Here is a 72089-nt window from a genome sequence, read left to right on the forward strand (position 1 = left end):
ACTTGATGTCACAATGAATCATTTGATTCTTGGCCTCCTTGGTGGCGAAATTGTAACAGGTTTTAATTGGGCCCCATGCTTTCACAATACATCCCTGCCCCTTTTAGGCCCATTGGTGTCACAAGGGATCATTAGATTGTTAGCCTCCATTGGGTCACAATGGATCCTTGCTTCTCTTAACCCCTGTGCTGTCACAATGCATCCCATGCCCTTTTAGGCCACTTGATGTCACAATGAATTATTGGATTCTTGGCCTCCATGGTGGCATAATAGATGCTTGATTCTATTGGTCCCCGTGCTGTAACAATTCATCCCTGGCCCTTTTAGGCCTATTGGTGTCACAAGGGATCATTAGATTGTTAGCCTCCATTGGGTCACAATGGATCCTTGCTTCTCTTAACCCCTGTGGTGTCACAATGCATCCCATGCCCTTTTAGGCCACTTGATGTCGCAATGAATCATTTGATTCTTGGCCTCCATGGTGGCATAATAGATCCTTGATTCTATTGGTCCCCGTGCTGTAACAATTCATCCCTGGCCCTTTTAGGCCCATTGGTGTAAACAAGGGATCATTAGATTGTTAGCCTGCATTGGGTCACAATGGTTCCTTGCTTCTTTAACCTCTGTGCTGTCACAATGCATCCCATGCCCTTTTAGGCCACTTGGTCTTACAATGAACCATTTGATTCTTGGCCTTCATGGTGTCATAATGGTTCCTTGCTTCTATAGGTCCCAATGCTGTCAGGGTTCATCCCTGGCCCTTTTACGCCCCCTGGTGTCAAATGGGACCCTGGGATTATTAGCCTCCATTGGGTCACAGTGGATCCTTGCTTCTCTTAAACACTGTGGTGTCACAATGCATCCCATGCCCTTTTAGGCCACTTGATGTCACAATGAATCATTTGATTCTTGGCCTCCATGGTGGCGAAATTGTAACAGGTTTTAATTGGGCCCCATGCTTTCACAATACATCCCTGCCCCTTTTAGGCCCATTGGTGTCACAAGGGATCATTAGATTGTTAGCCTCCATTGGGTCACAATGGATCCTTGCTTCTCTTAACCCCTGTGCTGTCACAATGCATCCCATGCCCTTTTAGGCCACTTGATGTCACAATGAATCATTTGATTCTTGGCCTCCATGGTGTCATAATGGTTCCTTGTTTCTATTGGGCCCCATGATGTCACAATTCATCCCTGGCCCTTTTACGCCCCCTGGTGTCAAATGGGATCCTGGGATTTTTAGCCTCCATTGGGTCACAGTGGATCCTTGCTTCTCTTAACCCCTGTGGTGTCACAATGCATCCCATGCCCTTTTAGGCCACTTGATGTCACAATGAATCATTTGATTCTTGGCCTCCACGGTGGCATAAGAGATCCTTGCTTCTATTGGTCCCCGTGCTGTAACAATCCATCCCTGGCCCTTTTTATAACCCCTGGTGCCACAAGGGATCATTAGATTGTTAGCCTGCATTGGGTCACAATGGTTCCTTGCTTCTCTTAACCTCTGTGCTGTCACAATGCATTCCAAGCCCTTTTAGGCCACTTGGTCTTACAATGAACCATTTGATTCTTGGCCTTCATGGTGTCATAATGGTTCCTTGCTTCCATAGGTCCCAATGCTGTCACAATTCATGCGTGGTCCTTTTGCGCCCCCTGGTGTCAAAAGGGATTCTTAGATTGTTAGCCTGCATTGGGTCACAATGGTTCCTTGCTTCTCTTAACCCCTGTGGTGTCACAATGCATCCCATGCCCTTTTAGGCCACTTGATGTCACAATGAATCATTTGATTCTTGGCCTCCATGGTGGCGAAATTGTAACAGGTTTTAATTGGGCCCCATGCTTTCACAATACATCCCTGCCCCTTTTAGGCTCATTGGTGTCAAAAGGTATCATTAGATTGTTAGCCTCCATTGGGTCACAATGGATCCTTGCTTCTCTTAACCCCTGTGCTGTCACAATGCATTCCATGCCCTTTTAGGCCACTTGATGTCACAATGAATTATTTGATTCTTGGCCTCCATGGTGGCATAATAGATCCTTGCTTCTATTGGTCCCCGTTCTGTAACAATTCATACCTGGCCCTTTTAGGCCCATTGGTGTCACAGGGGATCATTAGATTGTTAGCCTGCATTGGGTCACAATGGTTCCTTGCTTCACTTAACCTCTGTGGTGTCACAATGCATCCCATGCCCTTTTAGGCCACTTGATGTCACAATGAATCATTTGATTCTTGGCCTCCATGGTGTCATAATGGTTCCTTGTTTCTATTGGGCCCCATGCTGTCACAATTCATCCCTGGCCCTTTTACGCCCCCTGGTGTCAAATGGGATCCTTGGATTATTAACCTCCATTGGGTCACAATGGTTCCTTGCTTCTCTTAACCCCTGTGGTGTCACAATGCATCCCATGCCCTTTTAGGCCACTTGATGTCACAATGAATCATTTGATTCTTGGCCTCCATGGTGTCATAATGGTTCCTTGTTTCTATTGGGCCCCATGCTTTCACAATTCATCCCCGGCCCTTTTACGCCCCCTGGTGTCAAATGGGATCCCGGGATTATTAGCCTGCATTGGGTCACAATGGATCCTTGCTTCTCTTAACCCCTGTGCTGTCACAATGCATCCCATGCCCTTTTAGGCCACTTGATGTCACAATGAATCATTTGATTCTTGGTCTCCACGGTGGCATAATAGATCCTTGCTTCTATTGGTCCCCGTGCTGTAACAATCCATCCCTGGCCCTTTTTATACACCCTGGTGCCACAAGGGATCATTAGATTGTTAGCCTGCATTGGGTCACAATGTTTCCTTGCTTCTCTTAACCTCTGTGCTGTCACAATGCATTCCAAGCCCTTTTAGGCCACTTGATGTCACAATGAACCATTTGATTCTTGGCCTTCATGGTGTTATAATGGTTCCTTGCTTCTATAGGTCCCCATGCTGTCAGAGTTCATCCGTGTTCCTTTTGCGCCCCCTGGTGTCAAAAGGGATTCTTAGATTGTTAGCCTGCATTGGGTCACAATGGATCCTTGCTTCTCTTAAGCCCTGTGCTGTCACAATGCATCCCATGCCCTTTTAGGCCACTTGATGTCACAATGAATCATTTGATTCTTGGCCTCCATGGTGGCAGAATTGTACCAGGTTTTACTTGGGCCCCATGCTTTCACAATTCATCCCTGCCACTTTTAGGCCCATTGGTGTCACAAGGGATCATTACATTGTTAGCCTGCATTGGGTCACAATGGTTCCTTGCTTCTCTTAACCCCTGTGCTGTCACAATGCATCCCATGCCCTTTTAGGCCACATGATGTCACAATGAATCATTTCATTCTTGGCCTCCACGGTGGCATAATAGATCCTTGCTTCTATTGGTCCCCGTGCTTTCACAATTCATCCCTGCCACTTTTAGGCCCATTGGTGTCACAAGGGATCATTAGATTGTTAGCCTGCATTGGGTCACAATGGATCCTTGCTTCTCTTAACCCCTGTGCTGTCACAATGCATCCCATGACCTTTTAGGCCACTTGATGTCACAATGAATCATTTGATTCTTGGCCTCCATGGTGGCATAATAGATCCTTGATTCTATTGGTCCCCGTGCTGTAACAATTCATCCCTGGCCCTTTTAGGCCCATTGGTGTAAACAAGGGATCATTAGATTGTTAGCCTGCATTGGGTCACAATGGTTCCTTGCTTCTTTAACCTCTGTGGTGTCACAATGCATCCCATGCCCTTTTAGGCCACTTGATGTCACAATGAATCATTTGATTCTTGGCCTCCATGGTGTCATAATGGTTCCTTGTTTCTATTGGGCCCCATGCTGTCACAATTCATCCCTGGCCCTTTTACGCCCCCTGGTGTCAAATGGGGTCCTGGGATTTTCAGCCTCCATTGGGTCACAGTGGATCCTTGCTTCTCTTAACCCCTGTGGTGTCACAATGCATCCCATGCCCTTTTAGGCCACTTGATGTCACAATGAATCATTTGATTCTTGGCCTCCACGGTGGCATAATAGATCCTTGCTTCTATTGGTCCCCGTGCTGTAACAATCCATCCCTGGCCCTTTTTATAACCCCTGGTGCCACAAGGGATCATTAGATTGTTAGCCTGCATTGGGTCACAATGGTTCCTTGCTTCTCTTAACCTCTGTGCTGTCACAATGCATTCCAAGCCCTTTTAGGCCACTTGGTCTTATAATGAACCATTTGATTCTTGGCCTTCATGGTGTCATAATGGTTCCTTGCTTCCATAGGTCCCAATGCTGTCACAATTCATGCGTGGTCCTTTTGCGCCCCCTGGTGTCAAAAGGGATACTTAGATTGTTAGCCTGCATTGGGTCACAATGGTTCCTTGCTTCTCTTAACCCCTGTGCTGTCACAATGCATTCCATGCCCTTTTAGGCCACTTGATGTCACAATGAATTATTTGATTCTTGGCCTCCATGGTGTCATAATAGATCCTTGCTTCTATTGGTCCCCGTTCTGTAACAATTCATCCCTGGCCCTTTTAGGCCCATTGGTGTCACAAGGGATCATTAGATTGTTAGCCTGCATTGGGTCACAATGGATCCTTGCTTCTCTTAACCCCTGTGGTGTCACAATGCATACCATGACCTTTTAGGCCACTTGATGTCACAATGAATCATTTGATTCTTGGCCTCGATGGGGTCATAATGGTTCCTTGTGTCTATTGGGCCCCATGCTGTCACAATTCATCCCTGGCCCTTTTACGCCCCCTGGTGTCAAATGGGATCCTGGGATTATTAACCTCCATTGGGTCACAATGGTTCCTTGCTTCTCTTAACCTCTGTGCTGTCACAATGCACTCCAAGCCCTTTTAGACCACTTGGTCTTACAATGAACCATTTGATTCTTGGCCTTCATGGTGTCATAATGGTTCCTTGCTTCTATAGGTCCCAATGCTGTCAGAGTTCATCTGTGGTCCTTTTGCGCCCCCTGGTGTCAAAAGGGATTCTTAGATTGTTAGCCTGCATTGGGTCACAATGGTTCCTTGCTTCTCTTAACCCCTGTGGTGTCATAATGCATCCCATGCCCTTTTAGGCCACTTGATGTCACAATGAATCATTTGATTCTTGGCCTCCATGGTGGCGAAATTGTAACAGGTTTTAATTGGGCCCCATGCTTTCACAATACATCCCTGCCCCTTTTAGGCCCATTGGTGTCACAAGGGATCATTAGATTGTTTGCCTCCATTGGGTCACAATGGATCCTTGCTTCTCTTAACCCCTGTGCTGTCACAATGCATCCCATGCCCTTTTAGGCCACTTGATGTCACAATGAATTATTTGATTCTTGGCCTCCATGGTGGCATAATAGATCCTTGATTCTATTGGTCCCCGTGCTGTAACAATTCATCCCTGGCCCTTTTAGGCCTATTGGTGTCACAAGGGATCATTAGATTGTTAGCCTCCATTGGGTCACAATGGATCCTTGCTTCTCTTAACCCCTGTGGTGTCACAATGCATCCCATGCCCTTTTAGGCCACTTGATGTCGCAATGAATCATTTGATTCTTGGCCTCCATGGTGGCATAATAGATCCTTGATTCTATTGGTCCCCGTGCTGTAACAATTCATCCCTGGCCCTTTTAGGCCCATTGGTGTAAACAAGGGATCATTAGATTGTTAGCCTGCATTGGGTCACAATGGTTCCTTGCTTCTTTAACCTCTGTGGTGTCACAATGCATCCCATGCCCTTTTAGGCCACTTGATGTCACAATGAATCATTTGATTCTTGGCCTCCATGGTCTCATAATGGTTCCTTGCTTCTATAGGTCCCAATGCTGTCAGGGTTCATCCCTGGCCCTTTTACGCCCCCTGGTGTCAAATGGGACCCTGGGATTATTAGCCTCCATTGGGTCACAGTGGATCCTTGCTTCTCTTAAACACTGTGGTGTCACAATGCATCCCATGCCCTTTTAGGCCACTTGATGTCACAATGAATCATTTGATTCTTGGCCTCCATGGTGGCGAAATTGTAAGAGGTTTTAATTGGGCCCCATGCTTTCACAATACATCCCTGCCCCTTTTAGGCCCATTGGTGTCAAAAGGTATCATTAGATTGTTAGCCTCCATTGGGTCACAATGGATCCTTGCTTCTCTTAACCCCTGTGCTGTCACAATGCATTCCATGCCCTTTTAGGCCACTTGATGTCACAATGAATTATTTGATTCTTGGCCTTCATGGTGGCATAATAGATCCTTGCTTCTATTGGTCCCCGTTCTGTAACAATTCATACCTGGCCCTTTTAGGCCCATTGGTGTCACAGGGGATCATTAGATTGTTAGCCTGCATTGGGTCACAATGGTTCCTTGCTTCTCTTAACCTCTGTGGTGTCACAATGCATCCCATGCCCTTTTAGGCCACTTGATGTCACAATGAATCATTTGATTCTTGGCCTCCATGGTGTCATAATGGTTCCTTGTTTCTATTGGGCCCCATGATGTCACAATTCATCCCTGGCCCTTTTACGCCCCCTGGTGTCAAATGGGATCCTGGGATTTTTAGCCTCCATTGGGTCACAGTGGATCCTTGCTTCTCTTAACCCCTGTGGTGTCACAATGCATCCCATGCCCTTTTAGGCCACTTGATGTCACAATGAATCATTTGATTCTTGGCCTCCACGGTGGCATAATAAATCCTTGCTTCTATTGGTCCCCGTGCTGTAACAATCCATCCCTGGCCCTTTTTATAACCCCTGGTGCCACAAGGGATCATTAGATTGTTAGCCTGCATTGGGTCACAATGGTTCCTTGTTCTCTTAACCTCTGTGCTGTCACAATGCATTCCAAGCCCTTTTAGGCCACTTGGTCTTACAATAAACCATTTGATTCTTGGCCTTCATGGTGTCATAATGGTTCCTTGCTTCCATAGGTCCCAATGCTGTCACAATTCATGCGTGGTCCTTTTGCGCCCCCTGGTGTCAAAAGGGATTCTTAGATTGTTAGCCTCCGTTGGGTCACAATGGATCCCTGCTTCTCTTAACCCCTGTGCTGTCACAATGCATTCCATGCCCTTTTAGGCCACTTGATGTCACAAGGAATTATTTGATTCTTGGCCTCCATGGTGGCATAAGAGATCCTTGCTTCTATTGGTCCCCGTTCTGTAACAATTCATCCCTGGCCCTTTTAGGCCCATTGGTGTCACAAGGGATCATTAGATTGTTAGCCTGCATTGGGTCACAATGGTTCCTTGCTTCTCTTAACCCCTGTGGTGTCACAATGCATCCCATGCCCTTTTAGGCCACTTGATGTCACAATGAATCATTTGATTCTTGGCCTCCATGGTGTCATAATGGTTCCTTGTGTCTATTGGGCCCCATGCTGTCACAATTCATCCCTGGCCCTTTTACGCCCCCTGGTGTCAAATGGGATCCTGGGATTATTAACCTCCATTGGGTCACAATGGTTCCTTGCTTCTCTTAACCTCTGTGCTGTCGCAATGCATTCCAAGCCCTTTTAGACCACTTGGTCTTACAATGAACCATTTGATTCTTGGCCTTCATGGTGTCATAATGGTTCCTTGCTTCTATAGGTCCCAATGCTGTCAGAGTTCATCTGTGGTCCTTTTGCGCCCCCTGGTGTCAAAAGGGATTCTTAGATTGTTAGCCTGCATTGGGTCACAATGGTTCCTTGCTTCTCTTAACCCCTGTGGTGTCATAATGCATCACATGCCCTTTTAGGCCACTTGATGTCACAATGAATCATTTGATTCTTGGCCTCCATGGTGGCGAAATTGTAACAGGTTTTAATTGGGCCCCATGATTTCACAATACATCCCTGCCCCTTTTAGGCCCATTGGTGTCACAAGGGATCATTAGATTGTTAGCCTGCATTGGGTCACAATGGATCCTTGCTTCTCTTAACCCCTGTGCTGTCACAATGCATCCCATGCCCTTTTAGGCCACTTGATGTCACAATGAATTATTTGATTCTTGGCCTCCATGGTGGCATAATAGATCCTTGATTCTATTGGTCCCCGTGCTGTAACAATTCATCCCTGCCACTTTTAGGCCCATTGGTGTCACAAGGGATCATTAGATTGTTAGCCTCCATTGGGTCACAATGGATCCTTGCTTCTCTTAACCCCTGTGCTGTCACAATGCATCTCATGCCCTTTTAGGCCACTTGATGTCGCAATGAATCATTTGATTCTTGGCCTCCATGGTGGCATAATAGATCCTTGATTCTATTGGTCCCCGTGCTGTAACGATTCATCCCTGGCCCTTTTAGGCCCATTGGTGTAAACAAGGGATCATTAGATTGTTAGCCTGCATTGGGTCACAATGGTTCCTTGCTTCTTTAACCTCTGTGGTGTCACAATGCATCCCATGCCCTTTTAGGCCACTTGATGTCACAATGAATCATTTGATTCTTGGCCTCCATGGTGTCATAATGGTTCCTTGCTTCTATAGGTCCCAATGCTGTCAGGGTTCATCCCTGGCCCTTTTACGCGCCCTGGTGTCAAATGGGACCCTGGGATAATTAGCCTCCATTGGGTCACAGTGGATCCTTGCTTCTCTTAAACACTGTGGTGTCACAATGCATCCCATGCCCTTTTAGGCCACTTGATGTCACAATGAATTATTTGATTCTTGGCCTCCATGGTGGCATAACAGATCCTTGCTTCTATTGGTCCCCGTGCTGTAACAATCCATCCCTGGCCCTTTTTATATCCCCTGGTGCCACAAGGGATCATTAGATTGTTAGCCTGCATTGGGTCACAATGGTTCCTTGCTTCTCTTAACCTCTGTGCTGTCACAATGCATCCCATGACCTTTTAGGCCACTTGGTCTTACAATGAACCATTTGATTCTTGGCCTCCATGGTGTCATAATGGTTCCTTGCTTCTATAGGTCCCAATGCTGTCAGAGTTCAGCCGTGTTCCTTTTGCGACCCCTGGTGTCAAAAGGGATTCTTAGATTGTTAGCCTGCATTGGGTCACAATGGTTCCTTGCTTCTCTTAACCCCTGTGGTGTCACAATGCATCCCATGCCCTTTTAGGCCACTTGATGTCACAATGAATCATTTGATTCTTGGCCTCCATGGTGGCAGAATTGTACCAGGTTTTACTTGGGCCCCATGCTTTCACAATTCATCCCTGCCCCTTTTAGGCCCATTGGTGTCCCAAGGGATCATTAGATTGTTAGCCTGCATTGGGTCATAATGGTTCCTTGCTTCTCTTAACCCCTGTGCTGTCACAATGCATCCCATGCCCTTTTAGGCCACATGATGTCACAATGAAACATTTGATTCTTGGCCTCCACAGTGGCATAATAGATCCTTGCTTCTATTGGTCCCCGTGCTGTTACAATCCATCCCTGGCCCTTTTTATACCCCCTGGTGCCACAAGGGATCATTAGATTGTTAGCCTGCATTGGGTCACAATGGTTCCTTGCTTCTCTTAACCCCTGTGCTGTCACAATGCATCCCATGCCCTTTTAGGCCACTTCATGTCACAATGAATCCTTTGATTCTTCGCCTCCATGGTGGTGTAATTGTACCAGGTTTTAATTGGGCCCCATGCTGTCACTATTCATCCCTGCCACTTTTAGGCCCATTGGTGCCACAAGGGATCATTAGATTGTTAGCCTGCATTGGGTCACAATGGATCCTTGCTTCTCTTAACCCCTGTGCTGTCACAATGCATCCCATGCCCTTTTAGGCCACTTGATGTCACAATGAATTATTTGATTCTTGGCCTCCATGGTGGCATAATAAATCCTTCCTTCTATTGGTCCCCGTGCTGTAACAATTCATCTCTGGCCCTTTTAGGCCCATTGGTGTCACAACGGATCCTGGGATTATTAACCTCCATTGGGTCACAATGGTTCCTTGATTCTCTTAACCTCTGTGGTGCCACAATGCATCCCATGCCCTTTTAGGCCACTTGATGTCACAATGAATCATTTGATTCTTGGCCTCCATGGTGTCATAATGGTTCTTTGTTTCTATTGGGCCCCATGCTGTCACAATTCATCCCTGGCCCTTTTACGCCCCCTGGTGTCAAATGGGACCCTGGGATTATTAACCTCCATTGGGTCACAATGGATCCTTGCTTCTCTTAACCCCTGTGGTGTCACAATGCATCCCATGCCCTTTTAGGCCACTTGATGTCACAATGAATCATTTGATTCTTGGCCTCCACGGTGGCATAACAGATCCTTGCTTCTATTGGTCCCCGTGCTGTAACAATCCATCCCTGGCCCTTTTTATACCCCCTGGTGCCATAAGGGTTCATTAGATTGTTAACCTCCATTGGGTCACAATGGTTCCTTGCTTCTCTTGACCTCTGTGGTGTCACAATGCATTCCAAGCCCTTTTAGGCCACTTGATGTCACAATGAACCATTTGATTCTTGGCCTTCATGGTGTCATAATGGTTCCTTGCTTCTATAGGTCCCCATGCTGTCAGAGTTCATCCGTGGACCTTTTGCGCCCCCTGGTGTCAAAAGGGATTCTTAGATTGTTAGCCTGCATTGGGTCACAATGGTTCCTTGCTTCTCTTAACCCCTGTGGTGTCACAATGCATCCCATGCCCTTTTAGGCCACTTGATGTCACAATGAATCATTTGATTCTTGGCCTCCATGGTGGCATAATTGTACCAGGTTTTAATTGGGCCCCATGCTTTCACAATACATCCCTGCCCCTTTTAGGCCCATTCGTGCCAAAAGGGATTCTTACCTTGTTAGCCTGCATTGGGTCACAATGGATCCTTGCTTCTCTTAACCCCTGTGGTGTCACAATGCATCCCATGCCCTTTTAGGCCACTTGATGTCACAATGAATTATTTGATTCTTGGCCTCCATGGTGGCATAATAGATCCTTGATTCTATTGGTCCCCGTGCTGTAACAATTCATCCCTGGCCATTTCAGGCCCATTGGTGTCACAAGGGATCATTAGATTGTTAGCCTGCATTGGGTCACAATGGTTCCTTGCTTCTCTTAACCTCTGTGCTGTCACAATGCATTCCAAGCCCTTTTAGGCCACTTGATGTCACAATGAATCATTTGATTCTTGGCCTCCATGGTGTCATAATGGTTTCTAGTTTCTATTGGTCCCCGTGCTGAAACAATCCATCCCTGGCCCTTTTTATAGCCCCTGGTGCCACAAGGGATCATTAGATTGTTAGCCTGCATTGGGTCACAATGGTTCCTTGCTTCTCTTAACCTCTGTGCTGTCACAATGCATTCCAAGCCCTTTTAGGCCACTTGGTCTTACAATGAACCATTTGATTCTTGGCCTTCATGGTGGCATAATAGATCCTTGCTTCTATTGGTCCCCGTTCTGTAACAATTCGTCCCTGGCCATTTTCGGCCCTTTGGTGTCACAAGGGATCATTAGATTGTTAGCCTGCATTGGGTCACAATGGTTCCTTGCTTCTCTTAACCCCTGTGGTGTCACAATGCATCCCATGCCCTTTTAGGCCACTTGATGTCACAATGAATCATTTGATTCTTGGCCTCCATGGTGTCATAAGGGTTCCTTGTTTCTATTGGGCCCCATGCTGTCACAATTCATCCCTGGCCCTTTTTACGCCCCCTGGTGTCAAATGGGATCCTGGGATTATTAACCTCCATTGGGTCACAATGGTTCCTTGCTTCTCTTAACCCCTGTGGTGTCACAATGCATCCCATGCCCTTTTAGGCCACTTGATGTCACAATGAATCATTTGATTCTTGGCCTCCACGGTGGCATAATAGATCCTTGCTCCTATTGGTCCCCGTGCTGTAACAATCCATCCCTGGCCCTTTTTATAACCCCTGGTGCCACAAGGGATCATTAGATTGTTAGCCTGCATTGGGTCACAATGGTTCCTTGCTTCTCTTAACCTCTGTGGTGTCACAATGCATTCCAAGCCCTTTTAGGCCACTTGGTCTTACAATGAACCATTTGATTCTTGGCCTTCATGGTGTCATAATGGTTCCTTGCTTCTATAGGTCCCCATGCTGTCAGAGTTCAGCCGTGTTCCTTTTGCGCCCCCTGGTGTCAAAAGGGATTCTTAGATTGTTAGCCTGCATTGGGTCACAATGGTTCCTTGCTTCTCTTAACCCCTGTGCTGTCACAATGCATCACATGCCCTTTTAGGCCACATGATGTCACAATGAATCATTTCATTCTTGGCCTCCACGGTGGCATAATAAATCCTTGCTTCTATTGGTCCCCGTGCTGTAACAATCCATCCCTGGCCCTTTTTATACACCCTGGTGCCATAAGAGTTCATTAGATTGTTAGCCTCCATTGGGTCACAATGGATCCTTGCTTCTTTTAACCCCTGTGGTGTCACAATGCATCCCATGTCCTTTTAGGCCACTTGATGTCACAATGAATCATTTGATTCTTGGCCTCCATGGTGACATAATAGATCCTTGATTCTATTGGTCCCCGTGCTGTAACAATTCATCCCTGGCCCTTTTAGGCCCATTGGTGTAAACAAGGGATCATTAGATTGTTAGCCTGCATTGGGTCACAATGGTTCCTTGCTTCTTTAACCTCTGTGGTGTCACAATGCATCCCATGCCCTTTTAGGCCACTTGATGTCACAATGAATCATTTGATTCTTGGCCTCCATGGTGTCATAATGGTTCCTTGCTTCTATAGGTCCCAATGCTGTCAGGGTTCATCCCTGGCCCTTTTACGCCCCCTGGTGTCAAATGGGACCCTGGGATTATTAGCCTCCATTGGGTCACAGTGGATCCTTGCTTCTCTTAAACACTGTGGTGTCACAATGCATCCCATGCCCTTTTAGGCCACTTGATGTCACAATGAATCATTTGATTCTTGGCCTCCACGGTGGCATAATAGATCCTTGCTTCTATTGGTCCCCGTGCTGTAACAATCCATCCCTGGCCCTTTTTATAACCCCTGGTTCCACAAGGGATCATTAGATTGTTAGCCTGCATTGGGGAACAATGGTTCCTTGCTTCTCTTAACCTCTGTGCTGTCACAATGCATTCCAAGCCCTTTTAGACCACTTGGTCTTACAATGAACCATTTGATTCTTGGCCTTCATGGTGTCATAATGGTTCCTTGCTTCTATAGGTCCCAATGCTGTCAGAGTTCATCCGTGGTCCTTTTGCGCCCCATGGTGTCAAAAGGGATTCTTAGATTGTTAGCCTGCATTGGGTCACAATGGTTCCTTGCTTCTCTTAACCCCTGTGGTGTCATAATGCATCCCATGCCCTTTTAGGCCACTTGATGTCACAATGAATCATTTGATTCTTGGCCTCCATGGTGGCGAAATTGTAACAGGTTTTAATTGGGCCCCATGCTTTCACAATACATCCCTGCCCCTTTTAGGCCCATTGGTGTCAAAAGGTATCATTAGATTGTTAGCCTCCATTGGGTCACAATGGATCCTTGCTTCTCTTAACCCCTGTGCTGTCACAATGCATTCCATGCCCTTTTAGGCCACTTGATGTCACAATGAATTATTGGATTCTTGGCCTCCATGGTGGCATAATAGATCCTTGTTTCTATTGGTCCCCGTGCTGTAACAATTCATCCCTGCCCCTTTTAGGCCCATTGGTGTCACAGGGGATCATTAGATTGTTAGCCTGCATTGGGTCACAATGGTTCCTTGCTTCTCTTAACCTCTGTGGTGTCACAATGCATCCCATGCCCTTTTAGGCCACTTGATGTCACAATGAATCATTTGATTCTTGGCCTCCATGGTGTCATAATGGTTCCTTGTTTCTATTGGGCCCCATGCTGTCACAATTCATCCCTGGCCCTTTTACGCCCCCTGGTGTCAAATGGGATCCTGGGATTATTAACCTCCATTGGGTCACAATGGTTCCTTGCTTCTCTTAACCCCTGTGGTGTCACAATGCATCCCATGCCCTTTTAGGCCACTTGATGTCACAATGAATCATTTGATTCTTGGCCTCCACGGTGGCATAATAGATCCTTGCTCCTATTGGTCCCCGTGCTGTAACAATCCATCCCTGGCCCTTTTTATACCCCCTGGTGCCACAAGGGATCATTAGATTGTTAGCCTGCATTGGGTCACAATGGTTCCTTGCTTCTCTTAACCTCTGTGGTGTCACAATGCATTCCAAGCCCTTTTAGGCCACTTGGTCTTACAATGAACCATTTGATTCTTGGCCTTCATGGTGTCATAATGGTTCCTTGCTTCTATAGGTCCCAATGCTGTCAGAGTTCAGCCGTGTTCCTTTTGCGCCCCCTGGTGTCAAAAGGGATTCTTAGATTGTTAGCCTGCATTGGGTCACAATGGTTCCTTGCTTCTCTTAACCCCTGTGCTGTCACAATGCATCACATGCCCTTTTAGGCCACATGATGTCACAATGAATCATTTCATTCTTGGCCTCCACGGTGGCATAATGTATCCTTGCTTCTATTGGTCCCCGTGCTGTAACAATCCATCCCTGGCCCTTTTTATACCCCCTGGTGCCATAAGGGTTCATTAGATTGTTAGCCTGCATTGGGTCACAATGGTTCCTTGCTTCTCTTAACCTCTGTGGTGTCACAATGCATCCCATGTCCTTTTAGGCCACTTGATGTCACAATGAATCATTTGATTCTTGGCCTCCATGGTGGCATAATAGATCCTTGCTTCTATTGGTCCCCGTTCTGTAACAATTCATCCCTGGCCCTTTTAGGCCCATTGGTGTAAACAAGGGATCATTAGATTGTTAGCCTGCATTGGGTCACAACGGTTCCTTGCTTCTTTAACCTCTGTGGTGTCACAATGCATCCCATGCCCTTTTAGGCCACTTGATGTCACAATGAATCATTTGATTCTTGGCCTTCATGGTGTCATAATGGTTCCTTGCTTCTATAGGTCCCAATGCTGTCAGGGTTCATCCCTGGCCCTTTTACGCCCCCTGGTGTCAAATGGGACCCTGGGATTATTAGCCTCCATTGGGTCACAGTGGATCCTTGCTTCTCTTAAACACTGTGGTGTCACAATGCATCCCATGCCCTTTTAGGCCACTTGATGTCACAATGAATCATTTGATTCTTGGCCTCCACGGTGGCATAATAGATCCTTGCTTCTATTGGTCCCCGTGCTGTAACAATCCATCCCTGGCCCTTTTTATACCCCCTGGTGCCATAATGGTTCATTAGATTGTTAGCCTGCATTGGGTCACAATGGTTCCTAGCTTCTCTTAACCTCTGTGGTGTCACAATGCATCCCATGTCCTTTTAGGCCACTTGATGTCACAATGAATCATTTGATTCTTGGCCTCCATGGTGGCATAATAGATCCTTGCTTCTATTGGTCCCCGTTCTGTAACAATTCATCCCTGGCCCTTTTAGGCCCATTGGTGTAAACAAGGGATCATTAGATTGTTAGCCTGCATTGGGTCACAATGGTTCCTTGCTTCTTTAACCTCTGTGGTGTCACAATGCATCCCATGCCCTTTTAGGCCACTTGATGTCACAATGAATCATTTGATTCTTGGCCTCCATGGTGTCATAATGGTTCCTTGCTTCTATAGGTCCCAATGCTGTCAGGGTTCATCCCTGGCCCTTTTACGCCCCCTGGTGTCAAATGGGACCCTGGGATTATTAGCCTCCATTGGGTCACAGTGGATCCTTGCTTCTCTTAAACACTGTGGTGTCACAATGCATCCCATGCCCTTTTAGGCCACTTGATGTCACAATGAATCATTTGAATCTTGGCCTCCACGGTGGCATAATAGATCCTTGCTTCTATTGGTCCCCGTGCTGTAACAATCCATCCCTGGCCCTTTTTATAACCCCTGGTTCCACAAGGGATCATTAGATTGTTAGCCTGCATTGGGGAACAATGGTTCTTTGCTTCTCTTAACCCCTGTGGTGTCATAATGCATCCCATGCCCTTTTAGGCCACTTGATGTCACAATGAATTATTTGATTCTTGGCCTCCATGGTGGCATAATAGATCCTTGATTCTATCGGTCCCCGTGCTGTAACAATTCATCCCTGGCCCTTTTAGGACTATTGGTGTCACAAGGGATCATTAGATTGTTAGCCTCCATTGGGTCACAATGGATCCTTGCTTCTCTTAACCCCTGTGCTGTCACAATGCATCCCATGCCCTTTTAGGCCACTTGATGTCACAATGAATCATTTGATTCTTGGCCTCCATGGTTGCGAAATTGTAACAGGTTTTAATTGGGCCCCATGCTTTCACAATACATCCCTGCTCCTTTTAGGCCCATTGGTGTCAAAAGTTATCATTAGATTGTTAGCCTCCATTGGGTCACAATGGATCCTTGCTTCTCTTAACCCCTGGGCTGTCACAATGCATTCCATGCCCTTTTAGGCCACTTGATGTCACAATGAAACATTTGATTCTTGGCCTTGATTGTGTCATAATGGTTCCTTGTGTCTATTGGTCCCCGTGCGGTAACAATTCATCCCTGGCCCTTTTACGCCCCCTGGTGTCAAATGGGATCCTGGGATTATTAACCTCCATTGGGTCACAATGGTTCCTTGCTTCTCTTAACCCCTGTGCTGTCACAATGCATCCCATGCCCTTTTAGGCCACTTGATGTCACAATGAATCATTTGATTCTTGGCCTCCACGGTGGCATAATAGATCCTTGCTTCTATTGGTCCCCGTGCTGTAACAATCCATCCCTGGCCCTTTTTATAACCCCTGGTGCCACAAGGGTTCATTAGATTGTTAGCCTCCATTGGGTCACAATGGTTCCTTGCTTCTGTTGACCTCTGTGGTGTCACAATGCATTCCAAGCCCTTTTAGGCCACTTGATGTCACAATGAACCATTTGATTCTTGGCCTTCATGGTGTCATAATGGTTCCTTGCTTCTATAGGTCCCAATGGTGTCAGAGTTCATCCGTGGTCCTTTTGCGCCCCCTGGTGTCAAAAGGGATCATTAGATTGTTAGCCTGCATTGGGTCACAATGGTTCCTTGCTTCTCTTAACCCCTGTGGTGTCATAATGCATCCCATGCCCTTTTAGGCCACTTGATGTCACAATGAATCATTTGATTCTTGGCCTCCATGGTGGCGAAATTGTAACAGGTTTTAATTGTGCCCCATGCTTTCACAATACATCCCTGACCCTTTTAGGCCCATTGGTGTCACAAGGGATCATTGGATTGTTAGCCTGCATTGGGTCACAATGGATCCTTGCTTCTCTTAACCCCTGTGGTGTCACAATGCATCCCATTCCCTTTTAGGCCTCTTGATGTCACAATGAATCATTTGATTCTTGGCCTCCATGGTTTCATAATGGTTCCTTGTTTCTATTGGGCCCCATGCTGTCACAATTCATCCCTGGCCCTTTTACGCCCCCTGGTGTCAAATGGGATCCTGGGATTATTAGCCTCCATTGGGTCACAGGGGATCCTTGCTTCTCTTAACCCCTGTGGTGTCACAATGCATCCCATGCCCTTTTAGGCCACTTGATGTCACAATGAATCATTTGATTCTTGGCCTCCACGGTGGCATAATAGATCCTTGCTTCTATTGGTCCCCGTGATGTAACAATCCATCCCTGGCCCTTTTTATAACCCCTGGTGCCACAAGGGATCATTAGATTGTTAGCCTGCATTGGGTCACAATGGTTCCTTGCTTCTCTTAACCTCTGTGCTGTCACAATGCATTCCAAGCCCTTTTAGGCCACTTGGTCTTACAATGAACCATTTGATTCTTGGCCTTCATGGTGTCATAATGGTTCCTTGCTTCAATAGGTCCCCATGCTGTCAGAGTTCAGCCATGGAACTTTTTCGCCCCCTGGTGTCAAAAGGGATTCTTAGATTATTAGCCTGCATTGGGTCACAATGGTTCCTTGCTTCTCTTAACCCCTGTGGTGTCACAATGCATCCCATGCCCTTTTAGGCCACTTGATGTCACAATGAACCATTTGATTCTTGGCCTCCATGGTGGCATAATTGTACCAGGTTTTAATTGGGCCCCATGCTTTCACAATACATCCCTGCCCCTTTTAGGCCCATTCGTGCCAAAAGGGATTCTTACCTTGTTAGCCTGCATTGGGTCACAATGGTTCCTTGCTTCTCTTAACCCCTGTGCTGTCACAATGCATCCCATGCCCTTTTAGGCCACTTGATGTCACAATGAATTATTTGATTCTTGGCCTCCATGGTGGCATAATAGATCCTTGATTCTATTGGTCCCCGTGCTGTAACAATTCATCCCTGGCCCTTTTAGGCCCATTGGTGTCACAAGGGATCATTAGATTGTTAGCCTGCATTGGGTCACAATGCTTCCTTGCTTCTCTTAACCTCTGTGGTGTCACAATGCATCCCATGCCCTTTTAGGCCACTTGATGTCACAATGAATCATTTGATTCTTGGCCTCCATGGTGTCATAATAGATCCTTGCTTCTATTGGTCCCCGTGCTGTAACAATCCATCCCTGGCCCTTTTTATAACCCCTGGTGCCACAAGGGATCATTAGATTGTTAGCCTGCATTGGGTCACAATGGTTCCTTGCTTCTCTTAACCTCTGTGGTGTCACAATGCATTCCAAGCCCTTTTAGGCCACTTGGTCTTACAATGAACCATTTGATTCTTGGCCTTCATGGTGTCATAATGGTTTCTTGCTTCTATTGGTCCCCGTGCTGTAACAATCCATCCCTGGCCCTTTTTATAACCCCTGGTGCCACAAGGGATCATTAGATTGTTAGCCTGCATTGGGTCACAATGGTTCCTTGCTTCTCTTAAGCCCTGTGGTGTCATAATGCATCCCATGCCCTTTTAGGCCACTTGATGTCACAATGAATCATTTGATTCTTGGCCTCCATGGTGGCTAAATTGTACCAGGTTTTAATTGGGCCCCATGCTTTCACAATACATCCCTGCCCCTTTTAGGCCCATTGGTGTCAAAAGGGATTCTTAGATTGTTAGCCTGCATTGGGTCACAATGGATCCTTGCTTCTCTTAACTCCTGTGCTGTCACAATGCATCCCATGCCCTTTTAGGCCACTTGATGTCACAATGAATTATTTGATTCTTGGCTTCCATGGTGGCATAATAGATCCTTGTTTCTATTGGTCCCCGTTCTGTAACAATTCATCCCTGGCCCTTTTAGGCCCATTGGTGTCACAAGGGATCATTAGATTGTTAGCCTGCATTGGGTCACAATGGTTCCTTGCTTCTCTTAACCTCTGTGGTGTCACAATGCATCCCATGCCCTTTTAGGCCACTTGGTCTTACAATGAACCATTTGATTCTTGGCCTTCATGGTGTCATAATGATTCCTTGCCTCTATAGGTCCCAATGCTCTCAGAGTTCATCCGTGGTCCTTTTGCGCCCCCTGGTGTCAAAAGGGATTCTTAGATTGTTAGCCTGCATTGGGTCACAATGGTTCCTTGCTTCTCTTAACCTCTGTGGTGTCACAATGCATCCCATGCCCTTTTAGGCCACTTGATGTCACAATGAATCATTTGATTCTTGGCCTCCATGGTGGCGAAATTGTAACAGGTTTTAATTGGGCCCCATGCTTTCACAATACATCCCTGCCCCTTTTAGGCCCATTGGTGTCACAAGGGATCATTAGATTGTTAGCCTGCATTGGGTCACAATGGATCCTTGCTTCTCTTAACCCCTGTGCTGTCACAATGCATCCCATGCCCTTTTAGGCCACTTGATGTCACAATGAATTATTTGATTCTTGGCCTCCATGGTGGCATAATAGATCCTTGATTCTATCGGTCCCCGTGCTGTAACAATTCATCCCTGGCCCTTTTAGGACTATTGGTGTCACAAGGGATCATTAGATTGTTAGCCTCCATTGGGTCACAATGGATCCTTGCTTCTCTTAACCCCTGTGCTGTCACAATGCATCCCATGCCCTTTTAGGCCACTTGATGTCACAATGAATCATTTGATTCTTGGCCTCCATGGTTGCGAAATTGTAACAGGTTTTAATTGGGCCCCATGCTTTCACAATACATCCCTGCTCCTTTTAGGCCCATTGGTGTCAAAAGGTATCATTAGATTGTTAGCCTCCATTGGGTCACAATGGATCCTTGCTTCTCTTAACCCCTGTGCTGTCACAATGCATTCCATGCCCTTTTAGGCCACTTGATGTCACAATGAATTATTTGATTCTTGGCCTCCATGGTGGCATAATAGATCCTTGTTTCTATTGGTCCCCGTGCTGTAACAATTCATCCCTGCCCCTTTTAGGCCCATTGGTGTCACAGGGGATCATTAGATTGTTAGCCTGCATTGGGTCACAATGGTTCCTTGCTTCTCTTAACCTCTGTGGTGTCACAATGCATCCCATGTCCTTTTAGGCCACTTGATGTCACAATGAAACATTTGATTCTTGGCCTCGATTGTGTCATAATGGTTCCTTGTGTCTATTGGGCCCCATGCTGTCACAATTCATCCCTGGCCCTTTTACGCCCCCTGGTGTCAAATGGGATCCTGGGATTATTAACCTCCATTGGGTCACAATGGTTCCTTGCTTCTCTTAACCCCTGTGCTGTCACAATGCATCCCATGCCCTTTTAGGCCACTTGATGTCACAATGAATCATTTGATTCTTGGCCTCCACGGTGGCATAATAGATCCTTGCTTCTATTGGTCCCCGTGCTGTAACAATCCATCCCTGGCCCTTTTTATAACCCCTGGGGCCACAAGGGATCATTAGATTGTTAGCCTGCATTGGGTCACAATGGTTCCTTGCTTCTCTTAACCCCTGTGGTGTCACAATGCATCCCATGCCCTTTTAGGCCACTTGATGTCACAATGAATTATTTGATTCTTGGCCTCCATGGTGGCGAAATTGTAACAGGTTTTAATTGGGCCCCATGCTTTCACAATACATCCCTGCCCCTTTTAGGCCCATTGGTGTCACAAGGGATCATTAGATTTTTAGCCTGCATTGGGTCACAATGGATCCTTGCTTCTCTTAACCCCTGTGCTGTCACAATGCATCCCATGCCCTTTTAGGCCACTTGATGTCACAATGAATTATTTGATTCTTGGCCTCCATGGTGGCATAATAGATCCTTGATTCTATTGGTCCCCGTGCTGTAACAATTCATCCCTGGCCCTTTTACGCCCCCTGGTGTCAAATGGGATCCTGGGATTATTAACCTCCATTGGGTCACAATCGTTCCTTGCTTCTCTTAACCCCTGTGCTGTCACAATGCATCCCATGCCCTTTTAGGCCACTTGATGTCACAATGAATCATTTGATTCTTGGCCTCCACGGTGGCATAATAGATCCTTGCTTCTATTGGTCCCCGTGCTGTAACAATCCATCCCTGGCCCTTTTTATAACCCCTGTTGCCACAAGGGATCATTAGATTGTTAGCCTGCATTGGGGCACAATGGTTCCTTGCTTCTCTTAACCTCTGTGCTGTCACAATGCATTCCAAGCCCTTTTAGACCACTTGGTCTTACAATGAACCATTTGATTCTTGGCCTTCATGGTGTCATAATGGTTCCTTGCTTCTATAGTTCCCAATGCTGTCAGAGTTCAGCCGTGGTCCTTTTGCGCCCCCTGGTGTCAAAAGGGATTCTTAGATTGTTAGCCTGCATTGGGTCACAATGGTTCCTTGCTTCTCTTAACCCCTGTGGTGTCATAATGCATCCCATGCCCTTTTAGGCCACTTGACGTCACAATGAATCATTTGATTCTTGGCCTCCATGGTGGCGAAATTGTAACAGGTTTTAATTGGGCCCCATGATTTCACAATACATCCCTGCCCCTTTTAGGCCCATTGGTGTCACAAGGGATCATTAGATTGTTAGCCTCCATTGGGTCACAATGGATCCTTGCTTCTCTTAACCCCTGTGCTCTCACAATGCATCCCATGCCCTTTTAGGCCACTTGATGTCACAATGAATTATTGGATTCTTGGCCTCCATGGTGGCATAATAGATCCTTGATTCTATTGGTCCCCGTGCTGTAACAATTCATCCCTGGCCCTTTTAGGACTATTGGTGTCAAAAGGGATCATTAGATTGTTAGCCTCCATTGGGTCACAATGGATCCTTGCTTCTCTTAACCCCTGTGCTGTCACAATGCATCCCATGTCCTTTTAGGCCACTTGATGTCACAATGAATCATTTGATTCTTGGCCTCCATGGTGGCATAATAAATCCTTCCTTCTATTGGTCCCCGTGCTGTAACAATCCATCCCTGGCCCTTTTTATACCCCCTGGTGCCATAAGGGTTCATTAGATTGTTAACCTCCATTGGGTCACAATGTTTCCTTGCTTCTCTTGACCTCTGTGGTGTCACAATGCATTCCAAGCCCTTTTAGGCCACTTGATGTCACAATGAACCATTTGATTCTTGGCCTTCATGGTGTCATAATGGTTCCTTGCTTCTATAGGTCCCCATGCTGTCAGAGTTCATCCGTGGTCCTTTTGCGCCCCCTGGTGTCAAAAGGGATTCTTAGATTGTTAGCCTGCATTGGGTCACAATGGTTCCTTGCTTCTCTTAACCCCTGTGGTGTCACAATGCATCCCATGCCCTTTTAGGCCACTTGATGTCACAATGAATCATTTGATTCTTGGCCTCCATGGTGGCATAATTGTACCAGGTTTTAATTGGGCCCCATGCTTTCACAATACATCCCTGCCCCTTTTAGGCCCATTCGTGCCAAAAGGGATTCTTACCTTGTTAGCCTGCATTGGGTCACAATGGATCCTTGCTTCTCTTAACCCCTGTGCTGTCACAATGCATCCCATGCCCTTTTAGGCCACTTGATGTCACAATGAATTATTTGATTCTTGGCCTCCATGGTGGCATAATAGATCCTTGATTCTATTGGTCCCCGTGCTGTAACAATTCATCCCTGGCCATTTTAGGCCCATTGGTGTCACAACGGATCATTAGATTGTTAGCCTGCATTGGGTCACAATGGTTCCTTGCTTCTCTTAACCTCTGTGGTGTCACAATGCATCCCATGCCCTTTTAGGCCACTTGATGTCACAATGAATCATTTGATTCTTGGCCTCCATGGTGTCATAAGGGTTCCTTGTTTCTATTGGGCCCCATGCTGTCACAATTCATCCCTGGCCCTTTTTACGCCCCCTGGTGTCAAATGGGATCCTGGGATTATTAACCTCCATTGGGTCACAATGGTTCCCTGCTTCTCTTAACCCCTGTGGTGTCACAATGCATCCCATGCCGTTTTAGGCCACTTGATGTCACAATGAATCATTTGATTCTTGGCCTCCACGGTGGCATAATAGATCCTTGCTCCTATTGGTCCCCGTGCTGTAACAATCCATCCCTGGCCCTTTTTATACCCCCTGGTGCCACAAGGGATCATTAGATTGTTAGCCTGCATTGGGTCACAAGGTTTCCTTGCTTCTCTTAACCTCTGTGGTGTCACAATGCATTCCAAGCCCTTTTAGGCCACTTGATGTCACAATGAACCATTTGATTCTTGGCCTTCATGGTGTCATAATGGTTCCTTGCCTCTATAGGTCCCAATGCTCTCAGAGTTCAACCGTGGTCCTTTTGCGCCCCCTGGTGTCAAAAGGGATTCTTAGATTGTTAGCCTGCATTGGGTCACAATGGTTCCTTGCTTCTCTTAACCCCTGTGGTGTCACAATGCATCCCATGCCCTTTTAGGCCACTTGATGTCACAATGAATCATTTGATTCTTGGCCTCCATGGTGGTGTAATTGTACCAGGTTTTAATTGGGCCCCATGCTGTCACAATACATCCCTGCCACTTTTAGGCCCATTGGTGTCAAAAGGGATCATTAGATTGTTAGCCTCCATTGGGTCACAATGGATCCCTGATCTCTTAACCCCTGTGCTGTCACAATGCATCCCATGCCCTTTTAGGCCACTTGATGTCACAATGAATCATTTGATTCTTGGCCTCCGTGGTGGCATAATAAATCCTTGCTTCTATTGGTCCCCGTGCTGTAACAATCCATCCCTGGCCCTTTTTATACCCCCTGGTGCCATAAGGGTTCATTAGATTGTTAGCCTCCATTGGGTCACAATGGTTCCTTGCGTCTCTTAACCCCTGTGCTGTCACAATGCATCCCATGCCCTTTTAGGCCACTTGATGTCACAATGAATTATTTGATTCTTGGCCTCCACGGTGGCATAATAGATCCTTGCTTCTATTGGTCCCCGTGCTGTAACAATCCATCCCTGGCCCTTTTTATAACCCCTGGTGCCACAAGGGTTCATTAGATTGTTAGCCTCCATTGGGTCACAATGGTTCCTTGCTTCTCTTGACCTCTGTGGTGTCACAATGCATTCCAAGCCCTTTTAGGCCACTTGGTCTTACAATGAACCATTTGATTCTTGGCCTTCATGGTGTCATAATGGTTCCTTGCTTCTATAGGTCCCAATGGTGTCAGAGTTCATCCGTGGTCCTTTTGCGCCCCCTGGTGTCAAAAGGGATCATTAGATTGTTAGCCTGCATTGGGTCACAATGGTTCCTTGCTTCTCTTAACCCCTGTGGTGTCATAATGCATCCCATGCCCTTTTAGGCCACTTGATGTCACAATGAATCATTTGATTCTTGGCCTCCATGGTGGCGAAATTGTAACAGGTTTTAATTGGGCCCCATGATTTCACAATACATCCCTGCCCCTTTTAGGCCCATTGGTGTCACAAGGGATCATTAGATTGTTAGCCTCCATTGGGTCACAATGGATCCTTGCTTCTCTTAACCCCTGTGCTCTCACAATGCATCCCATGCCCTTTTAGGCCACTTGATGTCACAATGAATTATTGGATTCTTGGCCTCCATGGTGGCATAATAGATCCTTGATTCTATTGGTCCCCGTGCTGTAACAATTCATCCCTGGCCCTTTTAGGCCTATTGGTGTCAAAAGGGATCATTAGATTGTTAGCCTCCATTGGGTCACAATGGATCCTTGCTTCTCTTAACCCCTGTGCTGTCACAATGCATCCCATGTCCTTTTAGGCCACTTGATGTCACAATGAATCATTTGATTCTTGGCCTCCATGGTGGCATAATAAATCCTTCCTTCTATTGGTCCCCGTGCTGTAACAATCCATCCCTGGCCCTTTTTATACCCCCTGGTGCCATAAGGGTTCATTAGATTGTTAACCTCCATTGGGTCACAATGTTTCCTTGCTTCTCTTGACCTCTGTGGTGTCACAATGCATTCCAAGCCCTTTTAGGCCACTTGATGTCACAATGAACCATTTGATTCTTGGCCTTCATGGTGTCATAATGGTTCCTTGCTTCTATAGGTCCCCATGCTGTCAGAGTTCATCCGTGGTCCTTTTCCGCCCCCTGGTGTCAAAAGGGATTCTTAGATTGTTAGCCTGCATTGGGTCACAATGGTTCCTTGCTTCTCTTAACCCCTGTGGTGTCACAATGCATCCCATGCCCTTTTAGGCCACTTGATGTCACAATGAATCATTTGATTCTTGGCCTCCATGGTGGCATAATTGTACCAGGTTTTAATTGGGCCCCATGCTTTCACAATACATCCCTGCCCCTTTTAGGCCCATTCGTGCCAAAAGGGATTCTTACCTTGTTAGCCTGCATTGGGTCACAATGGATCCTTGCTTCTCTTAACCCCTGTGCTGTCACAATGCATCCCATGCCCTTTTAGGCCACTTGATGTCACAATGAATTATTTGATTCTTGGCCTCCATGGTGGCATAATAGATCCTTGATTCTATTGGTCCCCGTGCTGTAACAATTCATCCCTGGCCATTTTAGGCCCATTGGTGTCACAACGGATCATTAGATTGTTAGCCTGCATTGGGTCACAATGGTTCCTTGCTTCTCTTAACCTCTGTGGTGTCACAATGCATCCCATGCCCTTTTAGGCCACTTGATGTCACAATGAATCATTTGATTCTAGGCCTCCATGGTGTCATAAGGGTTCCTTGTTTCTATTGGGCCCCATGCTGTCACAATTCATCCCTGGCCCTTTTTACGCCCCCTGGTGTCCAATGGGATCCTGGGATTATTAACCTCCATTGGGTCACAATGGTTCCCTGCTTCTCTTAACCCCTGTGGTGTCACAATGCATCCCATGCCGTTTTAGGCCACTTGATGTCACAATGAATCATTTGATTCTTGGCCTCCACGGTGGCATAATAGATCCTTGCTCCTATTGGTCCCCGTGCTGTAACAATCCATCCCTGGCCCTTTTTATACCCCCTGGTGCCACAAGGGATCATTAGATTGTTAGCCTGCATTGGGTCACAAGGTTTCCTTGCTTCTCTTAACCTCTGTGGTGTCACAATGCATTCCAAGCCCTTTTAGGCCACTTGATGTCACAATGAACCATTTGATTCTTGGCCTTCATGGTGTCATAATGGTTCCTTGCCTCTATAGGTCCCAATGCTCTCAGAGTTCAACCGTGGTCCTTTTGCGCCCCCTGGTGTCAAAAGGGATTCTTAGATTGTTAGCCTGCATTGGGTCACAATGGTTCCTTGCTTCTCTTAACCCCTGTGGTGTCACAATGCATCCCATGCCCTTTTAGGCCACTTGATGTCACAATGAATCATTTGATTCTTGGCCTCCATGGTGGTGTAATTGTACCAGGTTTTAATTGGGCCCCATGCTGTCACAATACATCCCTGCCACTTTTAGGCCCATTGGTGTCAAAAGGGATCATTAGATTGTTAGCCTCCATTGGGTCACAATGGATCCCTGATCTCTTAACCCCTGTGCTGTCACAATGCATCCCATGCCCTTTTAGGCCACTTGATGTCACAATGAATCATTTGATTCTTGGCCTCCGTGGTGGCATAATAAATCCTTGCTTCTATTGGTCCCCGTGCTGTAACAATCCATCCCTGGCCCTTTTTATACCCCCTGGTGCCATAAGGGTTCATTAGATTGTTAGCCTCCATTGGGTCACAATGGTTCCTTGCGTCTCTTAACCCCTGTGCTGTCACAATGCATCCCATGCCCTTTTAGGCCACTTGATGTCACAATGAATTATTTGATTCTTGGCCTCCACGGTGGCATAATAGATCCTTGCTTCTATTGGTCCCCGTGCTGTAACAATCCATCCCTGGCCCTTTTTATAACCCCTGGTGCCACAAGGGTTCATTAGATTGTTAGCCTCCATTGGGTCACAATGGTTCCTTGCTTCTCTTGACCTCTGTGGTGTCACAATGCATTCCAAGCCCTTTTAGGCCACTTGGTCTTACAATGAACCATTTGATTCTTGGCCTTCATGGTGTCATAATGGTTCCTTGCTTCTATAGGTCTCAATGGTGTCAGAGTTCATCCGTGGTCCTTTTGCGCCCCCTGGTGTCAAAAGGGATCATTAGATTGTTAGCCTGCATTGGGTCACAATGGTTCCTTGCTTCTCTTAACCCCTGTGGTGTCATAATGCATCCCATGCCCTTTTAGGCCACTTGATGTCACAATGAATCATTTGATTCTTGGCCTCCATGGTGGCGAAATTGTAACAGGTTTTAATTGTGCCCCATGCTTTCACAATACATCCCTGACCCTTTTAGGCCCATTGGTATCACAAGGGATCATTGGATTGTTAGCCTCCATTGGGTCACAATGGATCCTTGCTTCTCTTAACCCCTGTGGTGTCACAATGCATCCCATTTCCTTTTAGGCCTCTTGATGTCACAATGAATCATTTGATTCTTGGCCTCCATGGTTTCATAATGGTTCCTTGTTTCTATTGGGCCCCATGCTGTCACAATTCATCCCTGGCCCTTTTACGCCCCCTGGTGTCAAATGGGATCCTGGGATTATTAGCCTCCATTGGGTCACAATGGTTCCTTGCTTCTCTTAACCTCTGTGGTGTCACAATGCATCCCATGCCCTTTTAGGCCACTTGATGTCACAATGAATCATTTGATTCTTGGCCTCCATGGTGTCATAATAGATCCTTGCTTCTATTGGTCCCCGTGATGTAACAATCCATCCCTGGCCCTTTTTATAACCCCTGGTGCCACAAGGGATCATTAGATTGTTAGCCTGCATTGGGTCACAATGGTTCCTTGCTTCTCTTAACCTCTGTGCTGTCACAATGCATTCCAAGCCCTTTTAGGCCACTTGGTCTTACAATGAACCATTTGATTCTTGGCCTTCATGGTGTCATAATGGTTTCTTGCTTCTATTGGTCCCCGTGCTGTAACAATCCATCCCTGGCCCTTTTTATAACCCCTGGTGCCACAAGGGATCATTAGATTGTTAGCCTGCATTGGGTCACAATGGTTCCTTGCTTCTCTTAAGCCCTGTGGTGTCATAATGCATCCCATGCCCTTTTAGGCCACTTGATGTCCCAATGAACCATTTGATTCTTGGCCTCCATGGTGGCATAATTGTACCAGGTTTTAATTGGGCCCCATGCTTTCACAATACATCCCTGCCCCTTTTAGGCCCATTCGTGCCAAAAGGGATTCTTACCTTGTTAGCCTGCATTGGGTCACAATGGATCCTTGCTTCTCTTAACCCCTGTGCTGTCACAATGCATCCCATGCCCTTTTAGGCCACTTGATGTCACAATGAATTATTTGATTCTTGGCCTCCATGGTGGCATAATAGATCCTTGATTCTATTGGTCCCCGTGCTGTAACAATTCATCCCTGGCCCTTTTAGGCCCATTGGTGTCACAAGGGATCATTAGATTGTTAGCCTGCATTGGGTCACAATGGTTCCTTGCTTCTCTTAACCTCTGTGCTGTCACAATGCATCCCATGCCCTTTTAGGCCACTTGATGTCACAATGAATCATTTGATTCTTGGCCTCCATGGTGTCATAATAGATCCTTGCTTCTATTGGTCCCCGTGCTGTAACAATCCATCCCTGGCCCTTTTTATAACCCCTGGTGCCACAAGGGATCATTAGATTGTTAGCCTGCATTGGGTCACAATGGTTCCTTGCTTCTCTTAACCTCTGTGGTGTCACAATGCATTCCAAGCCCTTTTAGGCCACTTGGTCTTACAATGAACCATTTGATTCTTGGCCTTCATGGTGTCATAATGGTTTCTTGCTTCTATTGGTCCCCGTGCTGTAACAATCCATCCCTGGCCCTTTTTATAACCCCTGGTGCCACAAGGGATCATTAGATTGCTAGCCTGCATTGGGTCACAATGGTTCCTTGCTTCTCTTAAGCCCTGTGGTGTCATAATGCATCCCATGCCCTTTTAGGCCACTTGATGTCACAATGAATCATTTGATTCTTGGCCTCCATGGTGGCTAAATTGTACCAGGTTTTAATTGGGCCCCATGCTTTCACAATACATCCCTGCCCCTTTTAGTACCTTTGGTGTCAAAAGGGATTCTTAGATTGTTAGCCTGCATTGGGTCACAATGGATCCTTGCTTCTCTTAACCCCTGTGCTGTCACAATGCATCCCATGCCCTTTTAGGCCACTTGATGTCACAATGAATTATTTGATTCTTGGCCTCCATGGTGGCATAATAGATCCTTGTTTCTATTGGTCCCCGTTCTGTAACAATTCATCCCTGGCCCTTTTAGGCCCATTGGTGTCACAAGGGATCATTAGATTGTTAGCCTGCATTGGGTCACAATGGTTCCTTGCTTCTCTTAACCTCTGTGGTGTCACAATGCATCCCATGCCCTTTTAGGCCACTTGGTCTTACAATGAACCATTTGATTCTTGGCCTTCATGGTGTCATAATGATTCCTTGCCTCTATAGGTCCCAATGCTCTCAGAGTTCATCCGTCGTCCTTTTGCGCCCCCTGGTGTCAAAAGGGATTCTTAGATTGTTAGCCTGCATTGGGTCACAATGGTTCCTTGCTTCTCTTAACCCCTGTGGTGTCACAATGCATCCCATGCCCTTTTAGGCCACTTGATGTCACAATGAATCATTTGATTCTTGGCCTCCATGGTGTCATAATGGTTCTTTGTTTCTATTGGGCCCCATGATGTCACAATTCATCCGTGGCCCTTTTACGCCCCCTGGTGTCAAATGGGACCCTGGGATTATTAACCTCCATTGGGTCACAATGGAACCTTGCTTCTCTTAACCCCTGAGGTGTCACAATGCATCCCATGCCCTTTTAGGCCACTTGATGTCACAATGAATCATTTGATTCTTGGCCTCCACGGTGGCATAACAGATCCTTGATTCTATTGGTCGCCGTGCTGTAACAATCCATCCCTGGCCCTTTTTATACCCCCTGGTGCCATAAGGGTTCATTAGATTGTTAGCCTCCATTGGGTCACAATGGTTCCTTGCTTCTCTTGACCTCTGTGTTGTCACAATGCATTCCAAGCCCTTTTAGGCCACTTGATGTCACAATGAATAATTTCATTCTTGGCCTCCACGGTGGCATAATAGATCCTTGCTTCTATTGGTCCCCGTGCTGTAACAATCCATCCCTGGCCCTTTTTATACCCCCTGGTGCCACAAGGGATCATTAGATTGTTAGCCTGCATTGGGTCACAATGGTTCCTTGCTTCTCTTAACCTCTGTGGTGTCACAATGCATCCCATGCCCTTTTAGGCCACTTGATGTCACAATGAATCATTTGATTCTTGGCCTCCATGGTGTCATAATAGATCCTTGCTTCTATTGGTCCCCGTGCTGTAACAATCCATCCCTGGCCCTTTTTATAACCCCTGGTGCCACAAGGGATCATTAGATTGTTAGCCTGCATTGGGTCACAATGGTTCCTTGCTTCTCTTAACCCCTGTGGTGTCATAATGCATCCCATGCCCTTTTAGGCCACTTGATGTCACAATGAATCATTTGATTCTTGGCCTCCATGGTGGCGAAATTGTAACAGGTTTTAATTGTGCCCCATGCTTTCACAATACATCCCTGACCCTTTTAGGCCCATTGGTGTCACAAGGGATCATTGGATTGTTAGCCTGCATTGGGTCACAATGGATCCTTGCTTCTCTTAACCCCTGTGGTGTCACAATGCATCCCATTCCCTTTTAGGCCTCTTGATGTCACAATGAATCATTTGATTCTTGGCCTCCATGGTTTCATAATGGTTCCTTGTTTCTATTGGGCCCCATGCTGTCACAATTCATCCCTGGCCCTTTTACGCCCCCTGGTGTCAAATGGGATCCTGGGATTATTAGCCTCCATTGGGTCACAGGGGATCCTTGCTTCTCTTAACCCCTGTGCTGTCACAATGCATCCCATGCCCTTTTAGGCCACTTGATGTCACAATGAATCATTTGATTCTTGGCCTCCACGGTGGCATAATAGATCCTTGCTTCTATTGGTCCCCGTGATGTAACAATCCATCCCTGGCCCTTTTTATACCCCCTGGTGCCACAAGGGATCATTAGATTTTTAGCCTGCATTGGGTCACAATGGTTCCTTGCTTCTCTTAACCTCTGTGCTGTCACAATGCATTCCAAGCCCTTTTAGGCCACTTGGTCTTACAATGAACCATTTGATTCTTGGCCTTCATGGTGTCATAATGGTTCCTTGCTTCTATAGGTCCCCATGCTGTCAGAGTTCAGCCATGGAACTTTTTCGCCCCCTGGTATCAAAAGGGATTCTTAGATTATTAGCCTGCATTGGGTCACAATGGTTCCTTGCTTCTCTTAACCCCTGTGGTGTCACAATGCATCCCATGCCCTTTTAGGCCACTTGATGTCACAATGAACCATTTGATTCTTGGCCTCCATGGTGGCATAATTGTACCAGGTTTTAATTGGGCCCCATGCTTTCACAATACATCCCTGCCCCTTTTAGGCCCATTCGTGCCAAAAGGGATTCTTACCTTGTTAGCCTGCATTGGGTCACAATGGATCCTTGCTTCTCTTAACCCCTGTGCTGTCACAATGCATCCCATGCCCTTTTAGGCCACTTGATGTCACAATGAATTATTTGATTCTTGGCCTCCATGGTGGCATAATAGATCCTTGATTCTATTGGTCCCCGTGCTGTAACAATTCATCCCTGGCCCTTTTAGGCCCATTGGTGTCACAAGGGATCATTAGATTGTTAGCCTGCATTGGGTCACAATGGTTCCTTGCTTCTCTTAACCTCTGTGGTGTCACAATGCATCCCATGCCCTTTTAGGCCACTTGATGTCACAATGAATCATTTGATTCTTGGCCTCCATGGTGTCATAATAGATCCTTGCTTCTATTGGTCCCCGTGCTGTAACAATCCATCCCTGGCCCTTTTTATAACCCCTGGTGCCACAAGGGATCATTAGATTGTTAGCCTGCATTGGGTCACAATGGTTCCTTGCTTCTCTTAACCTCTGTGGTGTCACAATGCATTCCAAGCCCTTTTAGGCCACTTGGTCTTACAATGAACCATTTGATTCTTGGCCTTCATGGTGTCATAATGGTTTCTTGCTTCTATTGGTCCCCGTGCTGTAACAATCCATCCCTGGCCCTTTATATAACCCCTGGTGCCACAAGGGATCATTAGATTGTTAGCCTGCATTGGGTCACAATGGTTCCTTGCTTCTCTTAAGCCCTGTGGTGTCATAATGCATCCCATGCCCTTTTAGGCCACTTGATGTCACAATGAATCATTTGATTCTTGGCCTCCATGGTGGCTAAATTGTACCAGGTTTTAATTGGGCCCCATGCTTTCACAATACATCCCTGCCCCTTTTAGGACCATTGGTGTCAAAAGGGATTCTTAGATTGTTAGCCTGCATTGGGTCACAATGGATCCTTGCTTCTCTTAACCCCTGTGCTGTCACAATGCATCCCATGCCCTTTTAGGCCACTTGATGTCACAATGAATTATTTGATTCTTGGCCTCCATGGTGGCATAATAGATCCTTGTTTCTATTGGTCCCCGTTCTGTAACAAATCATCCCTGGCCCTTTTAGGCCCATTGGTGTCACAAGGGATCATTAGATTGTTAGCCTGCATTGGGTCACAATGGTTCCTTGCTTCTCTTAACCTCTGTGGTGTCACAATGCATCCCATGCCCTTTTAGGCCACTTGGTCTTACAATGAACCATTTGATTCTTGGCCTTCATGGTGTCATAATGGTTCCTTGCCTCTATAGGTCCCAATGCTCTCAGAGTTCATCCGTCGTCCTTTTGCGCCCCCTGGTGTCAAAAGGGATTCTTAGATTGTTAGCCTGCATTGGGTCACAATGGTTCCTTGCTTCTCTTAACCCCTGTGGTGTCACAATGCATCCCATGCCCTTTTAGGCCACTTGATGTCACAATGAATCATTTGATTCTTGGCCTCCATGGTGTCATAATGGTTCTTTGTTTCTATTGGGCCCCATGATGTCACAATTCATCCGTGGCCCTTTTACGCCCCCTGGTGTCAAATGGGACCCTGGGATTATTAACCTCCATTGGGTCACAATGGAACCTTGCTTCTCTTAACCCCTGAGGTGTCACAATGCATCCCATGCCCTTTTAGGCCACTTGATGTCACAATGAAACATTTGATTCTTGGCCTCCACGGTGGCATAACAGATCCTTGATTCTATTGGTCGCCGTGCTGTAACAATCCATCCCTGGCCCTTTTTATACCCCCTGGTGCCTTAAGGGTTCATTAGATTGTTAGCCTCCATTGGGTCACAATGGTTCCTTGCTTCTCTTGACCTCTGTGTTGTCACAATGCATTCCAAGCCCTTTTAGGCCACTTGATGTCACAATGAATAATTTCATTCTTGGCCTCCACGGTGGCATAATAGATCCTTGCTTCTATTGGTCCCCGTGCTGTAACAATCCATCCCTGGCCCTTTTTATACCCCCTGGTGCCACAAGGGATCATTAGATTGTTAGCCTGCATTGGGTCACAATGGTTCCTTGCTTCTCTTAACCTCTGTGGTGTCACAATGCATCCCATGCCCTTTTAGGCCACTTGATGTCACAATGAATCATTTGATTCTTGGCCTCCATGGTGTCATAATAGATCCTTGCTTCTATTGGTCCCCGTGCTGTAACAATCCATCCCTGGCCCTTTTTATAACCCCTGGTGCCACAAGGGATCATTAGATTGTTAGCCTGCATTGGGTCACAATGGTTCCTTGCTTCTCTTAACCCCTGTGGTGTCATAATGCATCCCATGCCCTTTTAGGCCACTTGATGTCACAATGAATCATTTGATTCTTGGCCTCCATGGTGGCGAAATTGTAACAGGTTTTAATTGGGCCCCATGCTTTCACAATACATCCCTGACCCTTTTAGGCCCATTGGTGTCACAAGGGATCATTAGATTGTTAGCCTGCATTGGGTCACAACGGATCCTTGCTTCTCTTAACCCCTGTGCTGTCACAATGCATCCCATGCCCTTTTAGGCCACTTGATGTCACAATGAATTATTTGATTCTTGGCCTCCATGGTGGCATAATAGATCCTTGATTCTATCGGTCCCCGTGCTGTAACAATTCATCCCTTGCCCTTTTACGCCCCCTGGTGTCAAATGGGATCCTGGGATTATTAGCCTCCATTGGGTCACAGGGGATCCTTGCTTCTCTTAACCCTTGTGGTGTCACAATGCATCCCATGCCCTTTTAGGCCACTTGATGTCACAATGAATCATTTGATTCTGGCCTCCATGGTGGCGAAATTGTACCAGGTTTTAATTGGGCCCCATGCTTTCACAATACATCACTGCCCCTTTTAGGCCCATTGGTGTCAAAAGGTATCATTAGATTGTTAGCCTCCATTGGGTCACAATGGTTCCTTGCTTCTCTTGACCTCTGTGGTGTCACAATGCATTCCAAGCCCTTTTAGGCCACTTGGTCTTACAATGAACCATTTGATTCTTGGCCTTCATGGTGTCATAATGGTTCCTTGCTTCTATAGGTCCCCATGCTGTCAGAGTTCATCCGTGGTCCTTTTGCGCCCCCTGGTGTCAAAAGGGATTCTTAGATTATTAGCCTGCATTGGGTCACAATGGTTCCTTGCTTCTCTTAACCTCTGTGGTGTCACAATGCATCCCATGCCCTTTTAGGCCACTTGATGTCACAATGAACCATTTAATTCTTGGCCTCCATGGTGGCATAATTGTAACAGGTTTTAATTGGGCCCCATGCTTTCACAATACATCCCTGCCCCTTTTAGGCCCATTGGTGTCAAAAGGTATCATTAGATTGTTAGCCTCCATTGGGTCACAATGGATCCTTGCTTCTCTTAACCCCTGTGCTGTCACAATGCATCCCATGCGCTTTTAGGCCACTTGATGTCACAATGAATTATTTGATTCTTGGCCTCCATGGTGGCATAATAGATCCTTGATTCTATTGGTCCCCGTGCTGTAACAATTCATCCCTGGCCCTTTTTGCCCATTGGTGTCACAAGGGATCATTAGATTGTTAGCCTGCTTTGGGTCACAATGGTTCCTTGCTTCTCTTAACCTCTGTGGTGTCACAATGCATTCCAAGCCCTTTTAGGCCACTTGGTCTTACAATGAACCATTTGATTCTTGGCCTTCATGTTGTCATAATGGTTTCTTGCTTCTATTGGTCCCCGTGCTGTAACAATCCATCCCTGGCCCTTTTTATAACCCCTGGTGCCACAAGGGATCATTAGATTGTTAGCCTGCATTGGGTCACAATGGTTCCTTGCTTCTCTTAAGCCCTGTGGTGTCATAATGCATCCCATGCCCTTTTAGGCCACTTGATGTCACAATGAATCATTTGATTCTTGGCCTCCATGGTGGCTAAATTGTAACAGGTTTTAATTGGGCCCCATGCTTTCACAATACATCCCTGCCCCTTTTAGGCCCATTGGTGTCAAAAGGGATTCTTAGATTGTTAGCCTGCATTGGGTCACAATGGATCCTTGCTTCTCTTAACCCCTGTGCTGTCACAATGCATCCCATGCCCTTTTAGGCCACTTGATGTCACAATGAATTATTTGATTCTTGGCCTCCATGGTGTCATAATAGATCCTTGCTTCTATTGGTCCCTGTGCTGTAACAATCCATCCCTGGCCCTTTTTATACCCCATGGTGCCACAAGGGATCATTAGATTGTTAGCCTGCATTGGGTCACAATGGTTCCTTGCTTCTCTTAACCTCTGTGGTGTCACAATGCATCCCATGCCCTTTTAGGCCACTTGATGTCACAATGAATCATTTGATTCTTGGCCTCCACGGTGGCATAATGGTTCCTTGTTTCTATTGGGCCCCATGCTGTCACAATTCATCCCTGGCCCTTTTACGCCCCCTGGTGTCAAATGGGATCCTGGGATTATTAGCTTGCATTGGGTCACAGTGGATCTTTGCTTCTCTTAACCCCTGTGGTGTCACAATGCATCCCATGCCCTTTTAGGCCACTTGATGTCACAATGAATCATTTGATTCTTGGCCTCCACGGTGGCATAATAGATCCTTGCTTCTATTGGTCCCCGTGCTGTCACAATCCATCCCTGGCCCTTTTTATACGCCCTGGTGCCACAAGGGATCATTAGATTGTTCGCCTGCATTGGGTCACAATGGTTCCTTGCTTCTCTTTACCTCTGTGCTGTCACAATGCATTCCAAGCCCTTTTAGGCCACTTGGTCTTACAATGAACCATTTGATTCTTGGCCTTCATGGTGTCATAATGGTTCCTTGCTTCTATAGGTCCCCATGCTGTCAGAGTTCATCCGTGGTCCTTTTTCGCCCCCTGGTGTCAAAAGGGATTCTTAGATTGTTAGCCTGCATTGGGTCACAATGGTTCCTTGCTTCTCTTAACCCCTGTGGTGTCATAATGCATCCCATGCCCTTTTAGGCCACTTGATGTCACAATGAATCATTTGATTATTGGCCTCCATGGTGGCGAAATTGTACCAGGTTTTAATTGGGCCCCATGCTTTCACAATACATCCCTGCCCCTTTTAGGCCCATTGGTGTCAAAAGGTATCATTAGATTGTTAGCCTCCATTGGGTCACAATGGATCCTTGCTTCTCTTAACCCCTGTGCTGTCACAATGCATCCCATGCCCTTTTAGGCCACTTGATGTCACAATGAATTATTTGATTCTTGGCCTCCATGGTGGCATAATGGTTCCTTGTTTCTATTGGGCCCCATCCTGTCACAATTCATCCCTGCCCCTTTTAGGCCCATTGGTGTCACAAGGGATTCTTAGATTGTTAGCCTGCATTGGGTCACAGTGGATCCTTGCTTCTCTTAACCCCTGTGGTGTCACAATGCATCCCTTGCCCTTTTAGGCCACTTGATGTCACAATGAATCATTTGATTCTTGGCCTCCATGGTGGCATAATAGATCCTTGATTCTATTGGTCCCCGTGCTGTAACAATTCATCCCTGGCCCTTTTAGGCCCATTGGTGTCACAAGGGATTCTTAGATTGTTAGCCTGCATTGGGTCACAGTGGATCCTTGCTTCTCTTAACCCCTGAGTTGTCACAATGCATCCCTTGCCCTTTTAGGCCACTTGATGTCACAATGAATCATTTGATTCTTGGCCTCCACGGTGGCATAATAGATCCTTGATTCTATTGGTCCCCGTGCTGTAACAATCCATCCCTGGCCCTTTTTATAACCCCTGGTGCCACAAGGGATCATTAGATTGTTAGCCTGCATTGGGGCACAATGGTTCCTTGCTTAACCTTAACCTCTGTGCTGTCACAATGCATTCCAAGCTTTTTTAGGCCACTTGATGTCACAATAAACCATTTGATTCTTGGCCTTCATGTTGTCATAATGGTTCCTTCATTCTATAGGTCCCAATGCTGTCAGACTTCATCCGTGGTCCTTTTGCTCCCCCAGGTGTCAAAAGGGATTCTTAGATTGATAGCCTGCATTGGGTCACAATGGTTCCTTGCTTCTCTTAACCCCTGTGGTGTCATAATGCATCCCATGCCCTTTTAGGCCACTTGATGTCACAATGAATCATTTGAGTCTTGGCCTCCATGGTGGCGAAATTGTAACAGGTTTTAATTGGGCCCCATGCTTTCACAATACATCCCTGGCCCTTTTAGGCCCATTGGTGTCACAAGGGATCATTAGATTGTTAGCCTGCATTGGGTCACAATGGTTCCTTGCTTCTCTTTACCTCTGTGCTGTCACAATGCATTCCAAGCCCTTTTAGGCCACTTGGTCTTACAATGAACCATTTGATTCTTGGCCTTCATGGTGTCATAATGGTTCCTTGCTTCTATAGGTCCCCATGCTGTCAGAGTTCATCCGTGGTCCTTTTGCGCCCCCTGGTGTCAAAAGGGATTCTTAGATTGTTAGCCTGCATTGGGTCACAATGGTTCCTTGCTTCTCTTAACCCCTGTGGTGTCATAATGCATCCCATGCCCTTTTAGGCCACTTGATGTCACAATGAATCATTTGATTATTGGCCTCCATGGTGGCGAAATTGTACCAGGTTTTAATTGGGCCCCATGCTTTCACAATACATCCCTGCCCCTTTTAGGCCCATTGGTGTCAAAAGGTATCATTAGATTGTTAGCCTCCATTGGGTCACAATGGATCCTTGCTTCTCTTAACCCCTGTGCTGTCACAATGCATCCCATGCCCTTTTAGGCCACTTGATGTCACAATGAATTATTTGATTCTTGGCCTCCATGGTGGCATAATGGTTCCTTGTTTCTATTGGGCCCCATCCTGTCACAATTCATCCCTGCCCCTTTTAGGCCCATTGGTGTCACAAGGGATTCTTAGATTGTTAGCCTGCATTGGGTCACAGTGGATCCTTGCTTCTCTTAACCCCTGTGGTGTCACAATGCATCCCTTGCCCTTTTAGGCCACTTGATGTCACAATGAATCATTTGATTCTTGGCCTCCATGGTGGCATAATAGATCCTTGATTCTATTGGTCCCCGTGCTGTAACAATTCATCCCTGGCCCTTTTAGGCCCATTGGTGTCACAAGGGATTCTTAGATTGTTAGCCTGCATTGGGTCACAGTGGATCCTTGCTTCTCTTAACCCCTGAGTTGTCACAATGCATCCCTTGCCCTTTTAGGCCACTTGATGTCACAATGAATCATTTGATTCTTGGCCTCCACGGTGGCATAATAGATCCTTGATTCTATTGGTCCCCGTGCTGTAACAATCCATCCCTGGCCCTTTTTATAACCCCTGGTGCCACAAGGGATCATTAGATTGTTAGCCTGCATTGGGGCACAATGGTTCCTTGCTTAACCTTAACCTCTGTGCTGTCACAATGCATTCCAAGCTTTTTTAGGCCACTTGATGTCACAATGAACCATTTGATTCTTGGCCTTCATGTTGTCATAATGGTTCCTTCATTCTATAGGTCCCAATGCTGTCAGACTTCATCCGTGGTCCTTTTGCTCCCCCAGGTGTCAAAAGGGATTCTTAGATTGATAGCCTGCATTGGGTCACAATGGTTCCTTGCTTCTCTTAACCCCTGTGGTGTCATAATGCATCCCATGCCCTTTTAGGCCACTTGATGTCACAATGAATCATTTGAGTCTTGGCCTCCATGGTGGCGAAATTGTAACAGGTTTTAATTGGGCCCCATGCTTTCACAATACATCCCTGGCCCTTTTAGGCCCATTGGTGTCACAAGGGATCATTAGATTGTTAGCCTGCATTGGGTCACAATGGATCCTTGCTTCTCTTAACCCCTGTGCTGTCACAATGCATCCCATGCCCTTTTAGGCCACTTGATGTCACAATGAATCATTTGATTCTTGGCCTCCATGGTGGCATAATTGTACCAGGTTTTAATTGGGCCCCATGCTTTCACAATACATCCCTGCCCCTTTTAGGCCCATTCGTTCCAAAAGGGATCATTAGATTGTTAGCCTCCATTGGGTCACAATGGATCCTTGCTTCTCTTAACCCCTGTGCTGTCACAATGCATCCCATGCCCTTTTAGGCCACTTGATGTCGCAATGAATTGTTTGATTCTTGGCCTCCAAGGTGGCATAATAGATCCTTGATTCTATTGGTCCCCCTGCTGTAACAATTCATCCCTGGCCCTTTTAGGCCCATTGGTGTCACAAGGGATCATTAGATTGTTAGCCTCCATTGGGTCACAATGGTTCCTTGCTTCTCTTAACCTCTGTGGTGTCACAATGCATCCCATGCCCTTTTAGGCCACTTGATGTCACAATGAATCATTTGATTCTTGGCCTCCATGGTGTCATAATGGTTCCTTGTTTCTATTGGGCCCCATGCTGTCACAATTCATCCCTGGCACTTTTACGCCCCCTGGTGTCAAATGGTATCCTGGGATTATTAACCTCCATTGGGTCACAATGGTTCCTTGCTTCTCTTAACCCCTGTGGTGTCACAATGCATCCCATGCCCTTTTAGGCCACTTGGTCTTACAATGAACCATTTGATTCTTGGCCTTCACGGTGTCATAATGGTTCCTTGCTTCTATAGGTCCCCATGCTGTCAGAGTTCAGCCATGGAACTTTTTCGACCCCTGGTTTCAAAAGGGATCATTAGATTGTTAGCCTGCATTGGGTCACAATGGTTCCTTGCTTCTCTTATCCCCTGTGGTGTCACAATGCATCCCATGCCCTTTTAGGCCACTTGATGTCACAATGAAACATTGGATTCTTGGCCTCCATGGTGTCATAATGGTTCTTTGTTTCTATTGGGCCCCATGCTTTCACAATTCATCCCTGCCCCTTTTACGCCCCCTGGTGTCAAATGGGATCCCGGGATTATTAGCCTCCATTGAGTCACAATGGATCCTTGCTTCTCTTAACCCCTGTGGTGTCACAATGCATCCCATGCCCTTTTAGGCCACTTGATGTCACAATGAATCATTTGATTCTTGGCCTCCACGGTGGCATAATAGATCCTTGCTTCTATTGGTCCCCGTGCTGTAACAATCCATCCCTGGCCCTTTTTATACGCCCTGGTGCCACAAGGGAGCATTAGATTGTTAGCCTGCATTGGGTCACAATGTTTCCTTGCTTCTCTTAACCTCTGTGGTGTCACAATGCATTCCAAGACCTTTTAGGCCACTTGGTCTTACAATGAACCATTTGATTCTTGGCCTTCATGGTGTCATAATGGTTCCTTGCATCTATAGGACCCAATGCAGTCAGAGTTCATCCGTGGTCCTTTTCCCCCCCTCTGGTGTCAAAAGGGATTCTTAGATTGTTAGCCTGCATTGGGTCACAATGGTTCCTTGCGTCTCTTTACCCCTGTGGTGTCACAATGCATCCCATGCCCTTTTAGGCCATTTGGTGTTACAATGAATCATTTGATTCTTGGCCTCTATGGTGTCATAATATTTCCATGTTTTTATTGTGCCCCATGCTTTCACAATTCATCCCTGGCCCTATTACAACCCCTGGTGTCCCAGGGGACCATTAGATTGTTAGCCTCCATTAGGTAACAATGGATCCTTGCTTCTCTTAACCTCTGTGGTGTCACAATGCATTCCAAGACCTTTTAGACCACTTGGTCTTACAATGAACCATTTGATTCTTGGCCTCCATGGTGTCATAATGGTTCCTTGATTCTATAGGTCCCCATGCTGTCAGAGTTCATCCGTGGGCCTTTTGCGCCCCCTGGTGTCACAAGGGATCATTAGATTGTTAGCCTGCATTGGGTCACAATGGTTCCTTGCTTCTCTTAGCCCCTGTGGTGTCACAATGCATCCCATGCCCTTTTAGGCCACTTGATGTCACAATGAATCATTTCATTTTTGGCCTCCATGGTGGCATAATTGTACCAGGTTTTAATTGGGCCCCATGCTTTCACAATTCATCCCTGGCCCTTTTAGGCCCATTGGTGTCACAGGGGACCATTAGATTGTTAGCCTCCATTGGGTCACAATGGTTCCTTGCTTCTCTTAACCTCTGTGGTGTCACAATGCATTCCATGCCATTTTAGGCCACTTGGTCTTACAATGAACCATTTGATTCTTGGCCTCCATGGTGTCATAATGGTTCCTTGTTTCTACTGGGCCCCATGCTGTCACAATTCATCCCTGGCCCTTTTACGCCCCCTGGTGTCAAATGGGATCCTGGGATTATTAGCCTCCATTGGGTCACAATGGATCCTTGCTTCTCTTAACCCCTGTGGTGTCACAATGCATCCCGTGCCCTTTTAGGCCACTTGGTGTTACAATGAATCATTTGATTCTTGGCCTCTATGGTGTCATAATATTTCCATGTTTTTCTTTTGCCCCATGCTTTCACAATTCATCCCTGGCCCTATTACAACCCCTGGTGTCACAATGGATAATTATATGGTTAGCCTGCATTGGGTCACAATGGATCCTTGCTTCTCTTAACCTCTGTGCTGTCACAATGCATCCCATGCCCTTTTAGGCCACTTGATGTCACAATGAATCATTTGATTCTTGGCCTCCATGGTGACATAATAGATCCTTGATTCTATTGGTCCCCGTGCTGTAACAATTCATCCCTGGCCCTTTTTATACCCCCTGGTGCCACAAGGGATCATTAGATTGTTAGCCTGCATTGGGTCACAATGGTTCCTTGCTTTTCTTAACCCCTGTGGTGTCACCATGCATCCCATGCCCTTTTAGGCCACTTGGTGTTACAATGAATCATTTGATTCTTGGCCACAATGGTGTCATAATATTTCCATGTTTTATTGTGCCCCATGCATTCACAATTCATCCCTGGCCCTTTTTATACCCCCTGGTGTCACAATGGATCATTAGATTGTTAGCCTCCATTGGGTCACAATGTTTCCTTGCTTCTCTTAACCTCTGTGGTGTCACAATGCATTCCAAGACCTTTTAGGCCACTTGGATTTACAATGAACCATTTGATTCTTGGCCTTCATGGTGTCATAATGGTTCCCTGTTTCTACTGGGCCCCATGCTGTCACAATTCATCCCTGGCCCTTTTACGCCCCCTGGTGTCAAATGGGATCCTGGGATTATTAGCCTCCATTGGGTCACAATGGATCCTTGCTTCTCTTAACCCCTGTGGTGTCACAATGCATCCCATGCCCTTTTAGGCCACTTGATGTCACAATGAATCATTTGATTCTTGGCCTCCATGGTGGCATAATTGTACCAGGTTTTAATTGGGCCCCATGCTTTCACAATTCAGCCCTGGCCCTTTTGGGCCCATTGGTGTCACAGGGGACCATTAGATTGTTAGCCTCCATTGGGTAACAATGGATCCTTGCTTCTCTTAACCCCTGTGGTGTCACAATGCATCCCATGCCCTTTTAGGCCACTTGATGTCACAATGAATCATTTGATTCTTGGCCTCCATGGTGACATAATACATCCTTGCTTCTATTGGTCCCCATGCTGCAACAATTCATCCCTGGCCCTTTTTATACCCCCTGGTGTCACAAGGGATCAATAGATTGTTAGCCTGCATGGGGTCACAATGGTTCCTTGCGTCTCTTAACCCCTGTGGTGTCACAATGCATCCCATGAACTTTTAGGACACTTGGTGTTACAATGAATCATTTGATTCTTGGCCTCTATTGTGTCATAATATTTCCATGTTTTTATTGTGCCCCATGCTTTCACAATTCATCCCTGGCCATATTACAACCCCTGGTGTCACAATGGATCATTAGATTGTTAGCCTGCATTGGGTCACAATGGTTCCTTGCTTCTCTTAACCTCTGTGGTGTCACAATGCATTCCAAGCCCTTTTAGGCCACTTGGTCTTACAATGAACAATTTGATTCTTGGCCGTCATGGTGTCACAATGGTTCCTTGCTTCTATAGGTCCCCATGCAGTCAGAGTTCATCCGTGGTCCTTTTTATACCCCCTGGTGTCACAAGGGATCATTAGATTGTTAGCCTGCATTGGGTCACAATGGTTCCTTGCTTCTCTTAACCCCTGTGGTGTCACAATGCATCCCATGCCCTTTTAGGCCACTTGGTGCTACAATGAATCATTTGAGTCTTGGCCTCTATGGTGACATAATATTTCAAGGTTTTAATTGGGCCCCATGCTTTCACAATTCATCCCTAGCCCTATTACAACCCCTGGTGTCACAATGGATCATTAGATTGTTAGCCTCCATTGGGTCACAATGGTTCCTTGCTTCTCTTAACCTCTGTGGTGTCACAATGCATTCCATGCCCTTTTAGGCCACTTGATGTCACAATGAACCATTTGATTCTTGGCCTCCATGGTGTCATAATGGTTCCTTGTTTCTACTGGGCCCCATGCTGTCACAATTCATCCCTGGCCCTTTTACGCCCCCTGGTGTCAAATGGGATCCTGGGATTATCAGCCTCCATTGGGTCACAATGGATCCTTGCTTCTCTTAACCCCTGTGGTGTCACAATGCATCCCGTGCCCTTTTAGGCCACTTGGTGTTACAATGAATCATTTGATTCTTGGCCTCTATGGTGTCATAATATTTCCATGTTTTTCTTTTGCCCCATGCTTTCACAATTCATCCCTGGCCCTATTACAAACCCTGGTGTCACAATGGTTCATTAGATTGTTAGCCTGTATTGGGTCACAATGGTTCCTTGCTTCTCTTAGCCCCTGTGGTTTCACAATGCATCCCATGCACTTTTAGGCCACTTGATGTCACAATGAATCATTTGATTCTTGGCCTCCATGGTGACATAATAGATCCTTGATTCTATTGGTCCCCTTGCTGTAACAATTCATCCCTGGCCCTTTTTATACCCCCTGGTGCCACAAGGGATCATTAGATTGTTAGCCTGCATTGGGTCACAATGGTTCCTTGCTTCTCTTAACCCCTGTGGTGTCACCATGCATCCCATGCCCTTTTAGGCCACATGGTGTTACAATGAATCATTTGATTCTGGGCCACAATGGTGTCATAATATTTCCATGTTTTTATTGTGCCCCTTGCTTTCACAATTCATCCCTGGCCCTTTTTATAGCCCCTGGTGTCACAATGGATCATTAGATTGTTAGCCTGCATTGGGTCACAATGGTTCCTTGCTTCTCTTAACCTCTGTGGTGTCACAATGCATCCCATGCCCTTTTAGGCCACTTGATGTCACAATGAATCATTGGATTCTTGGCCTCCATGGTGGCATAATAGATCGTTGCTTCTAATGGTCCCCGTGCTGTAAAAATTCATCCCTGGCCCTTTTACGCCCCCTGGTGTCACAAGGGATCATTAGATTGTTAGCCTGCATTGGGTCACAATGGTTCCTTGCTTCTCTTAACCTCTGTGGTGTCACAATGCATTCCATGCCATTTTAGGCCACTTGGTCTTACAATGAACCATTTGATTCTTGGCCTCCATGGTGTCATAATGGTTCCTTGTTTCTACTGGGCCCCATGCTGTCACAATTCATCCCTGGCCCTTTTACGCCCCCTGGTGTCAAATGGGATCCTGGGATTATTAGCCTCCATTGGGTCACAATGGATCCTTGCTTCTCTTAACCCCTGTGGTGTCACAATGCATCCCGTGCCCTTTTAGGCCACTTGGTGTTACAATGAATCATTTGATTCTTGGCCTCTATGGTGTCATAATATTTCCATGTTTTTCTTTTGCCCCATGCTTTCACAATTCATCCCTGGCCCTATTACAACCCCTGGTGTCACAATGGATAATTATATGGTTAGCCTGCATTGGGTCACAATGGATCCTTGCTTCTCTTAACCTCTGTGCTGTCACAATGCATCCCATGCCCTTTTAGGCCACTTGATGTCACAATGAATCATTTGATTCTTGGCCTCCATGGTGACATAATAGATCCTTGATTCTATTGGTCCCCGTGCTGTAACAATTCATCCCTGGCCCTTTTTATACCCCCTGGTGCCACAAGGGATCATTAGATTGTTAGCCTGCATTGGGTCACAATGGTTCCTTGCTTTTCTTAACCCCTGTGGTGTCACAATGCATCCCATGCCCTTTTAGGCCACTTGGTGTTACAATGAATCATTTGATTCTTGGCCACAATGGTGTCATAATATTTCCATGTTTTATTGTGCCCCATGCATTCACAATTCATCCCTGGCCCTTTTTATACCCCGTGGTGTCACAATGGATCATTAGATTGTTAGCCTCCATTGGGTCACAATGTTTCCTTGCTTCTCTTAACCTCTGTGGTGTCACAATGCATTCCAAGACCTTTTAGGCCACTTGGACTTACGATGAACCATTTGATTCTTGGCCTTCATGGTGTCATAATGGTTCCTTGTTTCTACTGGGCCCCATGCTGTCACAATTCATCCCTGGCCCTTTTACGCCCCCTGGTGTCAAATGGGATCCTGGGATTATTAGCCTGCATTGGGTCACAATGGATCCTTGCTTCTCTTAACCCCTGTGGTGTCACAATGCATCCCATGCCCTTTTAGGCCACTTGATGTCACAATGAATCATTTGATTCTAGGCCTCCATGGTGGCATAATTGTACCAGGTTTTAATTGGGCCCCATGCTTTCACAATTCAGCCCTGGCCCTTTTGGGCCCATTGGTGTCACAGGGGACCATTAGATTGTTAGCCTCCATTGGGTAACAATGGATCCTTGCTTCTCTTAACCCCTGTGGTGTCACAATGCATCCCATGCCCTTTTAGGCCACTTGATGTCACAATGAATCATTTGATTCTTGGCCTCCATGGTGACATAATACATCCTTGCTTCTATTGGTCCCCATGCTGCATCAATTCATCCCTGGCCCTTTTTATACCCCCTGGTGTCACAAGGGATCAATAGATTGTTAGCCTGCATGGGGTCACAATGGTTCCTTGCGTCTCTTAACCCCTGTGGTGTCACAATGCATCCCATGAACTTTTAGGACACTTGGTGTTACAATGAATTATTTGATTCTTGGCCTCTATTGTGTCATAATATTTCCATGTTTTTATTGTGCCCCATGCTTTCACAATTCATCCCTGGCCATATTACAACCCCTGGTGTCACAATGGATCATTAGATTGTTAGCCTGCATTGGGTCACAGTGGTTCCTTGCTTCTCTTAACCTCTGTGGTGTCACAATGCATTCCAAGCCCTTTTAGGCCACTTGGTCTTACAATGAACAATTTGATTCTTGGCCGTCATGGTGTCACAATGGTTCCTTGCTTCTATAGGTCCCCATGCAGTCAGAGTTCATCCGTGGTCCTTTTTATACCCCCTGGTGTCACAAGGGATCATTAGATTGTTAGCCTGCATTGGGTCACAATGGTTCCTTGCTTCTCTTAACCCCTGTGGTGTCACAATGCATCCCATGCCCTTTTAGGCCACTTGGTGCTACAATGAATCATTTGAGTCTTGGCCTCTATGGTGACATAATATTTCCACGTTTTTATTGTGCCCCATGCTTTCACAATTCATCCCTAGCCCTATTACAACCCCTGGTGTCACAATGGATCATTAGATTGTTAGCCTCCATTGGGTCACAATGGTTCCTTGCTTCTCTTAACCTCTGTGGTGTCACAATGCATTCCATGCCCTTTTAGGCCACTTGATGTCACAATGAACCATTTGATTCTTGGCCTCCATGGTGTCATAATGGTTCCTTGTTTCTACTGGGCCCCATGCTGTCACAATTCATCCCTGGCCCTTTTACGCCCCCTGGTGTCAAATGGGATCCTGGGATTATCAGCCTCCATTGGGTCACAATGGATCCTTGCTTCTCTTAACCCCTGTGGTGTCACAATGCATCCCCTGCCCTTTTAGGCCACTTGGTGTTACAATGAATCATTTGATTCTTGGCCTCTATGGTGTCATAATATTTCCATGTTTTTCTTTTGCCCCATGCTTTCACAATTCATCCCTGGCCCTATTACAAACCCTGGTGTCACAATGGTTCATTAGATTGTTAGCCTGTATTGGGTCACAATGGTTCCTTGCTTCTCTTAGCCCCTGTGGTGTCACAATGCATCCCATGCCCTTTTAGGCCACTTGGTGTTACAATGAATCATTTGATTCTGGGCCACAATGGTGTCATAATATTTCCATGTTTTTATTGTGCCCCATGCTTTCACAATTCATCCCTGGCCCTTTTTATAGCCCCTGGTGTCACAATGGATCATTAGATTGTTAACCTGCATTGGGTCACAATGGTTCCTTGCTTCTCTTAACCTCTGTGGTGTCACAATGCATCCCATGCCCTTTTAGGCCACTTGATGTCACAATGAATCATTTGATTCTTGGCCTCCATGGTGGCATAATAGATCGTTGCTTCTAATGGTCCCCGTGCTGTAAAAATTCATCCCTGGCCCTTTTACGCCCCCTGGTGTCACAAGGGATCATTAGATTGTTAGCCTGCATTGGGTCACAATGGTTCCTTGCTTCTCTTAGCCCCTGTGGTGTCACAATGTATCCCATGCCCTTTTAGGCCACTTGGTGTTACAATGAATCATTTGAGTCTTGGCCTCTATGGTGTCATAATATTTCCATGTTTTTATTGTGCCCCATGCTTTCACAATTCATCCCTGGCCCTTTTTATACGGCCTGGTGTCACAATGGATCATTAGATTGTTAGCCTGCATTGGGTCACAATGGTTCCTTGCTTCTCTTAACCTCTGTGGCGTCACAATGCATTCCAAGACCTTTTAGGCTACTTGGACTTACAATGAACCATTTGATTCTTGGCCTTCATCGTATCATAATGGTTCCCTCTTTCTACTGGGCCCCATGCTGTCACAATTCATCCCTGGCCCTTTTACGCCCCCTGGTGTCAAATGGGATCCTGGGATTATTAGCCTGCATTGGGTCACAATGGATCCTTGCTTCTCTTAACCCCTGAGGTGTCACAATGCATCCCATGCCCTTTTAGGCCACTTGATGTCACAATGAATCATTTGATTCTTGGCCTCCATGGTGACATAATAGATCCTTGCTTCTATTGGTCCCCGTGCTGCAACAATTCATCCCTGGCCATTTGTATACCCCCTGGTGCCACAAGGGATTATTAGATTGTTAGCCTGCATTGGGTCACAATGGTTCCTTGCGTCTCTTAACCCCTGTGGTGTCACAATGCATCCCATGCCCTTTTAGGACACTTGGTGTTACAATGAATCATTTGATTCTTGGCCTCTATTGTGTCATAATTTTTCCATGTTTTTATTGTGCCCCATGCTTTCACAATTCATCCCTGGCCGTTTTTATATCCCCTGGTGTCACAATGGATCATTAGATTGTTAGCCTGCATTGGGTCACAATGGTTCCTTGCTTCTCTTAACCTCTGTGGTGTCACAATGCATTCCAAGACCTTTTAGGCCACTTGGTCTTACAATGAACCATATGATTCTTGGCCTTCATGGTGTCACAATGGTTCCTTGCTTCTATAGGTCCCCATGCTGTCACAGTTCATCCGTGGTCCTTTTGCGCCCCCTGGTGTCAAAAGGAATTCTTAGATTGTTAGCCTGCTTTGGGTCACAATGGTTCCTTGCTTCTCTTAACCCCTGTGGTGTGACAATGCATCCCATGCCCTTTTAGGCCACTTGATGTCACAATGAATCATTTGATTTTTGGCCTCCATGGTGGCATAATTGTACCAGGTTTTAATTGGGCCCCATGCTTTCACAATTCATCCCTGGCCCTTTTGGGCCCATTGGTGTCACAGGGGACCATTAGATTGTTGGCCTCCATTGGGTAACAATGGATCCTTGCTTCTCTTAACCTCTGTGGTGTCACAATGCATCCCATGCCCTTTTAGGCCACTTGATGTCACAATGAATCATTTGATTCTTGGCCTCCATGGTGACATAATAGATCCCTGCTTCTATTGGTCCCCGTGCTGCAACAATTCATCCCTGGCCATTTGTATACCCCCTGGTGCCACAAGGGATTATTAGATTGTTAGCCTGCATTGGGTCACAATGGTTCCTTGCGTCTCTTAACCCCTGTGGTGTCACAATGCATCCCATGCCCTTTTAGGACACTTGGTGTTACAATGAATTATTTGATTCTTGGCCTCTATTGTGTCATAATTTTTCCATGTTTTTATTGTGCCCCATGCTTTCACAATTCATCCCTGGCCCTTTTTATATCCCCTGGTGTCACAATGGATCATTAGATTGTTAGCCTGCATTGGGTCACAATCGTTCCTTGCTTCTCTTAACCTCTGTGGTGTCACAATGCATTCCATGCCCTTTTAGGCCACTTGATGTCACAATGAACCATTTGATTCTTGGCCTCCATGGTGTCATAATGGTTCCTTGTTTCTATTGGGCCCCATGCTGTCACAATTCATCCCTGGCACTTTTACGCCCCCTGGTGTCAAATGGTATCCTGGGATTATTAACCTCCATTGGGTCACAATGGTTCCTTGCTTCTCTTAACCCCTGTGGTGTCACAATGCATCCCATGCCCTTTTAGGCCACTTGGTCTTACAATGAACCATTTGATTCTTGGCCTTCACGGTGTCATAATGGTTCCTTGCTTCTATAGGTCCCCATGCTGTCAGAGTTCAGCCATGGAACTTTTTCGACCCCTGGTTTCAAAAGGGATCATTAGATTGTTAGCCTGCATTGGGTCACAATGGTTCCTTGCTTCTCTTATCCCCTGTGGTGTCACAATGCATCCCATGCCCTTTTAGGCCACTTGATGTCACAATGAAACATTGGATTCTTGGCCTCCATGGTGTCATAATGGTTCTTTGTTTCTATTGGGCCCCATGCTTTCACAATTCATCCCTGCCCCTTTTACGCCCCCTGGTGTCAAATGGGATCCCGGGATTATTAGCCTCCATTGAGTCACAATGGATCCTTGCTTCTCTTAACCCCTGTGGTGTCACAATGCATCCCATGCCCTTTTAGGCCACTTGATGTCACAATGAATCATTTGATTCTTGGCCTCCACGGTGGCATAATAGATCCTTGCTTCTATTGGTCCCCGTGCTGTAACAATCCATCCCTGGCCCTTTTTATACGCCCTGGTGCCACAAGGGAGCATTAGATTGTTAGCCTGCATTGGGTCACAATGTTTCCTTGCTTCTCTTAACCTCTGTGGTGTCACAATGCATTCCAAGACCTTTTAGGCCACTTGGTCTTACAATGAACCATTTGATTCTTGGCCTTCATGGTGTCATAATGGTTCCTTGCATCTATAGGACCCAATGCAGTCAGAGTTCATCCGTGGTCCTTTTCCCCCCCTCTGGTGTCAAAAGGGATTCTTAGATTGTTAGCCTGCATTGGGTCACAATGGTTCCTTGCGTCTCTTTACCCCTGTGGTGTCACAATGCATCCCATGCCCTTTTAGGCCATTTGGTGTTACAATGAATCATTTGATTCTTGGCCTCTATGGTGTCATAATATTTCCATGTTTTTATTGTGCCCCATGCTTTCACAATTCATCCCTGGCCCTATTACAACCCCTGGTGTCCCAGGGGACCATTAGATTGTTAGCCTCCATTAGGTAACAATGGATCCTTGCTTCTCTTAACCTCTGTGGTGTCACAATGCATTCCAAGACCTTTTAGACCACTTGGTCTTACAATGAACCATTTGATTCTTGGCCTCCATGGTGTCATAATGGTTCCTTGATTCTATAGGTCCCCATGCTGTCAGAGTTCATCCGTGGGCCTTTTGCGCCCCCTGGTGTCACAAGGGATCATTAGATTGTTAGCCTGCATTGGGTCACAATGGTTCCTTGCTTCTCTTAGCCCCTGTGGTGTCACAATGCATCCCATGCCCTTTTAGGCCACTTGATGTCACAATGAATCATTTCATTTTTGGCCTCCATGGTGGCATAATTGTACCAGGTTTTAATTGGGCCCCATGCTTTCACAATTCATCCCTGGCCCTTTTAGGCCCATTGGTGTCACAGGGGACCATTAGATTGTTAGCCTCCATTGGGTCACAATGGTTCCTTGCTTCTCTTAACCTCTGTGGTGTCACAATGCATTCCATGCCATTTTAGGCCACTTGGTCTTACAATGAACCATTTGATTCTTGGCCTTCATGGTGTCATAATGGTTCCCTGTTTCTACTGGGCCCCATGCTGTCACAATTCATCCCTGGCCCTTTTACGCCCCCTGGTGTCAAATGGGATCCTGGGATTATTAGCCTCCATTGGGTCACAATGGATCCTTGCTTCTCTTAACCCCTGTGGTGTCACAATGCATCCCGTGCCCTTTTAGGCCACTTGGTGTTACAATGAATCATTTGATTCTTGGCCTCTATGGTGTCATAATATTTCCATGTTTTTCTTTTGCCCCATGCTTTCACAATTCATCCCTGGCCCTATTACAACCCCTGGTGTCACAATGGATAATTATATGGTTAGCCTGCATTGGGTCACAATGGATCCTTGCTTCTCTTAACCTCTGTGCTGTCACAATGCATCCCATGCCCTTTTAGGCCACTTGATGTCACAATGAATCATTTGATTCTTGGCCTCCATGGTGACATAATAGATCCTTGATTCTATTGGTCCCCGTGCTGTAACAATTCATCCCTGGCCCTTTTTATACCCCCTGGTGCCACAAGGGATCATTAGATTGTTAGCCTGCATTGGGTCACAATGGTTCCTTGCTTTTCTTAACCCCTGTGGTGTCACCATGCATCCCATGCCCTTTTAGGCCACTTGGTGTTACAATGAATCATTTGATTCTTGGCCACAATGGTGTCATAATATTTCCATGTTTTATTGTGCCCCATGCATTCACAATTCATCCCTGGCCCTTTTTATACCCCCTGGTGTCACAATGGATCATTAGATTGTTAGCCTCCATTGGGTCACAATGTTTCCTTGCTTCTCTTAACCTCTGTGGTGTCACAATGCATTCCAAGACCTTTTAGGCCACTTGGATTTACAATGAACCATTTGATTCTTGGCCTTCATGGTGTCATAATGGTTCCCTGTTTCTACTGGGCCCCATGCTGTCACAATTCATCCCTGGCCCTTTTACGCCCCCTGGTGTCAAATGGGATCCTGGGATTATTAGCCTCCATTGGGTCACAATGGATCCTTGCTTCTCTTAACCCCTGTGGTGTCACAATGCATCCCATGCCCTTTTAGGCCACTTGATGTCACAATGAATCATTTGATTCTTGGCCTCCATGGTGGCATAATTGTACCAGGTTTTAATTGGGCCCCATGCTTTCACAATTCAGCCCTGGCCCTTTTGGGCCCATTGGTGTCACAGGGGACCATTAGATTGTTAGCCTCCATTGGGTAACAATGGATCCTTGCTTCTCTTAACCCCTGTGGTGTCACAATGCATCCCATGCCCTTTTAGGCCACTTGATGTCACAATGAATCATTTGATTCTTGGCCTCCATGGTGACATAATACATCCTTGCTTCTATTGGTCCCCATGCTGCATCAATTCATCCCTGGCCCTTTTTATACCCCCTGGTGTCACAAGGGATCAATAGATTGTTAGCCTGCATGGGGTCACAATGGTTCCTTGCGTCTCTTAACCCCTGTGGTGTCACAATGCATCCCATGAACTTTTAGGACACTTGGTGTTACAATGAATTATTTGATTCTTGGCCTCTATTGTGTCATAATATTTCCATGTTTTTATTGTGCCCCATGCTTTCACAATTCATCCCTGGCCATATTACAACCCCTGGTGTCACAATGGATCATTAGATTGTTAGCCTGCATTGGGTCACAGTGGTTCCTTGCTTCTCTTAACCTCTGTGGTGTCACAATGCATTCCAAGCCCTTTTAGGCCACTTGGTCTTACAATGAACAATTTGATTCTTGGCCGTCATGGTGTCACAATGGTTCCTTGCTTCTATAGGTCCCCATGCAGTCAGAGTTCATCCGTGGTCCTTTTTATACCCCCTGGTGTCACAAGGGATCATTAGATTGTTAGCCTGCATTGGGTCACAATGGTTCCTTGCTTCTCTTAACCCCTGTGGTGTCACAATGCATCCCATGCCCTTTTAGGCCACTTGGTGCTACAATGAATCATTTGAGTCTTGGCCTCTATGGTGACATAATATTTCCACGTTTTTATTGTGCCCCATGCTTTCACAATTCATCCCTAGCCCTATTACAACCCCTGGTGTCACAATGGATCATTAGATTGTTAGCCTCCATTGGGTCACAATGGTTCCTTGCTTCTCTTAACCTCTGTGGTGTCACAATGCATTCCATGCCCTTTTAGGCCACTTGATGTCACAATGAACCATTTGATTCTTGGCCTCCATGGTGTCATAATGGTTCCTTGTTTCTACTGGGCCCCATGCTGTCACAATTCATCCCTGGCCCTTTTACGCCCCCTGGTGTCAAATGGGATCCTGGGATTATCAGCCTCCATTGGGTCACAATGGATCCTTGCTTCTCTTAACCCCTGTGGTGTCACAATGCATCCCCTGCCCTTTTAGGCCACTTGGTGTTACAATGAATCATTTGATTCTTGGCCTCTATGGTGTCATAATATTTCCATGTTTTTCTTTTGCCCCATGCTTTCACAATTCATCCCTGGCCCTATTACAAACCCTGGTGTCACAATGGTTCATTAGATTGTTAGCCTGTATTGGGTCACAATGGTTCCTTGCTTCTCTTAGCCCCTGTGGTGTCACAATGCATCCCATGCCCTTTTAGGCCACTTGGTGTTACAATGAATCATTTGATTCTGGGCCACAATGGTGTCATAATATTTCCATGTTTTTATTGTGCCCCATGCTTTCACAATTCATCCCTGGCCCTTTTTATAGCCCCTGGTGTCACAATGGATCATTAGATTGTTAACCTGCATTGGGTCACAATGGTTCCTTGCTTCTCTTAACCTCTGTGGTGTCACAATGCATCCCATGCCCTTTTAGGCCACTTGATGTCACAATGAATCATTTGATTCTTGGCCTCCATGGTGGCATAATAGATCGTTGCTTCTAATGGTCCCCGTGCTGTAAAAATTCATCCCTGGCCCTTTTACGCCCCCTGGTGTCACAAGGGATCATTAGATTGTTAGCCTGCATTGGGTCACAATGGTTCCTTGCTTCTCTTAGCCCCTGTGGTGTCACAATGTATCCCATGCCCTTTTAGGCCACTTGGTGTTACAATGAATCATTTGAGTCTTGGCCTCTATGGTGTCATAATATTTCCATGTTTTTATTGTGCCCCATGCTTTCACAATTCATCCCTGGCCCTTTTTATACGGCCTGGTGTCACAATGGATCATTAGATTGTTAGCCTGCATTGGGTCACAATGGTTCCTTGCTTCTCTTAACCTCTGTGGCGTCACAATGCATTCCAAGACCTTTTAGGCTACTTGGACTTACAATGAACCATTTGATTCTTGGCCTTCATCGTATCATAATGGTTCCCTCTTTCTACTGGGCCCCATGCTGTCACAATTCATCCCTGGCCCTTTTACGCCCCCTGGTGTCAAATGGGATCCTGGGATTATTAGCCTGCATTGGGTCACAATGGATCCTTGCTTCTCTTAACCCCTGTGGTGTCACAATGCATCCCATGCCCTTTTAGGCCACTTGATGTCACAATGAATCATTTGATTCTTGGCCTCCATGGTGACATAATAGATCCTTGCTTCTATTGGTCCCCGTGCTGCAACAATTCATCCCTGGCCATTTGTATACCCCCTGGTGCCACAAGGGATTATTAGATTGTTAGCCTGCATTGGGTCACAATGGTTCCTTGCGTCTCTTAACCCCTGTGGTGTCACAATGCATCCCATGCCCTTTTAGGACACTTGGTGTTACAATGAATCATTTGATTCTTGGCCTCTATTGTGTCATAATTTTTCCATGTTTTTATTGTGCCCCATGCTTTCACAATTCATCCCTGGCCGTTTTTATATCCCCTGGTGTCACAATGGATCATTAGATTGTTAGCCTGCATTGGGTCACAATGGTTCCTTGCTTCTCTTAACCTCTGTGGTGTCACAATGCATTCCAAGACCTTTTAGGCCACTTGGTCTTACAATGAACCATATGATTCTTGGCCTTCATGGTGTCACAATGGTTCCTTGCTTCTATAGGTCCCCATGCTGTCACAGTTCATCCGTGGTCCTTTTGCGCCCCCTGGTGTCAAAAGGAATTCTTAGATTGTTAGCCTGCTTTGGGTCACAATGGTTCCTTGCTTCTCTTAACCCCTGTGGTGTGACAATGCATCCCATGCCCTTTTAGGCCACTTGATGTCACAATGAATCATTTGATTTTTGGCCTCCATGGTGGCATAATTGTACCAGGTTTTAATTGGGCCCCATGCTTTCACAATTCATCCCTGGCCCTTTTGGGCCCATTGGTGTCACAGGGGACCATTAGATTGTTGGCCTCCATTGGGTAACAATGGATCCTTGCTTCTCTTAACCTCTGTGGTGTCACAATGCATCCCATGCCCTTTTAGGCCACTTGATGTCACAATGAATCATTTGATTCTTGGCCTCCATGGTGACATAATAGATCCTTGCTTCTATTGGTCCCCGTGCTGCAACAATTCATCCCTGGCCATTTGTATACCCCCTGGTGCCACAAGGGATTATTAGATTGTTAGCCTGCATTGGGTCACAATGGTTCCTTGCGTCTCTTAACCCCTGTGGTGTCACAATGCATCCCATGCCCTTTTAGGACACTTGGTGTTACAATGAATTATTTGATTCTTGGCCTCTATTGTGTCATAATTTTTCCATGTTTTTATTGTGCCCCATGCTTTCACAATTCATCCCTGGCCCTTTTTATATCCCCTGGTGTCACAATGGATCATTAGATTGTTAGCCTGCATTGGGTCACAATGGTTCCTTGCTTCTCTTAACCTCTGTGGTGTCACAATGCATTCCAAGACCTTTTAGGCCACTTGGTCTTACAATGAACCATATGATTCTTGGCCTTCATGGTGTCACAATGGTTCCTTGCTTCTATAGGTCCCCTTGCTGTCACAGTTCATCCGTGGTCCTTTTGCGCCCCCTGGTGTCAAAAGGAATTCTAAGATTGTTAGCCTGCTTCGGGTCACAATGGTTCCTTGCTTCTCTTAACCCCTGTGCTGTCACAATGCATCCCATGCCCTTTTAGGCCACTTGATGTCACAATGAATCATTTGATTTTTGGCCTCCATGGTGGCATAATTGTACCAGGTTTTAATTGGGCCCCATGCTTTCACAATTCATCCCTGGCCCTTTTGGGCCCATTGGTGTCACAGGGGACCATTAGATTGTTAGCCTCCATTGGGTAACAATGGATCCTTGCTTCTCTTAACCTCTGTGGTGTCACAATGCATCCCATGCCCTTTTAGGCCACTTGATGTCACAATGAATCATTTGATTCTTGGCCTCCATGTTGACATAATACATCCTTGCTTCTATTGGTCCCCGTGCTGCAACAATTCATCCATGGCCCTTTTTATACCCCCTGGTGTCACAAGGGATCAATAGATTGTTAGCCTGCATGGGGTCACAATGGTTCCTTGCGTCTCTTAACCCCTGTGGTGTCACAATGCATCCCATGCCCTTTTAGGCCACTTGGTGTTACAATGAATCATTTGATTCTTGGCCTCTATTGTGTCATAATATTTCCATGTTTTTATTGTGCCCCATGCTTTCACAATTCATCCCTGGCCCTATTACAACCCCTGGTGTCACAATGGATCATTAGATTATTAGCCTGCATTGGGTCACAATGGTTCCTTGCTTCTCTTAACCTCTGTGGTGTCACAATGCATTCCAAGACCTTTTAGGCCACTTGGTCTTACAATGAACCATTTGATTCTTGGCCTTCATGGTGTCACAATGATTCCTTGCTTCTATAGGACCCCATGCTGTCAGAGTTCATCCCTATATCTTTTGCGCCCCCTGGTGTCAAATGGGATCCTGGGATTATTAGCCTCCATTGGGTCACAATGGATCCTTGCTTCTCTTAACCCCTGTGGTGTCACAATGCATCCCATGCCCTTTTAGGCCACTTGATGTCACAATGAATCATTTGATTCTTGGCCTCCATGGTGACATAATACATCCTTGCTTCTATTGGTCCCCGTGCTGCAACAATTCATCCCTGGCAATTTTATACCCCCTGGTGTCACAAGGGATCATTAGATTGTTAGCCTGCATTGGGTCACAATGATTCCTTGCTTCTCTTAGCCCCTGTGGTGTCACAATGCATCCCAAACCCTTTTGGGCCACTTCATGTCACAATGAATCATTTCATTTTTGGCCTCCATGGTGGCATAATTGTACCAGGTTTTAATTGGGCCCCATGCTTTCACAATTCATCCCTGGCCCTTTTAGGCCCATTGGTGTCACAGGGGACCATTAGATTGTTAGCCTCCATTGGGTCACAATCGTTCCTTGCTTCTCTTAACCTCTGTGGTGTCACAATGCATTCCATGCCCTTTTAGGCCACTTGATGTCACAATGAACCATTTGATTCTTGGCCTCCATGGTGTCATAATGGTTCCTTGTTTCTACTTGGCCCCATGCTGTCACAATTCATCCCTGGCCCTTTTACGCCCCCTGGTGTCAAATGGGATCCTGGGATTATTAGCCTCCTTTGGGTCACAATGGATCCTTGCTTCTCTTAACCCCTGTGGTGTCACAATGCATCCCGTGCCCTTTTAGGCCACTTGGTGTTACAATGAATCATTTGATTCTTGGCCTCTATGGTATCATAATATTTCCATGTTTTTCTTGTGCCCCATGCTTTCACAATTCATCCCTGGCCCTATTACAACCCCTGGTGTCCCAGGGGACCATTAGATTGTTAGCCTCCATTGGGTCACAATGGTTCCTTGCTTCTCTTAACCTCTGTGGTGTCACAATGCATTCCATGCCATTTTAGGCCACTTGGTCTTACAATGAACCATTTGATTCTTGGCCTCCATGGTGTCATAATGGTTCCTTGTTTCTACTGGGCCCCATGCTGTCACAATTCATCCCTGGCCCTTTTACGCCCCCTGGTGTCAAATGGGATCCTGGGATTATTAGCCTCCATTGGGTCACAATGGATCCTTGCTTCTCTTAACCCCTGTGGTGTCACAATGCATCCCGTGCCCTTTTAGGACACTTGGTGTTACAATGAATCATTTGATTCTTGGCCTCTATGGTGTCATAATATTTCCATGTTTTTATTGTGCCCCATTCTTTCACAATTCATCCCTGGCCCTATTACAACCCCTGGTGTCACAATGGATAATTAGATGGTTAGCCTGCATTGGGTCACAATGGTTCCTTGCTTCTCTTAACCTCTGTGCTGTCACAATGCATCCCATGCATTTTAGGCCACTTGATGTCACAATGAATCATTTGATTCTTGGCCTCCATGGTGACATAATAGATCCTTGATTCTATTGGTCCCCGTGCTGTAGCAATTCATCCCTGGCCCTTTTTATACCCCCTGGTGCCACAAGGGATCATTAGATTGTTAGCCTGCATTGGGTCACAATGGTTCCTTGCTTCTCTTAACCTCTGTGGTGTCACAATGCATTCCATGCCATTTTAGGCCACTTGATGTCACAATGAACCATTTGATTCTTGGCCTCCATGGTGTCATAATGGTTCCTTGTTTCTACTGGGCCCCATGCTGTCACAATTCATCCCTGGACCTTTTACGCCCCCTGGTGTCAAATGGGATCCTGGGATTATTAGCCTCCATTGGGTCACAATGGATCCTTGCTTCTCTTAACCCCTGTGGTGTCACCATGCATCCCGTGCCCTTTTAGGCCACTTGGTGTTACAATGAATCATTTGATTCTTGGCCTCAATGGTGTCATAATATTTCCATGTTTTTATTGTGCCCCATGCTTTCACAATTCATCCCTGGCCCTTTTTATACCCCCTGGTGTCACAATGGATCATTAGATTGTTAGCCTGCATTGGGTCACAATGGTTCCTTGCTTCTCTTAACCTCTGTGGTGTCACAATGCATCCCATGCCCTTTTAGGCCACTTGATGTCACAATGAATCATTTGATTCTTGGCCTCCATGGTGGCATAATAGATCGTTGCTTCTAATGGTCCCCGTGCTGTAACAATTCATCCCTGGCCCTTTTACGCCCCCTGGTGTCACAAGGGATCATTAGATTGTTAGCCTGCATTGGGTCACAATGGTTCCTTGCTTCTCTTAGCCCCTGTGGTGTCGCAATGTATCCCATGCCCTTTTAGGCCACTTGGTGTTACAATGAATCATTTGAGTCTTGGCCTCTATGGTGTCATAATATTTCCATGTTTTTATTGTGCCCCATGCTTTCACAATTCATCCCTGGCCCTTTTTATACGCCCTGGTGACACAATGGATCATTAGATTGTTAGCCTGCATTGGGTCACAATGGTTCCTTGCTTCTCTTAACCTCTGTGGTGTCACAATGCATTCCAAGACCTTTTAGGCCACTTGGACTTACAATGAACCATTTGATTCTTGGCCTTCATCGTGTCATAATGGTTCCCTGTTTCTACTGGGCCCCATGGTGTCACAATTCATCCCTGGCCCTTTTACGCCCCCTGGTGTCAAATGGGATCCTGGGATTATTAGCCTCCATTGGGTCACAATGGATCCTTGCTTCTCTTAACCCCTGAGGTGTCACAATGCATCCCATGCCCTTTTAGGCCACTTGATGTCACAATGAATCATTTGATTCTTGGCCTCCATGGTGACATAATACATCCTTGCTTCTATTGGTCCCCGTGCTGCAACAATTCATCCCTGCCCATTTTTATACCCCCTGGTGCCACAAGGGATCATTAGATTGTTAGCCTGCTTTGGGTTACAATGGTTCCTTGCGTCTCTTAACCCCTGTGGTGTCACAATGCATCCCATGCCCTTTTAGGCCACTTGGTGTTACAATGAATCATTTGATTCTTGGCCTCTATTGTGTCATAATATTTCCATGTTTTTATTGTGCCCCATGCTTTCACAATTCATCCCTGGCCCTATTACAACCCCTGGTGTCACAATGGATCATTAGATTGTTAGCCTGCATTGGGTCACAATGGTTCCTTGCTTCTCTTAACCTCTGTGGTGTCACAATGCATTCCAGGACCTTTTAGGCCACTTGGTCTTACAATGAACCATTTGATTCTTGGCCTTCATGGTGTCACAATGATTCCTTGCTTCTATAGGTCCCCATGCTGTCAGAGTTCATCCCTGGCCCTTTTACGCCCCCTGGTGTCAAATGGGATCCTGGGATTATTAGCCTCCATTGGGTCACAATGGATCCTTGCTTCTCTTAACCCCTGTGGTGTCACAATGCATCCCATGCCCTTTTAGGCCACTTGATGTCACAATGAATCATTTGATTCTTGGCCTCCATGGTGACATAATACATCCTTGCTTCTATTGGTCCCCGTGCTGCAACAATTCATCCCTGGCAATTTTATAACCCCTGGTGCCACAAGGGATCATTAGATTGTTAGCCTGCATTGGGTCACAATGATTCCTTGCTTCTCTTAGCCCCTGTGGTGTCACAATGCATCCCAAACACTTTTAGGCCACTTCATGTCACAATGAATCATTTCATTTTTGGCATCCATGGTGGCATAATTGTACCAGGTTTTAATTGGGCCCCATGCTTTCACAATTCATCCCTGGCCCTTTTAGGCCCATTGGTGTCACAGGGGACCATTAGATTGTTAGCCTCCATTGGGACACAATGGTTCCTTGCTTCTCTTAACCTCTGTGGTGTCACAATGCATTCCATGCCATTTTAGGCCACTTGATGTCACAATGAACCATTTGATTCTTGGCCTCCATGGTGTCATAATGGTTCCTTGTTTCGACTGGGCCCCATGCTGTCACAATTCATCCCTGGCCCTTTTACGCCCCCAGGTGTAAAATGGGATCCTGGGATTATTAGCCTCCATTGGGTCACAATGGATCCTTGCTTCTCTTAACCCCTGTGATGTCACAATGCATCCCGTGCCCTTTTAGGCCACTTGGTGTTACAATGAATCATTTGATTCTTGGCCTCTATGGTATCATAATATTTCCATGTTTTTCTTGTGCCCCATGCTTTCACAATTCATCCCTGGCCCTATTACAACCCCTGGTGTCCCAGGGGACCATTAGATTGTTAGTCTCCATTGGGTAACAATGGATCCTTGCTTCTCTTAACCTCTGTGGTGTCACAATGCATTCCAAGACCTTTTAGGCCACTTGGTCTTACAATGAACCATTTGATTCTTGGCCTTCATGGTGTCATAATGGTTCCCTGTTTCTACTGGGCCCCATGCCGTCACAATTCATCCCTGGCCCTTTTACGCCCCCTGGTGTCAAATGGGATCCTGGGATTATTAGCCTCCATTGGGTCACAATGGATCCTTGCTTCTCTTAACCCCTGAGGTGTCACAATGCATCCCATGCCCTTTTAGGCCACTTGATGTCACAATGAATCATTTGATTCTTGGCCTCCATGGTGACATAATACATCCTTGCTTCTATTGGTCCCCGTGCAGCAACAATTCATCCCTGGCCATTTTTATACCCCATGGTGCCAAAAGGGATCATTAGATTGTTAGCCTGCATTGGGTCACAATGGTTCCTTGCTTCTCTTAACCCCTGTGCTGTCACAATGCATCCCATGCCCTTTTAGGCCACTTGATGTCACAATGAATCATTTGATTCTTGGCCTCCATGGTGGCATAATAGATCCTTGCTTCTATTGCTCCCCGTGCTGTAAGAATTCATCCCTGGTCATTTTAGGCCCCCTGGTGTCACAAGGGATCATTAGATTGTTAGCCTGCATTGGGTCACAATGGTTCCTTGCTTCTCTTAACCCCTGTGGTGTCACAATGCATCCCATGCCCTTTTAGGCCACTTGATGTCACAATGAATCATTTGATTCTTGGCCTCCATGGTGACATAATAGATCATTGTTTCTATTGGTCCCCGTGCTGTAACAATCCAACCATGGCCCTTTTTATACCCCCTGGTGCCACAAGGGATCATTAGATTGTCAGCCTGCATTGGGTCACAATGGTTCCTTGCGTCTCTTAACTCCTGGGGTGACACAATGCATCCCATGCCCTTTTAGGACACTTGGTGTTACAATGAATCATTTGATTCTTGGCCTCTATGGTGTCATAATATTTCCATGTCTTTATTGTGCCCCATGCTTTCACAATTCATCCCTGGCCCTATTGCAACCCCTGGTGTCCCAATGGATCATTAGATTGTTAGCCTGCATTGGGTCACAATGGTTCCTTGCTTCTCTTAACCTCTGTGGTGTCACATTGCATTCCAAGCCCTTTTAGGCCACTTGGTCTTACAATGAACCATTTGATTCTTGGCCTCCATGGTGTCATAATGTTTCCTTGCTTCTATAGGTCCCCGTGCTGTAACAATCCATCCCTGGCCATTTTAGGCCCCCTGGTGTCACAAGGGATCATTAGATTGTTAGCCTGCATTGGGTCACAATGGTTCCTTGCTTCTCTTAGCCCCTGTGGTGTCACAATGCATCCCATGCCCTTTTAGGCCATTTGATGTCACAATGAATCATTTGATTCTTGGCCTCCATGGTGGCGTAATTTTACCAGATTTTAATTGGGCCCCATGCTTTCACAATACATCCCTGCCCCTTTTAGGCCCATTAGTGTCAAAAGGGATCATTAGATTGTTAGCCTGCATTGGGTCACAATGGTTCCTTGTTTGTCTTAACCTCTGTGGTGTCACAATGCATCCCATGCCCTTTTAGGCCACTTGATGTCACAATGAATCATTTGATTCTTGGCCTCCATGGTGTGATAATGGTTCCTTGCTTCTATAGGTCCCCATGCTTTCACAGTTCATCCGTGGTCCTTTTGCGCCCCCTGGTGTCAAAAGGGATTCTTAGATTGTTAGACTGCATTGGGTCACAATGGTTCCTTGCTTCTCTTAACCCCTGTGCTGTCACAATGCATCCCATGCCCTTTTAGGCCACTTGATGTCACAATGAATCATTTGATTCTTGGCCTCCATGGTGTCATAATAGATCCTTGCTTCTATTGGTCCCCGTGCTGTAACAATCCATCCCTGGCCCTTTTTATACCCCCTGGTGCAACAAGGGATCATTAGATTGTTAGCCTGCATTGGGTCACAATGGTTCCTTGCCTCTCTTAACCTCTGTGGTGTCACAATGCATTCCAAGCCCTTTTAGGCCACTTGATGTCACAATGAATCATTTGATTCTTGGCCTCCATGGTGTCATAATGGTTCCTTGCTTCTATAGGTCCCCATGCTGTCAGAGTTCATCCGTGGTCCTTTTGCGCCCCCTGGTGTCAAAAGGGATTCCTAGATTGTTAGCCTGCATTGGGTCACAATGGATCCTTGCTTCTCTTAACCCCTGTGGTGTCACAATGCATCCCATGCCATTTTAGGCCACTTGATGTCACAATGAATCATTTGATTCTTGGCCTCCATGGTGGCGTAATTGTACCAGGTTTTAATTGGGCCCCATGCTTTCACAATACCTCCCTGCCCCATTTAGGCCCATTGGTGTCAAAAGGGATCATTAGATTGTTAGCCTGCATTGGGTCACAATGATTCCTTGTTTCTCTTAACCGCTGTGGTGTCACAATGCATCCCATGCCCTTTTAGGCCACTTGATGTCACAATGAATCATTTGATTCTTGGCCTCCATGGTGTCATAATGGTTCCTTGTTTCTATTGGGCCCCATGCTGTCACAATTCATCCCTGGCCCTTTTACGCCCCCTGGTGTCAAATGGGATCCTGGGATTATTAGCCTCCATTGGGTCACAATGGTTCCTTGCGTCTCTTAACCTCTGTGGTGTCACAATGCATTCCAAGCCCTTTTAGGCCACTTGATGTCACAATGAACCATTTGATTCTTGGCCTTCATAGTGTCATAATGGTTCCTTGCTTCTATAGGTCCCCATGCTGTCAGAGTTCATCCGTGGTCCTTTTGCGCCCCCTGGTGTCAAAAGGGATTCTTAGATTGTTAGCCTGCATTGGGTCACAATGGTTCCTTGCTTCTCTTAACACCTGTGGTGTCACAATGCATCCCACGACCTTTTAGGCCACTTGATGTCACAATGAATCATTTGATTCTTGGCCTCCATGGTGTCATAATGGTTCCTTGTTTCTATTGGGCCCTATGCTGTCACAATTCATCCCTGCCCCTTTTACGCCCCCTGGTGTCAAATGGGATCCTGGGATTATTAGCCTCCATTGGATCACAATGGATCCTTGCTTCTCCTAACCCCTGTGATGTCACAATGCATCCCATGCCCTTTTAGGCCACTTGATGTCACAATGAATCATTTGATTCTTGGCCTCCATGGCGCCATAATTGTACCAGGTTTTAATTGGGCCCCAGGCTTTCACAACACATCCCTGCCCCTTTTAGGCCCATTGGTGTCAAAAGGGATCATTAGATTGTTAGCCTGCATTGGGTCACAATGGTTCCTTGCTTCTCTTAACCTCTGTGGTGTCACAATGCATTCCAAGACCTTTTAGGCCACTTGGTCTTACAATGAACCATATGATTCTTGGCCTTCATGGTGTCATAATGATTCCTTGCTTCTATAGGTCCCCATGCTGTCAGAGTTCATCCGTGGTCCTTTTGCGCCCCCTGGTGTCAAAAGGGATTCTTAGATTGTTAGCCTGCATTGGGTCACAATGGTTCCTTGCTTCTCTTAACCCCTGTGCTGTCACAATGCATCCCATGCCCTTTTAGGCCACTTGATGTCACAATGAATCATTTGATTCCTGGCCTCCATGGTGACATTATAGATCCTTGCTTCTATTGGTCCCCGTGCTGTAACAATCCAACCATGGCCCTTTTTATACCCCCTGGTGCCACAAGGGATCATTAGATTGTCAGCCTGCATTGGGTCACAATGGTTCCTTGCGTCTCTTAACTCCTGGGGTGACACAATGCATCCCATGCCCTTTTAGGACACTTGGTGTTACAATGAATCATTTGATTCTTGGCCTCTATGGTGTCATAATATTTCCATGTCTTTATTGTGCCCCATGCTTTCACAATTCATCCCTGGCCCTATTACAACCCCTGGTGTCACAATGGATCATTAGATTGTTAGCCTGCATTGGGTCACAATGGTTCCTTGCTTCTCTTAACCTCTGTGGTGTCACATTGCATTCCAAGCCCTTTTAGGCCACTTGGTCTTACAATGAAACATTTGATTCTTGGCCTCGATGGTGTCATAATGGTTCCTTCCTTCTATAGGTCCCCGTGCTGTAACAATCCATCCCAGGCCATTTTAGGCCCCCTGGTATCACAAGGGATCATTAGATTGTTAGCCTGCATTGGGTCACAATGGTTCCTTGCTTCTCTTAGCCCCTGTGGTGTCACAATGCATCCCATGCCCTTTTAGGCCACTTGATGTCACAATGAATCATTTGATTCTTGGCCTCCATGGTGGCGTAATTTTACCAGATTTTAATTGGGCCCCATGCTTTCACAATACATCCCTGCCCCTTTTAGGCCCATTAGTGTCAAAAGGGATCATTAGATTGTTAGCCTGCATTGGGTCACAATGGTTCCTTGTTTGTCTTAACCTCTGTGGTGTCACAATGCATCCCATGCCCTTTTAGGCCACTTGATGTCACAATGAATCATTTGATTCTTGGCCTCCATGGTGTCATAATGGTTCCTTGCTTCTATAGGTCCCCATGCTTTCACAGTTCATCCGTGGTCCTTTTGCGCCCCCTGGTGTCAAAAGGGATTCTTAGATTGTTAGACTGCATTGGGTCACAATGGTTCCTTGCTTCTCTTAACCCCTGTGGTGTCACAATGCATCCCATGCCCTTTTAGGCCACTTGATGTCACAATGAATCATTTGATTCTTGGCCTCCATGGTGTCATAATAGATCCTTGCTTCTATTGGTCCCCGTGCTGTAACAATCCATCCCTGGCCCTTTTTATACCCCCTGGTGCAACAAGGGATCATTAGATTGTTAGCCTGCATTGGGTCACAATGGTTCCTTGCCTCTCTTAACCTCTGTGGTGTCACAATGCATTCCAAGCCCTTTTAGGCCACTTGATGTCACAATGAACCATTTGATTCTTGGCCTTCATGGTGTCATAATGGTTCCTTGCTTCTATAGGTCCCCATGCTGTCAGAGTTCATCCGTGGTCCTTTTGCGCCCCCTGGTGTCAAAAGGGATTCCTAGATTGTTAGCCTGCATTGGGTCACAATGGATCCTTGCTTCTCTTAACCCCTGTGGTGTCACAATGCATCCCGTGCCCTTTTAGGCCACTTGATGTCACAATGAATCATTTGATTCTTGGCCTCCATGGTGGCGTAATTGTACCAGGTTTTAATTGGGCCCCATGCTTTCACAATACCTCCCTGCCCCTTTTAGGCCCATTGGTGTCAAAAGGGATCATTAGATTGTTAGCCTGCATTGGGTCACAATGATTCCTTGTTTCTCTTAACCTCTGTGGTGTCACAATGCATCCCATGCCCTTTTAGGCCACTTGATGTCACAATGAATCATTTGATTCTTGGCCTCCATGGTATCATAATGGTTCCTTGTTTCTATTGGGCCCCATGCTGTCACAATTCATCCCTGCCCCTTTTACGCCCCCTGGTGTCAAATGGGATCCTGGGATTATTAGCCTCCATTGGGTCACAATGGTTCCTTGCTTCTCTTAACCTCTGTGGTGTCACAATGCATTCCAAGCCCTTTTAGGCCACTTGATGTCACAATGAACCATTTGATTCTTGGCCTTCATAGTGTCATAATGGTTCCTTGCTTCTATAGGTCCACATGCTGTCAGAGTTCATCCGTGGTCCTTTTACGCCCCCTGGTGTCAAAAGGGATTCTTAGATTGTTAGCCTGCATTGGGTCACAATGGTTCCTTGCTTCTCTTAACCCCTGTGGTGTCACAATGCATCCCATGACCTTTTAGGCCACTTGATGTCACAATGAATCATTTGATTCTTGGCCTCCATGGTGTCATAATGGTTCCTTGTTTCTATTGGGCCCTATGCTGTCAGAATTCATCCCTGCCCCTTTTACGCCCCCTGGTGTCAAATGGGATCCTGGGATTATTAGCCTCCATTGGATCACAATGGATCCTTGCTTCTCCTAACCCCTGTGATGTCAAAATGCATCCCATGCCCTTTTAGGCCACTTGATGTCACAATGAATCATTTGATTCTTGGCCTCCATGGCGCCATAACTGTACCAGGTTTTAATTGGGCCCCATGCTTTCACAACACATCCCTGCCCCTTTTAGGCCCATTGGTGTCACAGGGGACCATTAGATTGTTAGCCTCCATTGGGTCACAATGGTTCCTTGCTTCTCTTAACCTCTGTGGTGTCACAATGCATTCCATGCCCTTTTAGGCCACTTGGTGTTACAATGAACCATTTGATTCTTGGCCTCCATGGTGTCATAATGGTTCCCTGTTTCTACTGGGCCCCATGCTGTCACAATTCATCCCTGGCCCTTTTACGACCCCTGGTGTCAAATGGGATCCTGGGATTATTAGCCTCCATTGGGTCACAATGGATCCTTGTTTGTCTTAACCCCTGTGGTGTCACAATGCATCCCGTGCCCTTTTAGGCCCCTTGATGTCACAATGAATCATTGGATTCTTGGCCTCCATGGTGACATAATACATCCTTGCTTCTATTGGTCCCCGTGCTGCAACAATTCATCCCTGGCCATTTTTATAACACCTGGTGCCACAAGGGATCATTAGATTGTTAGCCTGCATTGGGTCACAATGGTTCCTTGCGTCTCTTAACCCCTGTGGTGTCACAATGCATCCCATGCCCTTTTCGGCCACTTGGTGTTACAATGAATCATTTGATTCTTGGCCTCTATGGTATCATAATATTTCCATGTTTTTCTTGTGCCCCATGCTTTCACAATTCATCCCTGGCCCTATTACAACCCCTGGTGTCCCAGGGGACCATTAGATTGTTAGCCTCCATTGGGTAACAATGGATCCTTGCTTCTCTTAACCTCTGTGGTGTCACAATGCATTCCAAGACCTTTTAGGCCACTTGGTCTTACAATGAACCATTTGATTCTTGGCCTTCATGGTGTCATAATGGTTCCCTGTTTCTACTGGGCCCCATGCTGTCACAATTCATCCCTCGCCCTTTTACGCCCCCTGGTGTCAAATGGGATCCTGGGATTATTAGCGTCCATTGGGTCACAATGGATCCTTGCTTCTCTTAACCCCTGAGGTGTCACAATGCATCCCATGCCCTTTTAGGCCACTTGATGTCACAATGAATCATTTGATTCTTGGCCTCCATGGTGTCATAATAGATCCTTGCTTCTATTGGTCCCCGTGCTGTAACAATCCATCCCTGGCCCTTTTTATACCCCCTGGTGCAACAAGGGATCATTAGATTGTTAGCCTGCATTGGGTCACAATGGTTCCTTGCCTCTCTTAACCTCTGTGGTGTCACAATGCATTCCAAGCCCTTTTAGGCCACTTGATGTCACAATGAACCATTTGATTCTTGGCCTTCATGGTGTCATAATGGTTCCTTGCTTCTATAGGTCCCCATGCTGTCAGAGTTCATCCGTGGTCCTTTTGCGCCCCCTGGTGTCAAAAGGGATTCCTAGATTGTTAGCCTGCATTGGGTCACAATGGATCCTTGCTTCTCTTAACCCCTGTGGTGTCACAATGCATCCCGTGCCCTTTTAGGCCACTTGATGTCACAATGAATCATTTGATTCTTGGCCTCCATGGTGGCGTAATTGTACCAGGTTTTAATTGGGCCCCATGCTTTCACAATACCTCCCTGCCCCTTTTAGGCCCATTGGTGTCAAAAGGGATCATTAGATTGTTAGCCTGCATTGGGTCACAATGATTCCTTGTTTCTCTTAACCTCTGTGGTGTCACAATGCATCCCATGCCCTTTTAGGCCACTTGATGTCACAATGAATCATTTGATTCTTGGCCTCCATGGTATCATAATGGTTCCTTGTTTCTATTGGGCCCCATGCTGTCACAATTCATCCCTGCCCCTTTTACGCCCCCTGGTGTCAAATGGGATCCTGGGATTATTAGCCTCCATTGGGTCACAATGGTTCCTTGCTTCTCTTAACCTCTGTGGTGTCACAATGCATTCCAAGCCCTTTTAGGCCACTTGATGTCACAATGAACCATTTGATTCTTGGCCTTCATAGTGTCATAATGGTTCCTTGCTTCTATAGGTCCACATGCTGTCAGAGTTCATCCGTGGTCCTTTTACGCCCCCTGGTGTCAAAAGGGATTCTTAGATTGTTAGCCTGCATTGGGTCACAATGGTTCCTTGCTTCTCTTAACCCCTGTGGTGTCACAATGCATCCCATGACCTTTTAGGCCACTTGATGTCACAATGAATCATTTGATTCTTGGCCTCCATGGTGTCATAATGGTTCCTTGTTTCTATTGGGCCCTATGCTGTCAGAATTCATCCCTGCCCCTTTTACGCCCCCTGGTGTCAAATGGGATCCTGGGATTATTAGCCTCCATTGGATCACAATGGATCCTTGCTTCTCCTAACCCCTGTGATGTCAAAATGCATCCCATGCCCTTTTAGGCCACTTGATGTCACAATGAATCATTTGATTCTTGGCCTCCATGGCGCCATAACTGTACCAGGTTTTAATTGGGCCCCATGCTTTCACAACACATCCCTGCCCCTTTTAGGCCCATTGGTGTCACAGGGGACCATTAGATTGTTAGCCTCCATTGGGTCACAATGGTTCCTTGCTTCTCTTAACCTCTGTGGTGTCACAATGCATTCCATGCCCTTTTAGGCCACTTGGTGTTACAATGAACCATTTGATTCTTGGCCTCCATGGTGTCATAATGGTTCCTTGTTTCTACTGGGCCCCATGCTGTCACAATTCATCCCTGGCCCTTTTACGACCCCTGGTGTCAAATGGGATCCTGGGATTATTAGCCTCCATTGGGTCACAATGGATCCTTGTTTGTCTTAACCCCTGTGGTGTCACAATGCATCCCGTGCCCTTTTAGGCCCCTTGATGTCACAATGAATCATTGGATTCTTGGCCTCCATGGTGACATAATACATCCTTGCTTCTATTGGTCCCCGTGCTGCAACAATTCATCCCTGGCCATTTTTATAACCCCTGGTGCCACAAGGGATCATTAGATTGTTAGCCTGCATTGGGTCACAATGGTTCCTTGCGTCTCTTAACCCCTGTGGTGTCACCATGCATCCCGTGCCCTTTTAGGACACTTGGTGTTACAATGAATCATTTGATTCTTGGCCTCTATGGTATCATAATATTTCCATGTTTTTCTTGTGCCCCATGCTTTCACAATTCATCCCTGGCCCTATTACAACCCCTGGTGTCCCAGGGGACCATTAGATTGTTAGCCTCCATTGGGTAACAATGGATCCTTGCTTCTCTTAACCTCTGTGGTGTCACAATGCATTCCAAGACCTTTTAGGCCACTTGGTCTTACAATGAACCATTTGATTCTTGGCCTTCATGGTGTCATAATGGTTCCCTGTTTCTACTGGGCCCCATGCTGTCACAATTCATCCCTGGCCCTTTTACGCCCCCTGGTGTCAAATGGGATCCTGGGATTATTAGCGTCCATTGGGTCACAATGGATCCTTGCTTCTCTTAACCCCTGAGGTGTCACAATGCATCCCATGCCCTTTTAGGCCACTTGATGTCACAATGAATCATTTGATTCTTGGCCTCCATGGTGACATAATACATCCTTGCTTCTATTGGTCCCCGTGCTGCAACAATTCATCCCTGGACATTTTTATACCCCATGGTGCCAAAAGGGATCATTAGATTGTTAGCCTGCATTGGGTCACAATGGTTCCTTGCGTCTCTTAACCCCTGTGGTGTCACAATGCATCCCATGCCCTTTTAGGACACTTGGTGTTACAATGAATCATTTGATTCTTGGCCTCCATTGTGTCATAATATTTCCATGTTTTTATTGTGCCCCATGCTTTCACAATTCATCCCTGGCCCTATTACAACCCCTGGTGTCACAATGGATCATTAGATTGTTAGCCTGCATTGGGTCACAATGGTTCCTTGCTTCTCTTAACCTCTGTGGTGTCACAATGCATTCCAAGACCTTTTAGGCCACTTGGTCTTACAATGAACCATATGATTCTTGGCCTTCATGGTGTCATAATGATTCCTTGCTTCTATAGGTCCCCATGCTGTCAGAGTTCATCCGTGGTCCTTTTGCGCCCCCTGGTGTCAAAAGGGATTCTTAGATTGTTAGCCTGCATTGGGTCACAATGGTTCCTTGCTTCTCTTAACCCCTGTGGTGTCACAATGCATCCCATGCCCTTTTAGGCCACTTGATGTCACAATGAATCATTTGATTCTTGGCCTCCATGGTGACATAATAGATCATTGTTTCTATTGGTCCCCGTGCTGTAACAATCCAACCATGGCCCTTTTTATACCCCCTGGTGCCACAAGGGATCATTAGATTGTCAGCCTGCATTGGGTCACAATGGTTCCTTGCGTCTCTTAACTCCGGGGGTGACACAATGCATCCCATGCCCTTTTAGGACACTTGGTGTTACAATGAATCATTTGATTCTTGGCCTCTATGGTGTCATAATATTTCCATGT

The sequence above is a fragment of the Cinclus cinclus genome, chromosome 7, assembly GCF_963662255.1.
Source record: "Cinclus cinclus chromosome 7, bCinCin1.1, whole genome shotgun sequence".
Classification (NCBI taxonomy): domain Eukaryota; kingdom Metazoa; phylum Chordata; class Aves; order Passeriformes; family Cinclidae; genus Cinclus; species Cinclus cinclus.